General features: G+C 36.0%; 2 protein-coding genes, 1 long non-coding RNA gene and 1 other non-coding gene across 8 annotated transcripts; 1 reads left to right on the forward strand and 3 right to left on the reverse strand.

Annotated features, from left to right (window-relative positions):
* Positions 1-2,420: 2,420 nt before the first annotated feature.
* LOC136230764 (cytochrome P450 71AU50-like) lies at positions 2,421-4,270 on the reverse strand. 3 transcript variants are annotated; one of them, XM_066019934.1, is made up of 3 exons: positions 4,217-4,270; positions 3,205-4,099; positions 2,421-3,122 (listed from the first exon to the last, which is right to left on the reverse strand). In XM_066019934.1, the coding sequence occupies exons 2-3, from the start codon at positions 4,075-4,077 to the stop codon at positions 2,508-2,510; spliced, it is 1,488 nt and encodes a 495-aa protein (XP_065876006.1). In that variant the 5' UTR covers positions 4,078-4,099; positions 4,217-4,270; the 3' UTR covers positions 2,421-2,507. The 3 variants fall into 3 exon arrangements, with proteins under 3 accessions (XP_065876006.1, XP_065876008.1, XP_065876007.1); XM_066019936.1 differs by having other exon boundaries at positions 3,205-4,094; positions 4,217-4,266; XM_066019935.1 differs by lacking the exon at positions 4,217-4,270 and having other exon boundaries at positions 3,205-4,207.
* A 6,807-nt stretch (positions 4,271-11,077) lies between these two features.
* TRNAF-GAA (transfer RNA phenylalanine (anticodon GAA)) lies at positions 11,078-11,150 on the forward strand. Its single transcript has one exon. It is a non-coding gene; the product is annotated as a tRNA-Phe (tRNA).
* A 2,679-nt stretch (positions 11,151-13,829) lies between these two features.
* LOC136228980 (uncharacterized) lies at positions 13,830-16,599 on the reverse strand. Of its 2 annotated transcripts, XR_010688946.1 has the most exons (4): positions 16,319-16,599; positions 16,107-16,179; positions 15,228-15,363; positions 13,830-13,994 (listed from the first exon to the last, which is right to left on the reverse strand). It is a non-coding gene; the product is annotated as an uncharacterized lncRNA (long non-coding RNA). The 2 variants fall into 2 exon arrangements; XR_010688945.1 differs by having other exon boundaries at positions 16,107-16,599.
* A 10,364-nt stretch (positions 16,600-26,963) lies between these two features.
* Positions 26,964-29,868, reverse strand: LOC136231095 (cytochrome P450 71AU50-like). 2 transcript variants are annotated; one of them, XM_066020358.1, is made up of 3 exons: positions 29,585-29,868; positions 28,392-29,218; positions 26,964-27,685 (listed from the first exon to the last, which is right to left on the reverse strand). In XM_066020358.1, exons 2-3 carry the CDS (start codon positions 29,199-29,201, stop codon positions 27,071-27,073), a joined length of 1,425 nt encoding a protein of 474 aa, XP_065876430.1. In that variant the 5' UTR covers positions 29,202-29,218; positions 29,585-29,868; the 3' UTR covers positions 26,964-27,070. The 2 variants fall into 2 exon arrangements, with proteins under 2 accessions (XP_065876430.1, XP_065876429.1); XM_066020357.1 differs by having other exon boundaries at positions 28,392-29,311.
* Positions 29,869-72,089: the final 42,221 nt, after the last annotated feature.

Consider the following 72,089-nt stretch of genomic DNA (forward strand, 5'->3'; position numbering starts at 1 on the left):
TTTCAGAATTAGAATCTTCTGTTTCACTAATATAAAATTCATCTTCTTTATGCCATGTGTCATCATTGGCTCTTATTTGTTCTAGACTCATTATAAATTCTGTTGTTCCTATATACTTGACACCTTTTTGTTTTAATTTAGGGCATTTATTAGCATAATGTCCTTTTTCATTACAGTTCCAACATTTACATTCTGTAAGCTTAGTATTTTTTATCTCTTAAGGGTCTTTCTTGTCTTTTCCTAAACTTTCGTTTATATCTAAATCTGTTCCTATTTTCTGGATTATTTTTATATCGTCTAAATCTTTTTCGTCGAAATCGTCCATAATCATCATTTTTTGTATAAGACTTCTTATATGTAGGATTATTTCTATAATTACGATTATTTCTATAATTACGATTATGAGTATATCGTCTATATTTTCGTCTAACTTTATCATCACAACCAAAAACTAATCGTTTTTCAGTGAATCCACATATTTCTCGTAATCCTAGTTTCTTATCCTTTTTAACCTTTTGTTGAACTCTATATTCTTCACATTTTCTCATAAGATAAGATCGTAAAACTCTTATTCTTTCTCCTAATGTATTTTCTTTTGGTTCTAATTGTGTATATTCTTTTGACACTTCTATATTATACGGGTTTGGTAAATGGTCATAATATAGTTGTTGATATATCAATCCTTCTTGTGGTAAGAATCTAGCTTCATAAAAGAACTTAGTAAAACTGATAGTATATTCTGGTAATTTACTGATTTTACAACATTTCATGTTATTCAAATTCATTATTATTTCGGCTTTTCTTTCAGCAAATACTGTTTCTCTAGCTACTAACCATCTTTCTCCTAAAAATTCTCTTTTTAATACCATATCAAATAATAATAACATTGATTTCCAATCATGAGCACAAGCTTCTATTTGTGGTCTTAACTGATGAGTTATTGATTCCATCCAAAATCCTACTTTTCCTATCATTGTTTTAGATATTAGGTCATACATATAGTCTAAATTTTCAGTGTGAGATGAATTCATTAAGGCTATATACATTCCTAAATTCCAATCATTTATTCGTCTACTTATTTCTTGTTCATCATAGACATTATCTAAGTCTAAAAAGTATCCATTTGGATTTAATCCTTGAGACATAGATCCTATAAATTCTTTAAAGTCTCCTTGTTGTTCCTAAATTGGAATTAAAATTATTTGCTAATTCCCCGATATGGTTAATCGTCTCCATTAGATTGACACCAGAATTTAATTCAATCCTTGGATCTTCCGGCTTATTCCTCGCCACCATCACATTTAACAAAGGATCCGTAATCCCATTTATCTTGCCCTCCAAAATCGGATCGCCACCCTTCACCGAGTCGCCTCCTCCAATTACCAACCCCACGGCCGAAGCTCCGTCTTTGCTCGCAAGTCCAATGGCCGAATCGCCCCAAACATCCCCACCCGAACCAACCGACGAACTCTGGCCACCATCTCCCGCCGTAGGATTATTTTCGACAGCCGCAGAACCACCGATCACCTCCTTCCCTCCCGCCGCGCCGCCCGACGAGATTAGACTCGTACCTTCCGTCTCCTTTTTTCCGCCGTCCGTCGCCCTAACCTCACCATCTCCCTTCCCAACTCCATCCCTCGCCGTCGCCCCTGCCTCACCGTCGCCCTGAGCCGCCGCCGCAGCCCGCCTCTTCACCATGCTAACCCTAGATCGCCGCTCGAAATCGTCAAAGCCAGAGAGAAAAAACGGCTTTTTCTTATAACACTTTTTATTATTATTATTATGTTTATGTTTATGTTTATTTTTAAATATTTATAAATATGCCCCTATATTTTTAATATTTACATGTTTTCCCCATGTTTCTATTTCCTATGTTTTTTAAAAATTCCATTTCCCCGCTACCGTTTCCGTTTCCGATTCTGTTTCCGTGCATCGTAGGAATAAACTAAATGATGACGATTGGGTTGCAGCTGCTTTCAAGTCGATTTGGATTCATGAGAAATATAAGGTTTGTCATATTTTTTGTTTTAGTTGTACCTTTTATGGTTATTTTTTCTTTTTATAGTCTTTTTATTTTCTGTGTGGATATTATATTAGGGTTTAGTCTGTTTATTCCTTACTATTTTCTTGTATTTAAACATTAAATAAAACTATAAGAGTGTTAAGATAAATTGGTTTTAGTAGTGGTAGTGGTGATTGAAGATCTGTATATGAAAGAGTGGGTGACAAACCAATGTGAATGATCCACCTTTAGGCTATAGTGGATTTCTTGGTTGGCTACATATGCCAAAAATCCACGACCTTTTTACACGATTGGAAAAAACTAACATGATGATTGAGTACCTTAGATTTGTATATTTTATATGATGATTGAAAGAAATTCCAAGAGATGATTCAAAGAGTACAATATGCTTGCAACTATCCATTTATTAAGCTTTCTGGTTGTGGAATGACAAAAAGATTACATAACCCTTATCTAATAGTCTGAAACTTGAACTTTTGACAAATCAAATTTGAAGACGATAAGAAGGTATAGCTTGAAGATGGTTTTTCCTTATGGTTACTAGCCCCGCCTTCTCAGTCATGTCTAAGTCATTAGGCAACATGTCATTTGGCAACTTCCAATTGAAGCAATGCAACAACTGAGCCACCACTAGTGGAGTCACAGTCATTGCGAGTTGTACTCCAGCACATCCTCTGCGCCCAGAACCAAACGGTATAAGTTCAAAGTTACGTCCATGAACATCAATATTTGTACCTATAAACCTTTCTGGCCAAAATTTCTCTGCATCAGACCACACACTGGGATCTCTTCCTATGCCCCAAGCATTTATAAAAATTTGGGAATCTTTAGGGATGAGAAATCCCTCAACAATTGTGTCTTGTGTTGCTTTGTGTGGGACTAGTAATGGTGCTACTGGATGGAGTCTCAATGATTCCTTTATAACCATATCTAAATATTCTAAATTTGCTAAATCTGATTCTTCAACTGTTCTGTTCATGCCTACTTTATCTTGTAGCTCCATTTGTAATTTGTTCATCACTCTTGGGTGTCTCATGATTTCTGAAAGCATCCAATCAATTGATGTTGATGTAGTATCCATTGATCCTAGTAGCATGTCCTGTTAAGATTAGCCAGTCATGAGTAATTCAAAAATTCATTGAAACAATTAAATTTTATGAATAAAATTCTGAATTTCTTACCAACATAAGGGCTTTGACATTATCTCGACCTTTAAGATACTCAGATTCTTTAGTCCCCATTAGTTCCAACATAATATCAACCAAGTCTTTTGTTCGGTTTTCGTCTTTAAACTGAATATGTTCATCGATTACTTTCTCAAGGAATCTGTCAAACACTTTGCTAACATCCTCTATTTTCTTTCTCAAACCCTGAAGATCAAATGGTGCAATCAAAGGGAAGTAATCGCCCAAATTAGGAGCTGATAGTAGTCTCAGAAACTCTCTCATAACAGCCCTGAAACCTCTCTCATCAAATTCCTTTTCCTTATATTTTTTCCCAAAAACCATTCTACAACTCATATCAGCACTAAGAGAAGCAATCTTAGCCGTAAGATTAATCACAGTGCCTTGAGAAGAAGCCTCCTTAATGTAATCTACCAACAGGTTCAGCTCTTGTTTTCTCATAGACCTGAATGAATCTATCTTCTCTTTACTTAGCAATTGTGTGGTGCACATCTTGCGGACATTGTGCCAATACGAGCCATATGGCGAAAGGGTTATGTTCTTCTGGTCATAAGTCATGTACTTGGACGAAACATGAACAGGCCTGTTCGCGAAAACAATGTCGTGGGTCTTAAGAAATGACTCGGCGAACTGAGGCGACGAAACAACAATAGCCGACACTTGGCCTATGCGTATATGGATAATAGGGCCATATTTTTTTGATAGTTGATACAAAGCTTGGTGAGGGAATTGTATTAATAAATGAAGGCTGCCTAATATTGGGAATCCAAGTGGTCCAGGAGGTAGTTTACTCTTAGACATGCTCATCTTTCTCCATGCTTGGACTAGGAAAATCAACAAGGCAACTATGACTGTAAGTTCCCTAGCCATCAATATGATTCAACTTGCTGCGCTATTTCATGGAACATAAAAGAATACCGGTGGTGAGGATTGGACATATATATCTCATCAATGAATATAGTATATAAAGGAAAAATAATAAATGGTGAATGTAAAACAATTTGTGTACCTCAAAGAGAGTGGACAGCAGCAAGAGGTGTTCCTGAAGCTGGGGAAAAAGTTAATTTGAGGGGTGTGTTAATTGGGGGAGAAATCCTTTACTTTTATAGGTGAAATAGAATGAATACTGTTCAAACAACAAATTGCACATGATAGATTTTTTGAAACAACAAATTGTAAATCCAACTACTCATGACAATTTCTTTTTAAATACAAATCAAAGTATGACACGTTGTACATGATTAAACACCATTGAAAATGGTATATCTTCAACTAAATAATGAGAATTGAAATGCCTTGTGTCAAAGTGTTTAGTATGATAATTCATCTCACCATCATGTTCGGTTCGATGGCCTTTAGGTCTAAAAGCAGAGACCAATTAAATAATTAGGATAGTGTTTTGATTCATTACAATGCATAAGGTTTTCTATTATACTTCAGTGCAAAATGTAATTAGTCCAGATAACGTGATTGTTATGTGAACCACAATGTTGTTTGTTAATAGTTTTGTAACATAGGCAATCATGCCAGTAAGAGTCCAACTGCATAATTTAGCCAACAGATTAAGAAACTTGAACCGTTAATGATAACTGAGTCATCACTCAAATTTCTTGTTGAGCCAATGGCCTTCTAATACTAGAACTTGTTTTTCTGTCATTCAAAATTGCACGTTTAACTTTAAGACAGAGTCATACATACTTAGTAGTAATCAATTGGCTAAAAGAATTACATGTAATATCTCTAATATTAGGGAGCACACTTGAGCTTAACATTTTATTGATGATAACTGTGTATATAAATTTTAACTGAGCGTCCGAGTTTCCTGGTTAATCGTCTGAGACTTACTTGTAAAACAGACTAAGGAGTCAGAGAGGTGCCGCAGCCCAACGAATCCGCTCTGATACATAAGTCCGTAGGTGTTGGAAGGATTGAGGACTAAGGATTAATTATGAGATTGTAGTGTTAATGTACTCTTTGTTGTGATCATACTTGTCTATTTATAAGGTTTTGTGTCGAACCTTATCCTTTTAGGAATCTATCTTCCTAAGGATTCTTTCTTCTATTGGGAGTCTGGTTTTAGAAAAATCTTCATGGAGAAGGAGTCTTTGCCCTAGACGTATGTGGGTTCACTATACCATTTTCCATTTCAGAAGACACAAGATATATGATAGACATTTTTTTACTGTCATCTGACTAAGGATTCTTTCTTCTATTGGGAGTCTGACTTTGTAAATGTCTTCGTGGATAAGGAGTCTTTGCCCTAAACGCATGAGGGTTCACTACGCCATTTTCCCTTTCAAAAGACACAAGATATGTGATAGACATTTTTTTCCTCTCATTTGATTGTTCTTCGCGACACGTCTGTCATAAAAAAACACTAGATTTTAACCAGAAGGTACATAATCATACGATGACACTATGTATATGTATTGTTGTCTGAAAACAAAAAAAGCCGGAAATTTTATAAGTTTCGCACGGGAGCAAAAATTTCCCAAAAAATGAAACGCGCTGAAATTTGTACAGGATATAAAAGCCTAATTTATTCACATCACCTTCTGAAAAACCTAATTAGAGCAACACTCACCTTCTTCACGGAGCTATGGAAAAACCTAAGCTCATATCCAATTTCTCCATTCCCATCTATGGCATCTAAATTCGTCTCCGTCCTCGTGCATCAATAAGTCAAATCCATCTTGGTAAATATTTATTTAGGGTTTATTTATGCATTTGTTTAGGGTTTCTTCCTCTGAAAGTTATGTGTAATTCTCAGCCTCTTTTACTTTCAGCTGCAATCTCACTTTCATTTTATTTATCTGTAATTTTACAGAGATATTTCAAATCAAACTCTATCCGCACCTCATGTTGTCGATGATAAGAATGATGAAACCCTAGGTATCATGTTTACTTTAAGATTCAATCTCACTTTCATTTCATTTATGTAAATTTACTGACTTCCATTTATATGTTTTCTTTACATATAGAAGAAGAGAACGCACTTGAATAGGCATATGTCTATATGCACCTAGTTTGTTACTTGTTTTCACTTGAATATGCATGAAAATGATTCGAGTCTCCGTCCCTATGAATTTACAGGGATATTCTGGTCTTGACCATATTCTGCTGCATCTAAAGTCATGAATGAAATCTAGAATGCGAACTTCACTTAGAGGTTTGAGTGAATGGGGGTTATTTGTCTTACACAACTCACAATATTTAGTTTCTAATATTGTCTTTTATATCAAGATATTAATAATGCTTATCTACATAAGAAGATTAATGAAAAACTCCATGGTGCCTCCAATTGGTTACAATGCACCATAGGGAACTATTTACAAGCTTTTTAAATCACTCTTTGGCTTAAAACAAGAAGAGAGAATGGAAACAAAAATCTTTACACTAAAGTTGATTACATTAATTTTAATAAAAACATTTATGATTATTGCTTGTTCACCAAACAGTGAGGTACTGGTTTCTTTGGGTGGACTTAGTAAGGTCACAATCAATGATTTTTATTTTCTAGCATAAATACATTATGGACTTGATTATAGACACCAGTTTTACTAATGCTCATTCAGTTCTGAGTCCATTTCCTAGTGGTGTCAAGTTGAACTGAATATTTGTGAAAACAACATGCTCTTACTTATTGTTGTTGGTCTATTGACTGTGGGTAGCATAACATGCCAGATAATGCATATATGTCTAGTAGTGTTGGTCTCTAATTTCTAAAGGGGAGGGGTGAATAAGAACTATTGAGAAATTTTAAGCCTTTAATAATTTTTACTCAAGTCAATATAGCACAAAGGGTAATTTCAGTTTCAAAGGCAATTTCGGTCTACCGAGCTATTTAACAATTCAGTCTACTCGAGATTGCTTCAGGTTCTGATAATTCCCAACTCATATGATTTCTCTTTATCAGAGGTTCTGAAGAACGTAAAGCAAGTGATATGTAAAATATGCACAGTTTCAAAAATATTCAAAGAGTTGATATGTGAGACAACAGTATTTAAAAAATGCTTATCTCTCAACTACTTAAAAAAATGCGTACATGATGGTTATGGACTGTCTACATTCGGGTCTAGACTGGTCATTGGATGGCTAAAAATTAGCCATAAATGGATCAGGATGGCCAGTCCAGAATGCTTATTGAGCAGAACATACTGAGTTTTTTTAGATTAATTAACAGATTTAACTTAATGGAACTCCACTAAACACATATATATGCTATTAGTAATCATAAGATGCACAAACCATATTTCAAGAATCCATAATTCATCAATTTGAAATATTATTCACTGAATTAGCTCATGAAATGAAACCACTCAATGGGACATGTAATTCAATGAATTAGGATTAAGCAACAAGTATTAATAAGCCAATTAGAAAATGCCAAATCCAACAAAATTCATCAAAGAGTAAACACTATTCCATCCATTTTTGCTTCAGATAAGCACTAGCTAAGATGAATATAAAAAATTGCAAAGTCCACTGACAGATAATGACAAGAACACTAACTACTTGGAATTTTGAGAACTTTATTCTTTCTATATTTGGAAAAAACATGTACAATTTATTCACAAACATGTATAATTTATTCTATGAAAACATTTTAGAATTGATAAGAAATCAACTCCTAACCACTGAATTGAAATGCCAAATCCAACAAAATTCATCAAACAGTAAACATTATTCCATCTATTTTTGCATCAGATAAGCACTAGCTAAGATGAATATCAAAAATTGCAAAGTCCACTGACAGATAATGACAAGAACACGAACTGCTTGGAATTTTGAGACTTTGCAATTCTTTCTATATTTGGAAAAAACATGTACAATTTATTCACAAACATGTATAATTTATTCATATAGAGGATGCTGGAAAAAATTTTAGAATTGATAAGAAATCAACTCCTAACCACTGAATTCAAATTTTAACAGCAGTAATGTTTTGTGTTTTAAATTTGGTAACAGTTGAACGTTTTGAATTCAAAATAATTATGTGTAGATTTTTAAGATAAAAATATAGCAGGCCGAAGCAAAATTGGGCCCGCATTTCGGTAAGCCCAAGCAAAATCGTGCGGGTGTACCCATAATCCGGTGGCTAAGGATTTGCACCCCCGCTGCGTGTAAGAGAGTGTTTCATCTAGTTAATTTCTAAGAGCATGTAAAGGGCTCTTATTAATAAACTAGAGAAAAAGCTTCCCTCTTTTCTTATGTGGATTTGGAAAGGAGAAATCCTTTTATTCTCTTAAAATCTAATTTTAAGCAATCCGCTTTAAGTTCTAATTTTTCATTCATCACTTGTCGGTTTTGAGCGTTGGGCTCTTATGGTATCAAATATGTTTACATATTAACATTATTCAAGATACCAAATAAAATGTTTTATATACTCAATTTTTCAACATTATTTTCATCCATTGCAAATCCAGTGACATCCGTGGATTCCCTCTCGGTTGAATATCATCATCTGCTCCAGATTCGAGTATTGATGGTTGTCCCTACTTTTTCAAAATATGTGTAACATGTGTGCATTTTTTAGAAAATCGATTTCAAAGCAAAAGATATTGTTTCTCCATGCTTTGAAGAGATAAGATAAAATTGCAACATTTAAAACAAATTTAAGAGAAATAAATTCATACTCGAAACAACCTCAAAGAGAGTTAATTTAAGTTCAATGTACAAAACAATACATTTTTAGTCTCCACGCATTTATCAAGGAGTGCAATTAAAAACCTCATTACCGGAAATTATAACACAATAGATTTTTATGCAGTTAAGGCCTCACACTCTGTGTTGCACTAGTCCGGGTTGGTTCATAATGTTTATCATCAAACAATTACAAGTCTTTCCTCCCACCAGCAGATTCATCCAATCTATCAACTTCAACTTCATTATTAGAGTGGAAGCATAACATGACACTTAGGTACAGAGGAGTTAACAATACAATCATGATGTGTCGATCTCTGTTAGTGAAGCCTTTAATTGCGTTATTTGATAAATATTAGAATTGAAAAATCTAGAAAGATATTTTTGTAGCAGCCCGTGCCGGTTTTTGTTTTATGGAAGTGCAGATTTTGGATGGGGGAAGCCATTTTGGGTTACATCAGTTTGTTCTGCTATGAAGAATATCATTTGGAATACAACAGATGGTGATGGAATTCAAGCATTTATTACTTTGGATTTGGATGAAGATGCCATGGCTGTGTTTGAGCTTGATCAAGAGCTTCTTTAGTTTTCTTTCCACTAATCCAAGTGTTCATTGAAGTTGATTAGTGATGTAATTGTTACCGAATTCTGCTTTCTAACGGTCTCCGGTAATTTGAGATGACAACAAACAGTTAGAAAATGGGCCCGAGTATGACAAACCATATCTGATGCCTAAGTCAGAATCAGGGCCGGTCTTCACAATTTACGGATCCTACGCGAAATAACAAATAAAGACCTTTTAATAGAAAAAATTGCACCTAAAAAATTTAAAATATATTTCAATAAATGATAAATAAAAAAAAATTGCATTAATAATTAACCGTATGTATTATTAGGTTCGTTAAATATATTTTTCTATCAAAAAATCAAAAAGATGTATCCAAAAAAAATTCTATTTGCCCCTTGTGGTATTATTTTGTAACATTTGCCCCGTGTGGTCATACATATGTGACATTTAATACATTATATGTGGATGAAAATTTATCTGATTTGCCAATTCTTCTTACATGACACGTGGCATGTATACATGCCAATTGTTTTAATTATTATTTTTCATAAAGACTTTATATGTAGATAAATAAGAAAAAAATTAATTCCTTATTTTATCCACATATTAAGTCTATGTGGAAAAAAAATAAAACAATTAGCACGTGTACATGTCACGTGTTAAAAATTGTGTCATGCGACAAATTTAAATCAGATAAATTTTCATCCAAAATGGGTCAAATGTCACCTATGGGAATACTTGAGGGGGCAAATATTACTAAATAATACCACACGCGAAAATGACAAAATTTTGGATACCACATGGGCCAAATAAAGTTTTAATCCCTTAAATTAACCATCAACTTATATTCAAAAAATCAATTGGACATCTTTTAAATATAAAATTTCAATTATTTGAGCCCTATGAAACCTAAATAATATTAATATATGTATAAACTTTTTTGCTCTATATATAAATATAAATAGATCTAATAAAAATATTTAGGCCTCCTACAACTTTGGGCCTTAGGCCAGGACCGCTCCTAATTGAATGATACTTGAGAAAGTATGAAATAAGTTTGAAAACAATCAAATTGGAGAGAAAATATTCAGAATCACGTACTTGAGATCCTAAATTTAAGGTTATTTATAGGTAATTGAACACTTACATAATGGTTTGTGTACTTTACATGTTGCAGTCCTTCATTGGTTTCAGACTCTAACTTTCCTCTTGTTCCGCATTAAGTGGCTTGGAGCGTGCCTTTGGGATCCAGGACATTTATTGGTCCACATGTCCACTTAGGGAGCTCCCAAAGAAGCTTCATTCACGGCTAAGTCTTCTCACCTCCATTCTTCATGGGCTTGATCAACTTAAAAGTTTCGAATGCAACAAGAATGACTGATGCAGAAATTTTCACATGCACCGTAATGAGCAAGTAAATTTGCTCATTCACCGTTAGATATGTGCTTATTAAATCTAAGCCTCATGATTCTTTGAATCTCCACCTTAGGATTCTAATAAGCCTAGATCTAACGGTGAATGAGCAAATTCTACATGCTCATTAAGGTGCATGTGATCAGGACTGTGACTGATGATATATAAATTGTAATAATAGTTCAAAAATTGACCAAATTTTAAAGAATTTAATAATAGAATGAATTTCAAGAGTTTCAAACATATGCGGGGATAGCTCAGTTGGGAGAGCGTTAGACTGAAGATCTGAAGGTCACGTGTTCGATCCACATTCATTGCAAAATTTTATTTTTATTCCACATAACAAGTCTGTTAAATTATGGTATAATTGTAGGTTTGTGAAAAATTTAGGGTTAGTTTTATAGGTTTATTTGATATAAGGGCATATCTGTTTTTCCGTAATAATACAGGGGCAAATATGTGTATTAACACTATATATTTTTTTCGTATTTTTTACAAAATTAGGATATGCCTAGAGCATAAGATAGAGGATAAAGTACAAAACTAGTCATATATATTATTATTTGAGATAATTATATTTGCACTAAACTCGTGCAATATTAGTACCAATGTTAGCCCGTTAGAGTAATTTGAGGTTCTATTAACAGCAAAATCAACATGTAAGACATCTTTAAATTGTGCTTGATCCACGTCGACGCCATATAAGCTCTTCTATGTCCAAATGACATTATAAGTAAGACGAGATAAATTACAAAATTAGATTTATGGTTATGATCTAAGTTAGACGTATCAAATACGTCGAACCTCTGACGTAACAAAATTAGGTTTATGGTTATTATAGTCTAAGTTAGACATTTCAAAATTGATCATTTCATTATCTTTAAACGTATCAAATACGTCGAACCTCCATCCACATACACTAGTATTGAGTTGCATGTTCGCCACGGTAGATGAGAGACCCTTTGAGATATCCTTTTACGATAAGGACCTACCATTAGAAGGGAGGAAACACAACAGACTTTGTACATAAAGTTGGAGCTGTTTGACATGATCATACCGTGTGTAATGGTCGACGACAAATCATTGTTGAATGTACGCCCGCTTAAAATGCTAGCTCAATTGAGGTTAAACCCCAAAAATTTCAAATCTTCGACGACCATGATTAAGGCTTATGATAACTCTAAGAGGATGGTGTTGGGAACATTTGAAGATAAGGTGACCGTAGGCTAATCAAGTCTATGGTAGATTTCATTGTTTTGGATATCTCATGACTTTCTCTTTACTCTTTAGGCACCTTTATTGTCGCGTCTGTGCCCACAGATCGCGAACTTTCATTTGGCTATTCCTATCGGATGTCTCATGCTCTAGTGGTTTGTCCATGGTGTTGGACGATCCTTCATGAGACTGGTCCATTGGGTTTTTGAGTCGCCACTAATCAGCTTGACAGTCTTATTATTGGACACCGATTGAATTCAGGACAATCCCTTTCAGGTGTTCTAGATAAGGTATTAGTCTGCAATGATTCGAAATTCAGTTTCCGATTACGTGTAGGGAATAGAAGAAATCTCACCCTACTCCGCCTGATAAATCAATATTGTTATATTCCTGCATGCATGCTCTTACATGTTCATGTTCAATATTGCTTTACAGAATTGCTACGATGTTCATTCAAGCCTTTCCTTGATGCTCCTGAAGTTTTTGATATTTATAGGGTTGTAACATAACCCTATCTGATGAACTGATGAGGTTATGATACACAGTAGTGTTGGTCATCTCGGTCGGATTTTAATTATGTGTAAGTTTTATATAACCTTACAGGTCATATTTAACTTCGGGATGATACACGAAGTTCGTTTTAAAATATATTGATATTTCCTATTATACATCGAGTTTCATAACCATATACATTATTATGGCATAACCATGTACATAGACTTCACAACTAGAATTTTGGGAAGATATCTTTGTGATTTAAGGAAGCTCATTAGTTTTTATGGTTATGATTATAGCATAACCATAGAGGAAGATCTAAGTTGGATAGAAACTACGCAAACACAATTATAACTTCTTAAATCATCTGTGAGCATATTGATGTTTCTTTGGACAATTTCATGGTAACTTCCATGTATACGGTTATTGTATAACCTTATGTAGTTGGCTTGTTGACTGACAAACATCGAGAGTTATGATATTTTAGGAATGTGAACCACGAGAATAAAATTTGTGAAACATATACATAATTATGGCATAACCCTAGCGGGTTCACTGGTCGGATAAGATAATATCAAGTAAATTCTATTGTATTCTAGAGACACTACACCATAAAACCCCTACTGCAACCAAGTGAAATTGTTGGCTTAGACCCCTTTTAGAGTTGCAGTAGGCCAAAAATAAGCTAAACGCAACAAAAATCCATTTGTTGCGGCTGCTCCTGTAGCATTAATTGCTACTGCAACAATTTATAAACTATAGCAACAATTAGCAATTGTTGGATATTTTTTTAACTAGTTGGAACAAATTTTTAAAATAAGCAAGAAATTTACAAAATAATGCAACATATTTTTATTGTTGCAAGAAATCACAATTTTAATAGTTTCTACAACATAAATTTTATTTCAAATGCAACATTTATATTATTAATTTGCAACAATTTTTAATTACATATTTTTTGTTGCATTTATTTTGAATAATTTAGACCTTTAAAATGTAAATTTTGACTACTTTTGGTAAGTGTAATCTGAAATATGATAAATATATTTCCAAACAATGATCCAAATCATACATACGCAATCTCTTACAAAATAAAATAGAGTATCATAATATATGTCAAATACATAGTTTTCAAATTCTAAGAAACCACAATCTTTGGATGTCACTCGTCATCTTCCCCATCATCATCCTGTACAAGAATTGACGTATAACTCAAGTCAATTATAAATTCTCAATATGAAATTGTACTATAATAATGTACAAGTTATTTTATATATTTACCTCAGTGCTTGGCTCTTTCGATACATTATTTGAAGGATAGACAAAATCAGCTAACAAAGTTGTGATCGAGTTAACATCAGTATTTAAGCTTGAATTGTGTCGTGCCAATTGTTTCATCATCAAAGGCATCTTTGTGTCCATCTTTTTGTTCATTTCTCCCTCCATCTTTGTGCTAACAAAAAAAGACGATTTAAAAGATTATCACCTCAAGGTTTAAAAGTTTTCACCACCATTGCAATCAATTGCCCCTTCCCTTCTTATTTGCTACCCTAACAACAAACAATAATAATAAACATAAACACTAATTCTGAAAATGGTTTTGTTTGGTTAAGAGGGGGAAAATAATTATTTGGAAATAAAAAACTCAAATGCCTTGACAACAATCAATAGGTGGAGATGGAATCTTTGAGGATACCCAAATCTGTGTCTTTTTTCAACAATACATATCCAAAAGGGATAAGGTACCAAAATAGGTCTATGGTTTTTAAAGAAGTATCAATTTAGGCTCAACGTACAAAATAATACCAAAATAGGCTAACTTTTAAAAAATGATATCAATTTAGACCCCGATAACGGAACAAGACGCGTTATTGATATGACTCCGTTAAGTTCTGTCAATTGTAAGTGGAGGGAGAAATTAGAACTTAGCGGAGTAATAAGAATGACGTGTTCAATCCGTTATCGAAGTCTAAATTGGTACATTTTCTTAACATTAAACCTATATTGGTGCTATTTTGTACGTGGAGCCTAAATTGATACTTCTCCAAAAACCTTTAATAGCAATATGAGTCCAGTAATTATAAAGACCTTGAGCATATAGTGTCTCTTAGCCAGTAGCTTGTCTTTCGTCTCGAGACAAGCTACTTTCTTCTAGAGACCAACTTTTTTCATAATTGCCACTAGCCTATAGGCACCAAAATATGCATATAAACACAAGAAGAATATAAAATTTTACTTGATTCAACTAATTTAACTAAGTTTCAAAGAAACAGTGGAATCTAGAAATATCGAATTACCATATTAGCAACATATGGTATAAATTCTTATCTACTTTTTTTCCGTCTCTACTTAATTACTGGTGATTAACATTTTAATTAACTCTATAATGATTAAAGTGAAAAACGTGGCAAGCCTGTGCCAATGGCTCTTATAAGCACTAGAATGTGAACTCTTTTTCTTTTTAATAATCTTTATTCCTTTTTCAACAATACATATCAATTATGAAAAATGATGAAACATTTATATGTTTGAAATAGAAAATGAACGTAACTTTGGAAGCCATTAAATTTTCAATAAAAAAAGTACCAAACCATCCAATAAGAAAATTATGTTTACCCGCCCAATGGCCAATATACATGCATTTGGTCTATATTTCAACAAGCAAAAAAGCAAGGGTCAAACTTACCAAAAGAAAGATAACATTGCATATGCTTAATGATCTCAATCATGTGCACATTGAGAACTTCAACTTGCCCAAGGTTTGGTCTTAAGCAGGAGCTTTTTTAGATTTAATGTATACCGACCCTACAGTACAGAGATACCTGATATGGAAAAAAATGCAACCAAAGCATTGATGTTAGAACTTTTCCATCCATTAAGCAATGAATACAAAATTCTCATACATGGGTATGCTTTATTCACAGATTATACTATTCGGAAGTAAAATTTTTCACTCAAAAGATTAATGATAAGTAATTTCATCATCAGTCAGTTCTCAATTGCAAAACAACTTTTCTACTTTGTGACTAACTCATATCCATGCCAAATGGATTATACAAACATCCCAGATTTCTTGTCTATAGGCAGACTATACTTGTTAGAATTGAATAAATGTAGATTTGCTTTAAAATAGCTGTGCTAATATAGGATTTTCAGCTGCAAGAGCTTTTGACACTTAAATAGGAAAATGGACTTCCTACAAGATCATAAACAACAACCTCAGTTTCAAATCCACATGTAAAATTTCAATATAAGTGGTGCATCTTTCCCTCTAGGCTCTAACCACCTGACCAATCAAAATTCAATACAATTGCTAGAACACCCACAAACAAAAATGGCGTGCAAGCTCTAACACTAATAGAAACTTCGCAACAAGGTTTGAATAGATAGTCAAAACAACCTAATCCTCGAAACTCTATGAAACCACCAGTACTAGCCATAATTATGATTAACTACTTTTAATCAGTTATCATCACCGTAGAGAATAAAAATTAAAAACTTCCCGTGAGGCGATTGAAAAAGAAAGGGAAAAGCTAGAACAACAAAGGCGAGAGTAAGTACATACCATCTCGAGAAAAGTGACAGCAGCTTTGCGAGCATTGGGAGTGGAGTTCCAGTGGAGAGCTGCAACAATGGCTCTAGCCACATTGTTTGCATGTTAGTTTCCTCCATTATCAAAATTAAAGGAATAGTTGAAAGATTAAAAACAATGTATAGCTTAAATTTACGATTAACTACTCGAAAATAGGCGTGAGAAGTGGAATTCAAAATTACTACTTATAGAGCAGTCTCGATTCGATTCATTGAACTAGCTATTGAAGGAGAATGGGTCGATTCGCTGAAGGAGAATGTCTATGAACCCTAACTTTTTGATCTGAAGGAAGCTATTTGATGACAATATTGACCTAAAATCGATTTTGACCTAAAAGCGATTCCACCTTAATCGCACTCGGTTTTTCTTAAATAGGGAAATCAAATTGCTTGAGAGAAAGGGAAAGGTAAACCGTAAGGGAGAGAGAGGGCTCTGAGAAGGGGAGAAAGGGAAAATGGCTTGAGAAGAAAACCCAAAATGAGACTGCTGGAATTCTGAGTGTGAGAGAGAGTAGTGTTCCCAAAGTGAGTAGCGTACGAAGTCTGAATGGGGGGAAGTGAAAAATCTATGAGTGGAAATTGGGGGAAGTGAATTTTTTGGTAAAAATTGATATTGGGGGAAGCCAAAACTTTTGGTGTAAATTGTGGGAAATAGAAATATCAAATAATATTTTTAGTGGGAAGTATCAAAGTATTTTTTTTTTTTTTTTTTTTACGAATTCTTAATTAATTGAACTAAATTCTTACTATACCAATTGAACCAAATTTTTAAACATTAATTAATTGATATAATTTATTTATTTAAATGAAATTATTTATAAACTATAGATAAAACCTTTAACTAACAAGTGTTGAAATTAGATTAATTATTTATTTATAAACTATAGATAAAACCCTTAATTAACAACTGTTGAAATTAAATTTATCTAATTAATGAGTGATTATATTTTTCAGCGTTATTAGGCTTGCCCATTCGACCGGTTGAACTGGGAACTGGCCATGGGTGTGATTTACCCGGTATTTATTTTATTTAATTCTGTGTATTGCAGGGAAACGGAGCAGGGGAACCAGGAGGTTCTTACTCCTGACCAGAAGGCCTTGCGTGACCTGCAGGCAGCGCAGGCCGCGCAAGCTGCGCAGGCCGCGCAGGCCAATCAAGCCATTCAAGCCTCGCATCCTATGCAGGCAGGGCAGAATACTCAAACTGGGATGCCTAGCTCCAGGAATATCCCAGGTATAACTCAGTCTGTGAGTAACGATGTTAACCAAGCTTTCAAGATTGACTGGGGGAATTTCTCCTGGAGAGATAAATTGCTGGGAGTGGTCGAAGAGGAACCTATGTTGGAAGAAGTTTCTAATGAGGAGGATTTGGAAGAAATCCTTTCTGACTCTGATTCTGAAGATGGGGAGCAAGAGGACCCGCTGTGTCCCAAAATTCGTCTTTCTTCTGAAGATAAGCGCGTCCGAAGATCCAAGTGGAAGTTGGCCCTAATTGTCACTGTAATATGAAAACGAATTAGTTTCAACTATTTTGCTCAGAGGATCTAGGCTCAATGGACTAAGAAAGGAAAAATCACCATTACGGACTTGGAGAATGACTACTATGTCATTAAATTCACAAGTGCTGAAGACTTTAATACAGTTATTAATGGTGGCCCTTATATCATATCCAATCATGTTTTGGCCATTAGGCCTTGGGTTCCAAACTTTAGTCCTCATGATTGTTCTGTGAATAGGATCCTCACTTGGGTTAGATTCCTAGGATTGCCTATTGAATACTATAACGAAAGGTTTCTAAATAAAATTGGGGGCCTTCTGGGGAAAGTCCATCACATAGACAAGACTACCGTGGAAGCAGAGAGAGGCAAATTCGCCAAGGTTTGTATCGATATTGATCTTGCTAAACCTCTTCTGTCTAAATTCTGTATTCAGAATAAAGTCTTTTATATCGAAAATGAAGGGATTCACAATATTTGTTTTGAGTGTGGCATGTTTGGCCATACCTTCGATGGTTGCCCTAAAAAAAGAAACCAGGTGGAAGAGGAGGTCATTCCCGACAGAGGTAGAGTGGAAGAGGACCGAGGGGAAGGGAAAATTTTTGGCCCTTGGATGCTGGCTAAAAAGCCGGCTAGAAGGAAACCTCGAGCTAATACTGTTCATAAACAGTCTCCAGACATCAGTAAGGAGATGAATTCTCTTCAAATTGCGCCTATGACAAAACCCAAGCCCCTTGATATAAAAAATGGAGCTGGAGTTGAGTCAGCTTCCTGTTCTGGATCTAGATTCGGGGTCCTATCTAGTGAGGAGGGTCTGGACCCGGGGTCATCTAATGTTCAAAGAGAGGTTAGCAAGCCTGGCCTTGACCCTTCAAAACCAGCCTCCACCCTTGGTAGCTCGATTAATCCTCTATTCGACCCCAAAGCTACTATCAAAGAGAAAGCCCAGATCATTGGTCATTCTGGAAAAGGGAAGACCTATGAGGTTAGTAAATCTAAAAATCCTATTGATATCCCAGTAGGTAAGTCTATTGGAATTAACAAATTGAATATGAAGAAACCTAAAGCCAACCCTAAAAAGAACCACAGTTCCTTGAATTCTTGGGATAAAAGAGGGCAGGCTGGCACTTCTTCCAGGCTCTTAGGAGCCCCGAATAAATACCTGATCTAGGGTAGGGGCCTGTGATCTGTAGTCTTCTTTTCTGATGGACTTCTTTGTTTGGAATATTAGAGGTGCGGCTAGCAAGGCAACCCGCATCCATGTTAAAGATCTTATTAATCAATTTAATCCTTCTTGTTTTGTCTTACTTGAAACCAAGATTAGTGGCTGCAAAGCTGAGGAAGTGGTTAAAAAGTTTAATAATTGGAGTTGTGTCAGATCTGAGGCTACTGGTTGAGCAGGGGGATTTGGCTTTTCTGGAAGCCAGGTCTTGTAAGTATTGACATTATTAGTATGGATAAACAGTTTATTCATAGCAAGGTTTGTTATCCTGGTAACTCTCCCTTCTTTGTTACCTTTGTTTACGCTGATCCCATTTTGACTAACCGCAAAAGGTTGTGCGAGATCTTGCATTCTATTAGTTCGTCCATGGTGGATGCTTGGTTAGTGGCAGGGGACTTTAATGATATCGCCCTTATGAGTGATCAGAAAGGGGGGGGGGGGGTAATCATTATGTGAACCATTGCCTTAATCATAAGCATGATATGGATTTATGCGGTCTCTCTGATTTAGGAGCCGCTGGTCATAAATTCACTTGGAAAAGGAATAATGTGTTTGTTCGGCTGGATAAAGTTTATGCTAATGTCGCTGCTATCTATAGATTCCCCGAAGTTAAGGTTCAGAATCTTCCTTTTCGACATTCTGATCATTGTCCTATCCTCATCAATCTGGTTAAAGGACATCGAAAGAAAGGCAATAGACCTTTCAGGTACCTGATAGCTTGGGAATCCCATCCTGAGTTTAAAAATTTTGTCAAAAATAATTGGCAACCTCATTCTAATGCTCTCCTTGCCGCTGAGGGGTTCAAAAAGAATGTGGAGAGATGGAATAAAAACATCTTCGGCCACATTATCAGAAGAAAGAATAAGCTTCTTAACAGGATGGAGGGCATTCAAAGATGTTTAGAGACCCGTTTCGAGCATAATCTAAATTGTAAACTTCGATCTCTTCAGAATGAATTGGAAGCTGTGCTGAGACAGGAAGAGCTCCTTTGGTTCCAAAAGTCCAGGAAAACTTGGATTAAGGACAGGGATCGTAATACCAGGTTTTTTCATCTTTCAACGATTATTAGGAGGCAGAGGAATATGATCGACGCTATCAAAGATCCCAATGGTAATTAGGTCTATGAGGATGAAGATATTCGCCGTCTTGCCATCGATTTCTATAAAAACCTTTTTAATGAAGAAGAGGTGGATCTTAATAGTGCTCATTCTAGGATTTCCTTTCCTAGGTTGGGGGATGATGCTATTAAGGAAGCCTTCCATCCTATTAATGAAAAAGAAATTGGCCTTGCCTTCTCCAGTATTGGGGCTACTAAGGCTCCAGGAATTGATGGTATTCCTGCTAGTTTTTATCATAAACACTGGGATACTGTTAAGCAAGGCATTTATAATTTTATTCTAGGGGTTTTTAGTGGAGCTAACGACATCAGACTGATTAATAAAACCCTCCTGGTGCTGATCCCAAAAGTTAATAAACCTTCTTCCTTTCTTCAGATGAGGCCTATAAGCCTGTGTAATGTGCTTTATAAAGCTATCACTAAAATTATGGCTAATAGAATCAGTAAGATTCTTCCAGAGATTATTAGCTAAAATCAAGGTAGCTTTGTTCCTGGCAGACAAATGATGGACAATATAGTTATTGCCCAAGAGATGGTCCATTCCATGAAAATGAAGAAAGGGAAGAAAGGGATCGTTGCTCTTAAACTTGATCTAGAGAAATCTTATGATCGTTTAAACTGGAGTTTTCTTCTAGATAGCTTGGAAAAAATCGGTATCCCAGGGAATTGGAGGAAAGTGATCGAAGATTGCATCTCTTCTCCTATTTTCCAGGTTATGATTAATGGTGATATGTCTGATGAGTTCTCTCCCTCTAGGGGAATTCGTCAAGGAGATCCTATGAGCCCCTTCCTTTTCGTCATAGCTATGGAAAGATTGTCTCACCTGATCCAAGAGGCTCTAAGCAAAGAGACCCTCCATCCTGTTTCCATCAACAGATTCTGCCCTCCTATCTCCCATTTATTCTTCGCCGACGATGTAATAATTTTTCGTGGAAGGGAATGAGGAGCAAATTGGTGTGGTTATGGATATCTTTAATCGTTTCTGTACGGCTTCTGGACAGAAAATTAATATCCAAAAATCTCGAATGCTCTGCTCGAAAAACATGAACAGAGATATTTTTTCAAAAGCTTGAGTGATCTCTCGGGCATTCCCCTTACTCATTCTCTGGGGAAGTATCTAGGGATCCCTCTCCATAGTGACAGAGTTTCCAAAGCCTCTTTCAAAGATATCTTGGACAAAACCAACGGTTTATGTGCAAGTTGGAAAGCTAACTCTCTGTCCTTTGCTGGCCGTCTTACCTTAATCCAGTCTGTCAATTGCGCTGCTCCTAACCATGTCATGCAAGCCTGTAGGCTGCCTGATCCGGTCCTCAATGAGCTGGATAAAATTAACCGCCGTTTCCTCTGGGGGGAATCTGGTGAAAGTAAAAAGATCCACTTGGTTCCTTGGAATGAAGTCTGCCAGCCTAAAAACAAGGGGGGTCTTGGTATCAGACATGCTAAAGATAACAATAAAGTCCTTTTAATGAAGCTCTTTTGGAGAATGTGGCAGTGCCCTTCCTCTCTTTGGGTTCGTCTGCTCTGTGGGAAATATCGCAAAGACAAAATCTTTGGGGGCCCTAAAGAGAGAGTTGCCAGTTGTTCTTTCCTCTAGAAAGGACTTAATGCTGTGTTTTCAGAATTCTGCTCAGGAGTTGGTCTTGAAGTAGGAAATGGGAAAGATATTAGTTTATGGTATGATACATGGATAGGCGATAAGCCTCTAATTGATATTTGTATCTCCCCCCTAGCAATGTCCGTAATTGGAAAATTGCTAATGTGGTGGATTCTGAGGGAGACTGGATCTGGCATAAATTTGAGACCTTCTTTAACTTGGAAACTCTTCTTAGAATTAGAGGAGTTAAGATTAGTAATCAGGAGGAAGATAAAGATAAACATTGCTGGGCCCTGACAAACAACGGCATTTATTCTTGCAAATCTGCCTTTGAAGCTTTTTCCCCTATCAGAGAAGACCCTCTCTCGAATACTTGGAAGACCATTTGGGCTCTTAAAATCCCTTACCGTATGAGAAGCTTCCTATGGCTGGGTGTCAAGAACAGGTTGCTTACTAACTCGGACAGGCACAGACGTCACTTAGCGGAGTCTGGAGCTTGCAGCAGATGCAGCGGTCATGTTGAAACTTTGTGCCATGCTCTAAGGGATTGCCCTAAATGTAAAGAAGTGTGGCAAAAAAGTGTGGCAAAAAATCCTCCCTCACCACATTCTTCCTTCCTTTATGTCGCACTCCGAGCTTGACTGGTTCTCAGATGGTGCTAGGGGAATTCTTTTAGATAAAATGGAAAATGGCAACATCTTCTTTGCTCTCGTCTGTTTCCATATTTGGAAGTGGAGGAATGAGGAGATTTTTTCGGATAAAATTGTCTTTATTCATGATTTAGTTGATTTCTTCACGAAAAAATTCTCTATTACCATGGAAAGCTTCAAAGGGGATCCCCTTGCCAGGGTTTCCCAGAGAAGAGAGGTCCAGCTTGTTTGCTGGAGCAAACCTAGAGAAGGCAAGGCAAAACTTAATACAGATGGTTCCTGTCTTAGCAATGGTAAAATTACTGCCGGAGGGTCCTTCGGGATGCTAATGGCGTCTGGCTATCTGGTTTTACCCATAATTGTTGGGGTTTTGTGTCATATAGTCAATTGTTGCAAGATACAAACTTAATGTAAATGAATTGTTCTTTATGTCATTTGTTTTAATGAGATATATGTTTTATAACTATATAAAGGCAATCCCTTTTAAGCACTAAATAAAGTCTAATAAAAGGAAATCCGTAAGTTTGTTTAAAGTGATTATAAAGTGTTCATACAAGCATGAAGTGAGACAAAACTTTATAATAAACTAATAAACTTAAAACCACCCCAAGTCAAGTGATATGTTTAGGATTGATATATCACGGTTGAGACTTGTATGTAACAATGTCTTCTGTCCGACAGAAAGCTGATCTCACAAGCTTCATATATATAGATATCTGGACAGTTACATAGATCCGGTGAAACGTTGTTCATTAGGATTGGGGATCCGATTTGAGATAACAGGATGGGTAGATTCATCCTTGTCAACTGTTCATCTCATTGGTATTACTAGGTATAACTAATCCTCAGACTCAAAAGAATGTTAATTGGTCACCCTGAATTACTGAATGTGAGACTTTGATCCTGCGGTCCCACGATCCTTAACAGAGATGACTCTGGGGTGTGAACTGCAAAGGTTGGGTGTCACAGGAAGTAATGTCAGGGTAGTTATACATTGGATTGAGCATTTATCACTCCCGATTAATGGGAGATACATCCAAGGATCACTTGTGGAATACTTGACTTTAAACCCTTGCAAGGTGATAGCTTAAGAGTAGAAATACAGATTTCACTTAACCTATCTTTTTGAGTTGACTCGGCCAAGAACAAGTAAAACGAACGTCTCGCTATATGTGACTTGACATTACCCATAGTCATAAGATTCAGTTCAAGGATGTAGTTGATAAAGGATCGTATTATACCGTAACTAATACGGAAGGGTTAACGACAGAATCAACCTGTCTTCTTAACGGACTCTGGGGGAATGATTACAGACTTGCCAATAACATACTCAGTACATCATTCCGTTATGCAAAGGATTAAATATAATTCTTGAAGAAATTAATTTAATAGGTTGCATACGGCCAGAAGTAGTAAGGACCTAATGGATCACACATAAGACTTGGAACCAAAAGAGAGATGGATATGATTAATAGATGGAAGCCCAATTGAGCCCAGTAAGGCCCAAATATATGGAGGGGGCCGAAATTTGTATATAGAGGTAAGGAATTGATTTTATTCCATCAATCCTAATTTGATTAGGATTATGAATTAAATTAATTAAGAGATAATTAAATTAGGAGTTTTAATCAGATTAATATTCTCCTATTATTAACCAATTAGGTTATTTATTATTATCCTAAATATATTAGATATATAGTGAGATAATAATTAGGAATCGTTTTCTGAATTGGATTCCTATTAAGTAACCTATTCCTATCTAACTAGGGTTTAGATTCAAGCAACTATATATACCCCCTCCCATGTGAATTTCGACCAAGCCCCTAACCTCCCCCTATTGTGATTTTCAAAATTACTAAGTTAGAGAGAGAAAAAGAATTCCATTCCCCAGTTCGTGGAGAAGAATTCATACGGCATTCCATCGATTGATTAATCTTATTCATCCCTCTTTCTCCTTGATCTTGTGTTGGTTAATTGGAGGCAATCTATTTTGGTTGCATCTCATAAGGGTTGATTTTATCTTAACCTCACCGTGTTAAACTTTGTGGTTGGAATCTCGGAGAAGAATTGTGGGCGCTTCTTTAACAACGGTAGATTGTTCATCGAAAGGTATTCCTTCTTATCCCTCTTTATATAAAATAACGATTAACGGATCCTATGGTTAAAAGGAAATAGGCTAAAAATTTTATATTTCCGCTGCTATACCTTAGCCCTAATTTCCTTCAATAATTTGGGTATGGGCTCTTCCTTCTCAGCTGAGCTTTGGGGTATTCTTTCAGGAATCAGGCTTGCCATCAAACTGGGTATTAAGAGATTATCTGTGGAATCAGATAATATTGAGGCTATCAACAGAATCTCTATTAGTCAGGCGAGTTGCCTTAAAAGCCAGAACATCATTAAAGCCATTTTAAGGCTTCGCACTTCCTTTGAGTTCTTAAACTTCAGCCATATCTACAGAGAACAGAACCGGGTTGCGGATCATCTGGCTGTAGCTGGGCATGAGGGGATGTTAGATGTTTCTACCCTTTCCAATCCTCCCATCTATCTTTCTTCCCTTCTTTTAAAAGATAGGATTGGGTCTAGTCTTCCTAGGCTAATCCCGGGCTAGGTGTTTCTTTTGTTTTTTCTTTCCTGTATCTACCAAAAAAAAAGAAGGTATTTATTTTGTATGAGATAAGGTGCAAAAATACCCTTAATGTCTAAAATTATGCAATTTTACGCCTAATGTTGGCAGCCGATAGCAATTTAACCCCTAACATTGGCAAGTTACGTCAATTTCAGACATGATTATAAAATGCAGATATTTTATGTCAACGTTAGGGGTAGAATTGCATCATTTTGAACGTTATGGATAAAATTGCTCATAGTTGTAAAATTTAGGGGTATTTTTGCACCTTATCCTTTTTGTTTTTAAAGAAATTTATTTTGGTGAAAAAATTTAAACTAAATTGTGTGAAGTACAGAAAAAGTTAAAATAAATTCCGTATAAAAATTAAAAAATTTCTTTTAGAAGTTAATATATTCATAAAAGTTAATATTTAATATTGTATAATTGTTCTCCAAAATTAATATTCAATATTAAAATATTAATAAAATAATAAGTTATTTTCAGTGCAACATTATATATTTGTTAGTTTTTCTTTATATTTGTTGCATTGGATCACTCAAATCTATATGCAACAATTATTATTTTGTTGTTTTTCACGGTTTTACCTTATTTTTATAACAATTTAAACAAATTGTTGGATTAGCTTACTTAAATGCAATATGTGAAACAACAATTAATAATTTTATTGCATAATTGTTTCTCGTCCAGCTAAATTGAAACTAAATGCAACAAAAATGCAACATTATTGAACTAAAGCAAAACCAATTCATCTATATTTGTAAGGGATCATTCCATTCATCATTATAAAGAATTTTTGCTGGCTCTGATACCAATTTGTTGGATCAAATAAATAAACTTTCAAAGGTACAGAGGAAAAGTATAATTGCTGGAAGAAAATTCTCTTATCTTACTACTTGTATTGATAGGTATTTATAGATTACAGACATGTCGCTTGGTAAACAACATTAGCTCTCTATAAATGCAGATACAGAAATACAAAAATGACTCTTGGATAATCCACTGTACCAAATTAAAGACTCTTAATTATAAGTTTATTATTTCAACAACAACAGTTGTGTAAAATCAAATCCAATTGGCACATGAAAGTGAATATGTATATATATTTATATTCATAGTGATCAAAGAGTTCTCTGAATCTGAAACTAACTAGTGCTGCTAATTTTCCATTAAATTCCATTGTGACTTTGTATTCCTCGGAGAAATTACGGGTTGTATCGATCTAATGTCGGAGCTTCAAATGAAACCGATGGAGGAGACAGACAGGTGGTTCGCAGCGGAGGAGAAGGAAGGAAAGTTGGAAAGGGCAGGCCAGAAGTGGAAACGAGTGAGTGGGAAGAAGGGAGAGGAAGCAACCGTTCTTTAGGTTTTTATTTGAACAGATGTCTGCTTTTTATTGGTCAGGCATACCACATTGTACTATTGACGTGGTATGCCTGGCGTATTCTAAAATTTCTTCTACAATTGGGGGTTAAATATGTTAGTGGGATGGAGCAATTTGAAGGTATATTAGCTATTGAATCAACATGTAAGGCATATAAGCACTTCTATTCCAAATCGCAGTACAAGTAAGATAAGATAAACTACAAAAGTAGCGTTATGGTTATTAGGGTAAAATTTTGTGCATGTTGAAACCAGCTTTTCACAAATTTAAGAAATTTCAGACTTCATTAGCGACAGTCTAATAGATTTCCGATTCAGAGATGGATATTGGAAAAACGGAAGTATTTACTAGGCATGTCTGTGCTTTAAAATGGAATTTCATATGGTTGGAGTCTCGAATTGTCATGAAACTTTACTTTCAACCTTACTTTCATATCTCTTAGATGCAAGAGACTCTTCTTCTAAGTATACTCGGACTCACCAAATACTCTTTAAATATATATATAATATATATGTATGAAAGAGTGGGTGACAAACCCATGTCAATGACCCACCTTTACACCAGTGAATTTCTTGATTGGCTTCATATCAACGCTAACTGCCAAATATCACACAACCTTTACATAATTGAAAGAAACCAACACGTATAACCACATTTATCATAACATATTTCAACAGTCACACCTAAATCCTAACATTATAATGCATACGGCTTAGTGATTGTAATGGGAGATAAGAAAAGGTGTAAAAATAAGATTTTCCTGTTGTGTGAACTCTAATGATAAAGTTAGATTCCATTTAAATACAAAGTAAACAGAGAAAAATAATTAATCATGTAATTTTTGACAAATCAAACTTGTAGACGATAAGAAGGTATAGCTTGAAGATGCTTTTCCCTAACCGTCACCAGCCCCACCTTCTCCGTCATGTCCAAGTCATTAGGCAACATGTCATTCGGCAACTTCCAATCGAAGCAATGCAACAATTGAGCCACCACTAGCCGGCTCACAGTCATTGCGAGTTGAAGTCCTGCACATCCTCTGCGCCCCGAACCAAAAGGTATAAGCTCAAAATTACGTCCAAGAACATCAATATCTGTACCTATAAACCTCTCTGGCCAGAATTTCTCTGCATCAGACCAAACACTGGGATCTCTTCCTATGCCCCAAGCATTTATAAAAATTTGTGAATCTTTAGGGATGAGAAATCCATCAACAATTGTGTCTTCTGTTGCTTTGTGTGGGACTAGCAATGGTGCTACTGGATGGAGTCTCAATGATTCCTTTATAACCATATCTAAATATTCCAGATTTACTAAATCTGATTCTTCAACTGTTCTGCTCATGCCTACTTTATCTTGTAGCTCCATTTGTAGTTTGTTCATAACTCTTGGGTGTCTCATGATTTCTGAAAGCATCCAATCAATTGATGTTGATGTTGTATCCATTGAACCTATTAGCATGTCCTGTGATGAGCCACTCATGAGAATATTTCGCTGAAACTATCAATGTTAGGAAAAATTCTAAAAAATCTCTTTGGTTACACTTTAAAACCTCACAACTAACCCCCTATAATCACGCGGCTAATCACGTGCTTTTTGAGGAATTATTTGTTTCAAATAAGCAAGTTGAAGAGTTTGTTGTAAGGTTTTAAAGTCAAGGATGCCAGTTGCTGTTTTTACACAGTTGGGGGCTGAGAATGTATTAGACCTTTTTTCTGTGACCATGAGAGGACGGGGCCTTTCGCTAAAAACAAGTATTTTATTTTGATACTATAAAAATGGCTGTTGACGACCTCAAAATAGGAAATTTCAAGAACTAAAATTTTTTAGCACAACTTTTACTATGAAATCCAATTTTTGTTTTCAAAATCATTGTTTTCGGAACTCTCTCTAAAAGATTACTTTAAATTCTCTTGCCTTACCAAACAATTCATAAACGAACTCAAAACTAAAAAGTTAAAAAATTAAAAATTGATTAAAATATCATCAATTTTGAAGTCATCAATGATCATTTTAACAGCCACAACTTAAAAGATGCTCGTTTTTAGCAAATCGAAAGAACTCAGTTATCTTTTCGTCGCAAAAAAAAACATACAACAATCTTTTTGTAGCAAAATAAAAAATTCACAAATATGCAATTTGTTTCGGAATAAAATTCTGAATTTCTTACCAACATAATGGCTTTGACATTATCTCGACCTTGAAGATACTCGGCTTCTTTAGTCCCCGTTAATTCCAACATAATATCAACTAAATCTTTTGTTCTGTTTTCGTCGCTAAACTGAATATGTTCGTCGATTATTTTCTCCAGGAATCTATCAAACACTTTGCTAACAACTTCAATTTTACTTCTTAAACCCTGAATATCAAATGGTGAAATCAAAGGAAAGTAATCCCCCAAATTAGGAGCTGATAGTAATCTCAGAAACTCTTTCATAACAGCCATGAAACCCCTCTCATCAAATTCCTTTTCCTCATATTTCTTCCCAAAAACCATTCTACAACTCATATCCGCACTAAGAGAAGCAATCTTAGCCGTAAGATTAATCACAGTCCCTTTAGAAGAAGCCTCCTTAATGTAATCTATCAACAGATTAAGCTCTTGTTTTCTCATAGTCTTAAATGAATCTATCTTCTCTTTGCTTAGCAATTGTGTGGTGCACATCTTGCGGACATTGCGCCAATACGAGCCATATGGCGCAAGGGTTATGTTCTTCTGGTCATAAGTCATGTACTTCGATGAAACATGGACCGGCCTATTCGCGAAAACAACGTCATGGGTCTTAAGAAATGACTCGGCGAACTGAGGCGACGAAACAACAATAGCCGACACTTGGCCTATGCGTATATGCATAATAGGGCCATATTTTTTTGATAGTTGATACAGAGCTTGGTGAGGGAATTTCACTAACAAATGGAGGCTGCCGAATATTGGGAATCCAAGTGGTCCAGGAGGTAGTTTACTCTTAGACATGCTCATCTTTCTCCATGCTTGGACTAGAAAAAATAACAAGGCAACTATGGAAATTGCTGAAAGTGGCAAAGCCATAAATATAACATATATGATTCAACTGGTGTGACCTTGCTGGGCTATTTCATGGAACAAAAAAAATTAATGATCAATTTAATTAATTACATTCTGGCAACAAAATTTGGCTGGAGAAAAGACATGTTAATATATATATAAACAAGGAATTAATGACTACAAGAAAATGGTAATTAGCAACCAAATTTGGTTGCAAAGTGATTTTAGTGACCGATTTCGCAACCGGAATTTTGGTTGCTAATTACTGTTTTTGTTATAATCATAGAATCAAGAAAAAAAACCGCTGAAAAATTGGTGAATTTAAACCATGTGTTTACCTCAGAGAGTGGAGACCAGCAAGAGGTATTCGTGAAGCTAAAATAATGATTTTGGAAAAAGCAAATTTGAGGAGTGTGTCCATTGGGGGAGGAATCCTGTACTTTTATAGGAGATAATATGAATATAGAACACTTTGAAAAATGAAATATTTATCAAATAAATAGCAATAGAAGGTACTGAAATAATTAAGGGGAAACGATTAATTAATCATGGAGTATAAATAATATTTTGCAGCAATAATATTAATAAAGGGTTAGAAAGGAAAAATATTTCTGAATTTTTATTTTATTGAAACTTTTGCATTACAAAATGAAACTATAATTATTTATAGAGATTGGAGATATTTCAGTCCAATGTAATTATTAATTGGAGATAAGATATGTGTGGACATGTGATACTTTTATTTCTTTTTGCTTTATTTATTGTGTTTTGTCATTATTTTGCAAGTTGCAGACATTATATGCAACCAACAAATTTGTTTATCTTTTTGTTATTCCTAAAGGCATGGGTTTCTAGATTTGGTATGGTTCTATTATTATATATTTTATCTTTCTTTTTTATTAGTTAATTTAGTTCAAACATATAGACATACACGTCATTTGAACAAGTACTTTAATTTTACTATGTTATAAGGGTCAAATTTAATAATCACTTTGGAAAGTGCAGATTTAATTGTATCGTATATGGAATGTAAAAATTTGATCTTAATATTTGAAGTAAGGTTGATTTTACATATATTTTATCGAAAATTTGAAAAAATTATTTTGATTGTTATTTAATTGTTATATCATATTTTTAAAATAAATTTGTCGAGAAATTGAAGTATTTTCGTACATTTATTTTGTGATTTTTTATAACTATATTAATAACACAGTAAATATTTTAGACAAGTTGATACAAAAAAAAATTGTGATTAACTTATAATGAGTAGATTTAGTTTTTTTAGCATTTTAATATAATTTTATTAGTAATACACTAAATATCTTAGACATAATTAATATTTGGAATGTGTGAAGTGACAATCAAATATCAGTTAAACCAATTTTTTCTAATTTTCAACAACCTAAGGATAAAAAATATCTTGCTTGAAAACATTAGGATTAAATTGGCACTGTTTCATATGTTACAGCTAAATTTACACTTCTTTTTAAAAGTTAAAGCATCTCCAAAAATCTCGTAGTTGAGTTTTTAAGTTAAAATTTGGAAGAGAGAGTTAAAACCAACCGCAACGCTCTCTTTGTGAGTCTTTAAGAGTCTACTTATTATTTATTAGTTCCTCCTTATTTCATTTTTTATTAATAATTTATTCTTTTTTTTTGGTTGAAGAGGAAGGGTGAGTCACCCCAGGAAAAAACAGAACATGAAAGGAAAAAAGAAAGGAAAAAAGTCTCAAGTTAAGTTTACACCAGAACCAGTAGAGTTCAAACCGATCTGATCTTCCAGGAGAACGTCACGGAGGCATGCAGACTGCCTATCACACTCGTGATGACCTAAGGGGAGAGTTCCTGCGAATTTCGCCATCCAATCCGCGGCCTTATTACCTTCTCGGAAGGTATGGACCACTTTGACATCCGAACTTTGTCTCATAAGGGTTTTACATTTTTCAATTAACCAGTAGTACATGTGGTGTGATACCTCCTTGATATTAACCAGTTGAACAACAAGGAGGGAGTCTAGTTCAAATATAACCTCCATATATCCTTCGTTCCAAGCTAGGACCATTCCGTAATACAACCCCCAAAACTCTACCAGGTCCGTCGTGCAAATTCCGAGATTACAACCAAAGCCTCCTTTCCATTACCTTTGTTGCCCCGTCACAATTCACTTTGACCCAATCTCCATTTGGCGGGTTCCAAACTGTTTTCCTCCTTTGGTTGCTTCGGGTGCTCATCCTGCTATCCACTTTGCTTTGCGAATATTCTTGAGCCTGACTCGCAATAATCTCCTGTTTCCGTTGAGGATCAAGGTTGGTTGAATTAAAGACAACTTCATTTCTCCAACGCCAAATCTGCCAGCACACAAAGGCAAACACCGAATGCCATTCCAGCCCTTTCCAACGGGTAGTTAGCGTCAGGTTCCTGGACATCCACTCGTGAAGATCGCCTGAACTGAACTGTTGATACCACTGATCAGGGACAAATAATTTCCATACCTTCCTTGCTTCTGGGTAGTCCCGTAAAAGATGGAGTGTCGTCTCTTCCTCGGGACAACTCTGGCATTTTGCATCTTCAACTAGCTTCCTTCGCACACGGTTAGCGTTTGTTAGGATAGCCTTGCGCTGGACCAGCCATATGAAACATCGCACCCTCTCAGTCATCTCTAGATTATAGGTTACAGTCCAATCTTGGTTGTCTGCGTCATCAGCTCGGCTCGGGATCTCGGCGTGTATCAAATTATACAAGGATTGAACTGAGAAGTTGCCGGAATTAGATTTCCGCCAGAACCAACCATCTTCCTTAGTGCAATCCTCATAAAGAACGTAAGACGCCAACTGCATCATCACGTCTGCTGATAAGTAACCCTCTAGCTGAGCCAGTTCCAACCCCTAGTGCTTCGCCAGTAGTCGCTCACTTTATAAATAAGAGCATCATCCGGAATCGGGCCAGTTGCCACCTCCACAAGAGCTAAGTCTCCCGTCCAAATATCCGTCCAGAATTGTGTATCCCTCCCTGTCCATAGAAGTCGTCCAATACCGCGCGGGATGATCTTTGCACCTTCCACCAAACCCTTCCAAACTCGACTGCTGCCTCTTTTGCCCCTGAACATATCCATACCCTTTCTTTTACTTGCGTATTTATCTTTAACTGCTCGAGTCCATAATAAGTTCGGCTTTGTGAGCATTTTCCAATTCAGTTTAGCTAGAAGCGCTAAGTTGTATTTCCTCATTTGCCGAATGTCGAGTCCCCCATTCTCTCGCTTTTGACAGACGCGTTCCCAATTAACCAAGCTTATTTTTTTATTTCCCTCTTTGCTTCCCCATAGGAATCTTCTACTAATTGAATCTAAAAAATTGCAGGTCTTCTTTAGGAGGAGATTCGTTTGCATAGTGTACGTCGGCAAAGCAGTTAGGACCGATTTAACTAGGGTGATTCTACCCGCAAGTGAAAGCGATTTCTCTCTCTAGCCCGACAGCCTTTGTTTCACCCTTTCCACCATATGATTAAAACTCTGTGCAGTAACTCTCTCTTGTATGACAGGCACACCGAGGTACTTCCCAATAGAATTGGTTTTCGTGATCCCTAGCTCTTCAACCACAGCCAACTGATCCCGTTCTCGTTTGTTAGTAGAGAAGAACACACTTGACTTGTTCAGGCTGACCCACTGCCCCAAGCAATCACATAAGAAGTTCAAAACCGATTTATTTACCTGGGCATGTTCTCTTGATGCCTCCGCCATCAGGATTATATCGTCAGCGAAGAAACAATGTGTAAACGGGGGGCCATTCTCTGTTAGTGCTACAAGTTTCCATGCTTTGTCAGCCACCGTATCTAGAATTAAATGGCTAAGACGTTCAAGGCAGAGCACAAAGATGTAGGGCGAGATAGGATCACCTTGCCTAATTCTGCGTGAAGGTTTGAATCCTTCACATTTCTCGCCATTCCACAAAACATTCATGTAAGCGGAAGAAACACATTGCATTATGTTTTCCACCATCCCTGTTGGTAACTTCAACTTCCTTAACGTGTCTTCAACAAAGGCCCAGCTGAGACGGTCATAAGCTTTCTCGAGGTCTAGTTTGATCATCATAGCCCCCCTTCTACCCTTCTTATGTTTTAGAGAATGCACCGTTTCCTGGATGAGGATGATGTTGTCCGAGATTTGTCTGCCCAGTACAAAGCTACTCTGCATCGGACTCACCAGACTAGCAAACTGTGGTTTCAACCGGTTGGCAATACATTTGGTAACTAGCTTGTAGGTCACATTGCACAAGCTAATGGGTCTAAACTGGGAGAAATCCTCCTGGGCGTTCACCTTCGGAATAATCGTGATGGCGGTGTGATTTATTTCTTCCTCAAGAACCCCCTCATTCAGTGCTTTCAGAATATTCTTGCTTGTATCCAATCCGATGATACTCCAGAGTCTTTGATAAAACCCAGCTTGAATCCCGTCCGGGCCAGGTGCCTTCCAGGGTGCCATGGTGACGAGAGCAGCGTGGATCTCCTCCATGCCGCATGGCTTATTAAGGTCAGCCAGGTCATAATCAGAAATAGTCGGGAAGGCATTTCTGGAACTAAGGCGAGCTCTCCCGGGACTTTCCTCAGTATATAACTTGCTGAAGAAATCGACGACCATAATCTTTAGAGCTTGACTATCCCAAATCCAATTACCTTCAGTGTTACGAATGCCCTGAATTTTGTTACGCCTTCTTCGGATGATGGTAGTCGTGTGGAAGAAGGAAGTGTTCCTATCTCCACTGCGCAACCATTGAATTCTAGACTTCTGTGCCCAGTAGCATTCCTCTTGTTTCAGAATGTCATTTAGTTCATCAATAAGCTTCCGTTCCAGTCTGATCAGTCCCTGAGTAAAGCGTTCTGATAAGGCTCTTTGAGCCCCTAGGATTCTTGCATACACACGGTTTCTCCGCTTGAAAATATTTCCAAAAGAGTGGCTATTCCAGTTTCAGATCTGATCAGTGAGGTTTTGAATTTTCTCACTCAATTTGTCTTCGTGTTTCCACCAATTAGAGATCAGTTCTTTGAAGCCTGGCGCCTCTAGCCAGGCGTTAAGGAACCGAAATGAGTTCTATGTTCTGCTGTTTCTCTAACATAATTCAACAAGGATGGGAGCATGGTCAGACTTGTTTCTTTGAAGATGCCGGACGGTCGCCTTAGGGAAATTATGTCTCCAGTCGGCCAAGCAAAGTCCCCTGTCCAGGCGGCACGCAATGCGTGTTCTAGGCGTAATTCCTCGGAACTAGGTGAAGCAAGGTCCTATGAACCCCAGATCAACAAGCCCTAACTCTGCAATCCAGTTTACAAAAGGAGCGCTTCTATCAATAGCCATGGCTGAGCCTCCCTGCTTCTCTGATTTTGAACTAATATGGTTAAAATCCTCACAGATCAGCCACGGAAGATTAATGGTGTCTTTCATCTCTCTCAATTGCTCGAAGAAGAGCCTTTTATATCTCATCTGGGGGCGCACATAAACTACAGTAAGAAGGAAGGGTGAGCTTTGAAAATTACCTTGCTTCATGGTAACAAGACAGTGTATGAACTGGGGGTCTCGACATTTAATTTCAATATCAGGAATGCTTTCGTCCCAGAAAAGCCAGATTCCATCATTGAAGCCTTCAACATCCATTGTAGTATAGTTAAGGAGATGCACTTGTCTGCCGATATCCTGCGCACGGGTACTGGGGATTCTGGTTTCCAGCAGACAAAGAATAGATGGTCTATGGGTCTTCACAAGATGGCAGAGAGCTCGTTGAAAATCGGTGCCGCCAGCACCAAAACAATTCCAAGATAAGATCTTCATTAACAATGTATAACGGCTAACCAACATTACCTCAACCAACATCAGACTAGGAGCGTTTCTGAGCGCTTTCGCCTCCCGCTTCCCCTCCATTCTTTTTAGCATGGTCACACAAAAGTTGGCTCATTTTATCATCTCTTCGTTGGCCATTGTCAGGTCGAGGTCGATTCGTATCAATTGAATGTAAGACTAGCCGTGTTTCTGGTTCAGTTCTGATCCGCTTCCCCCTTCTGTTGATGTTGTTTTCTTCCACCATGCCTTGAACCGTTTCAACCTCTTCCTCCATAACAACCTCCTAATTTCCTGTGTCTAGGCTGGCGAAAGGGTTGGGGTCCGTGAATCCTGGCTGAGCAGAACTCGCGCTAACAGCTTTTGTAAATTTCCCTGGCTCTTTCCCAGTTACTACTTTTCTTGGTTTTTGCACTCTAGACCTGGTGGCCGTTTCTCTTTGACAACCAAAGCCCTCAAAACTGCTTGCTGTTGGGTATTGCTTTTGCTCTGGCATAGGAATTTGTTGGTTATCGATTCTGTCTGTCCCCATATTGTTCGCTCTGTTGTCCCGTCCCCTAGGCGTGAATCTACGTCTAGGAAGGATCATCCAAGGGCCATATTCCTCAAGAGAAGTGCATAACTTATCTGTTTACTGGTTCCCCCGTGTTACCTGATCTGTTTCCTTATTTCCGTCTACACTAGTGGTGTCCACATTCTCGATGGCCATGTCGTTGGTTACAGCTTGTTCCTTTGGTGGTATCGCACTCGGTCAGCCACATTCTACTTTCAAATGCCCATATCTGCCACAGTTTGTACAGGCAATATGCAAGCCTTGATATTCAAACCTCTGTATGTCCCCTTTAAGTTCAAACTGTGCGACAAGTGGCTATTGCAGGTACACTTCAACACAGACGCGGGCAAAGCGTCCCCTGGCTTTCTGAGCAATATTCTCGTCAGCTCTGATAGGTTTCCCGATTGCTTCCGCTAGTCCAAGTAGCACATCAACATCATAGTAAATAAGGGGAAGTTGAGGAAATCTTACCCAAACGAGTGACTTCTCTACGCATGCTTCAGCTGGGTTAAAATCTGCATCCCAGGTTCTGACTGTGAGGTAGTGTCCCTGAACTAGCCAGGGTCCGTCGTTTATCACATGATCGCGGTCCAAGTCATTGTCAAATTGAACAATATGGAATCCCTCCCCAAGGTCCATCATACTGACCCCTGCAATCGGGTTCCATAATTCCGTTGTTTTCTTCTGGAGAGCTACATACCCTACATTCCTGCCCAGCAATTTGATCACCAGATCCTTCTCCCAAGGTTTGCTTAATTTCTTCTTAAGTTCAGCATCGATGGTAACTCTTGGGCAGAGTGGATTATCACTAGGAATATCGATTGTTAGGAGGCCAGCTGTTCGAAGGTCCGTGCGGGTACGGGGAGGTGCGCGAGGGTTCTTTGCTTCTGCGATTTCCTTCCAGGAGCGGCGTGGAGTATCGGTAGTCCCAAACGGACAGTGGCCTTGTATATCTGGCGGAACAGGAGGGGGTGGCCGGAGGGGGGAGGAGAACGGCACCGCCATGGGAGCCCTAGAGAGAGAGAAGCGACGGGGTTTTTGTTTTTTTTTAAATTTACTTAATAATTTATTCTTTAGGAGTCATTCTCCTCTCATTATTGGAAACTATAACAATATTTAATAATTTTAATGATAAAATAATAAATAAGAAGTGAAGATAATGAATATTGGTAGAGATGATATGTATTAGTCACTCTTTAAATCACTAACGGTTAATTGTCTATATTATTTGTAACATCCGTAATTTTATAAAGAGTATTTCGTAATTTTATTATACTATATAAACAAATTATAAATAACATGTTAGTAATAAATTAGTTGAGCATGGCTATATTAAATAATATTTTATTTACTTTTTATATTATTATTATTATAATAATAGTATTAGTTTTAGTTTTAGGATTATTTTTGGGGGAAGGGTTAGCACTACTTTTCTTTTTTTTTTTTACGGCAGCTGCGTTTTTCCTGCCCTGCACATATTGGATTTCTTATTTTCTTCCATTCGTTTTTAATTCATAACTCCTTATTCCGACCACTTTTTCAAACGAAAATTATACTATTGAATTCCTTGTTTTGTGAGGAAGATTTTAAGACCACTATTAATATTTTTCCGAGTAAAAAGTATGCTAACCGGAGCGGGTATTTTTCACCGGCAAAGTGTTAGATCTTGTCCTTTTAGACCGTTTTAATAGTGAAAGGAGTGTAATTTTGGACTTTCCTGATCGTTGGCTATCTCGTGATAGTCTCGGTTCGCGATTCCGACATCTCCGGCGAACCTCCGACGGCCGACCACCACGTTCCGGTGAAACTCCGGGAAGCCAGTAACGGGTCAATTAAAACCCGAATAATTTGATTAGCTTTTTGGAATGAGAGGTAAACTTAATTGCTTATGTTTATATATATTTATGTGATTGTCTATTGATATATTGTCATAGAATAATAAAATAAATATTGAGTATATGGTTATCATTTGATTTGTGTTTATTTATACATATATTTATTTGAGGAGTGAAGTTTTAAATGTTCTCTGTATAGTTGAATTTATTAATATAAGGTTTTGTTTCTCTTAAAATCGGGTTGCTCATGTATTTACCTATCGAAATAATTAGTTATGAAATTATACCATGGTAGAAGGGAGAATGTATATGAGTTCAGAAAATTATGAATTATGAAATTGTGTTGGATTATGTTCGAGTTAGAACAAAACATAAATAGCTAGCTTAAGTGAATAGGTACAATGGTCTGGAGGTTTGTTGATATTGTGATCGCAGACACCTGTCTTGAAAGAGGAGACGATATGGTGTTATTAAATTTTGGATTGGACTCGGTACTGTGTCTTGGAAGATTAGACGATAGCAGTACCATTATAAAAATACTTATATTATGAAGATAGGGTGTTATTAAATTTTGGATTGGACTCGGTACTGTGTCTTGGAAGATTAGACGATAGTAGTATCGTTATAAAAATACTTATATTATGAAGATAGGGTGTTATTAAATTTTGGATTGGACTCGGTACTGTGTCTTGGAAGATTAGACGATAGCAGTACCGTTAAAAAAAATACTTATATTATGAAGTCTCAAGGTTGTGTGTCTTGCAAGAGTAGACGATAACGCATACCTATTTTGATGTTAAACACCATAAGACCATTAGACATATTTCACTTAAGTTTAGACTAGGGTCCTTAAAATAAATATAATAACTTTAGGGTATTATGTGTAATAAAGAGTCCGGTTTGGGATGTCATCTATTTAATGATTTCATGATATATAATATATACGAACTACATGTGTATATGTATATATATAAATATTCCTAATTATGCTTATTGAGTAGGCAGCTCACTCATTGTCATGTTGAAATTTTCAGGCTAGGTTCAGAAGTTCTCCTATTTACTAGATTTTCAGGTTTACCCTGCATTCAGACTGGCCAACACAACCGTCTCATTCCCATTAACAAATTTATAGACATGTATTAGGATTTATTATATTATTGGATTTGATTATTTGATTAATTTTAAGTGAACATTATTGACGGGTTAAATTGTTTGGTTGGTTATTTAATTCTTGGGTTATGAGATTTTGGTAGACGGTAATAAATGAGGAGCATTTATGTAGTTATGTTGGTGTTTGTGCTTAATTATGAGAATTGCTTGGTCTCTATGTGTTTTCAATGTGATCCGGGATGGGGGTTACATTTAATGGTATCAGAGCGTCAGTTTTACGATTCCTAGGGGGTTTCAGATATGTTGTGACAATCTTAGGATTCATAACATGACAATAACATTCATGCATGAAAATTTCGATTAGAGTCCACATCGAGGAATCATATCATTTAATGGGAATGATAGTGCTGGCCAAACATCTAGTAAACATCTAGTATAGAGTCAGTAAGATGTTACGCTATTAGAATAGCGTAGCGGAAGCCTATATGTCATAATCTTTCTTACTTTTTAAAGTAATATTTAAATAAATTTCGAGATCGAAATTTCTTTTAAGGAGGGTAGAACTGTAACATCCGTAATTTTATAAAGAGTATTTCGTAATTTTATTATACTATATAAACAAATTATAAATAACATGTTAGTAATAAATTAGTTGAGCATGGCTATATTAAATAATATTTTATTTACTTTTTATATTATTATTATTATTATAATAGTATTAGTTTTAGTTTTAGGATTATTTTTGGGGGAAGGGTTAGCACTACTTTTCTTTTTTTTTTTACGGCAGCTGCGTTTTTCCTGCCCTGCACATATTGGATTTCTTATTTTCTTCCATTCGTTTTTAATTCATAACTCCTTATTCCGACCACTTTTTCAAACGAAAATTATACTATTGAATTCCTTGTTTTGTGAGGAAGATTTTAAGACCACTATTAATATTTTTCCGAGTAAAAAGTATGCTAACCGGAGCGGGTATTTTTCACCGGCAAAGTGTTAGATCTTGTCCTTTTAGACGGTTTTAATAGTGAAAGGAGTGTAATTTTGGACTTCCCTGATCGTTGGCTATCTCGTGATAGTCTCGGTTCGCGATTCCGACATCTCCGGCGAACCTCCGACGGCCGACCACCACGTTCCGGTGAAACTCCGGGAAGCCAGTAACGGGTCAATTAAAACCCGAATAATTTGATTAGCTTTTTGGAATGAGAGGTAAACTTAATTGCTTATGTTTATATATATTTATGTGATTGTCTATTGATATATTGTCATAGAATAATAAAATAAATATTGAGTATATGGTTATCATTTGATTTGTGTTTATTTATACATATATTTATTTGAGGAGTGAAGTTTTAAATGTTCTCTGTATGGTTGAATTTATTAATATAAGGTTTTGTTTCTCTTAAAATCGGGTTGCTCATGTATTTACCTATCGAAATAATTAGTTATGAAATTATACCATGGTAGAAGGGAGAATGTATATGAGTTCAGAAAATTATGAATTATGAAATTGTGTTGGATTATGTTCGAGTTAGAACAAAACATAAATAGCTAGCTTAAGTGAATAGGTACAATGGTCTGGAGGTTTGTTGATATTGTGATCGCAGACACCTGTCTTGAAAGAGGAGACGATATGGTGTTATTAAATTTTGGATTGGACTCGGTACTGTGTCTTGGAAGATTAGACGATAGCAGTACCGTTATAAAAATACTTATATTATGAAGATAGGGTGTTATTAAATTTTGGATTAGACTCGGTACTATGTCTTGGAAGATTAGACGATAGTAGTATGGTTATAAAAATACTTATATTATGAAGATAGGGTGTTATTAAATTTTGGATTGGACTCGGTACTGTGTCTTGGAAGATTAGACGATAGCAGTACCGTTAAAAAAAATACTTATATTATGAAGTCTCAAGGTTGTGTGTCTTGCAAGAGTAGACGATAACGCATACCTATTTTGATGTTAAACACCATAAGACCATTAGACATATTTCACTTAAGTTTAGACTAGGGTCCTTAAAATAAATATAATAACTTTAGGGTATTATGTGTAATAAAGAGTCCGGTTTGGGATGTCATCTATTTAATGATTTCATGATATATAATATATACGAACTACATGTGTATATGTATATATATAAATATTCCTAATTATGCTTATTGAGTAGGCAGCTCACTCATTGCCATGTTGAAATTTTCAGGCTAGGTTCAGAAGTTCTCCTATTTACTAGATTTTCAGGTTTACCCTGCATTCAGACTGGCCAACACAACCGTCTCATTCCCATTAACAAATTTATAGACATGTATTAGGATTTATTATATGATTGGATTTGATTATTTGATTAATTTTAAGTGAACATTATTGACGGGTTAAATTGTTTGGTTGGTTATTTAATTCTTGGGTTATGAGATTTTGGTAGACGGTAATAAATGAGGAGCATTTATGTAGTTATGTTGGTGTTTGTGCTTAATTATGAGAATTGCTTGGTCTCTATGTGTTTTCAATGTGATCCGGGATGGGGGTTACATTTAATGGTATCAGAGCGTCAGTTTTACGATTCCTAGGGGGTTTCAGATATGTTGTGACAATCTTAGGATTCATAACATGACAATAACATTCATGCATGAAAATTTCGATTAGAGTCCACATCGAGGAATCATATCATTTAATGGGAATGATAGTGCTGGCCAAACATCTAGTAAACATCTAGTATAGAGTCAGTAAGATGTTACGCTATTAGAATAGCGTAGCGGAAGCCTATATGTCATAATCTTTCTTACTTTTTAAAGTAATATTTAAATAAATTTCGAGGTCGAAATTTCTTTTAAGGAGGGTAGAACTGTAACATCCGTAATTTTATAAAGAGTATTTCGTAATTTTATTATACTATATAAATAAATTATAAATAACATGTTAGTAATAAATTAGTTGAGCATGGCTATATTAAATAATATTTTATTTACTTTTTATATTATTATTATTATTATTATAATAGTATTAGTTTTAGTTTTAGGATTATTTTTGGGGGAAGGGTTAGCACTACTTTTCTTTTTTTTTGACGGCAGCTGCGTTTTTCCTTCCCTGCACATATTGGATTTCTTATTTTCTTCCATTCGTTTTTAATTCATAACTCCTTATTCCGACCACTTTTTCAAACGAAAATTATACTATTGAATTCCTTGTTTTGTGAGGAAGATTTTAAGACCACTATTAATATTTTTCCGAGTAAAAAGTATGCTAACCGGAGCGGGTATTTTTCACCGGCAAAGTGTTAGATCTTGTCCTTTTAGACGGTTTTAATAGTGAAAGGAGTGTAATTTTGGACTTCCCTGATCGTTGGCTATCTCGTGATAGTCTCGGTTCGCGATTCCGACATCTCCGGCGAACCTCCGACGGCCGACCACCACGTTCCGGTGAAACTCCGGGAAGCCAGTAACGGGTCAATTAAAACCCGAATAATTTGATTAGCTTTTTGGAATGAGAGGTAAACTTAATTGCTTATGTTTATATATATTTATCTATTTATGTGATTGTCTATTGATATATTGTCATAGAATAATAAAATAAATATTGAGTATATGGTTATCATTTGATTTGTGTTTATTTATACATATATTTACTTGAGGAGTGAAGTTTTACATGTTCTCTGTATAGTTGAATTTATTAATATAAGGTTTTGTTTCTCTTAAAATCGGGTTGCTCATGTATTTACCTATCGAAATAATTAGTTATGAAATTATACCATGGTAGAAGGGAGAATGTATATGAGTTCAGAAAATTATGAATTATGAAATTGTGGTGGATTATGTTCGAGTTAGAACAAAACATAAATAGCTAGCTTAAGTGAATAGGTACAATGGTCTGGAGGTTTGTTGATATTGTGATCGCAGACACCTGTCTTGAAAGAGGAGACGATATGGTGTTATTAAATTTTGGATTGGACTCGGTACTGTGTCTTGGAAGATTAGACGATAGCAGTACCGTTATAAAAATACTTATATTATGAAGATAGGGTGTTATTAAATTTTGGATTGGACTCGGTACTGTGTCTTGGAAGATTAGACGATAGCAGTACCATTAAAAAAAATACTTATATTATGAAGTCTCAAGGTTGTGTGTCTTGCAAGAGTAGACGATAACGCATACCTATTTTGATGTTAAACATCATAAGACCATTAGACATATTTCACTTAAGTTTAGACTAGGGTCCTTAAAATAAATATAATAACTTTAGGGTATTATGTGTAATAAAAAGTCCGGTTTGGGATGTCATCTATTTAATGATTTCATGATATATAATATATACGAACTACATGTGTATATGTATATATATAAATATTCCTAATTATGCTTATTGAGTAGGCAGCTCACTCATTGTCATGTTGAAATTTTCAGGCTAGGTTCAGAAGTTCTCCTATTTACTAGATTTTCAGGTTTACCCTGCATTCAGACTGGCCAACACGACCGTCTCATTCCCATTAGCAATTTTATAGACATGTATTAGGATTTATTATATTATTGGATTTGATTATTTGATTAATTTTAAGTGAACATTATTGACGGGTTAAATTGTTTGGTTGGTTATTTAATTCTTGGGTTATGAGATTTTGGTAGACGGTAATAAATGAGGAGCATTTATGTAGTTATGTTGGTGTTTGTGCTTAATTATGAGAATTGCTTGGTCTCTATGTGTTTTCAATGTGATCCGGGATGGAGGTTACATTATTTATGTAGAATGAACTAAAAATCTCTTGGAGACACACTCTTGTTGCTAAATTTAGTATTTATTATTATTATTATTATTATTATTATTATTATTATTATTATTATTATTATTATATCATATTACCTTATACTAATTACAAATTATAATTAAAAGTTAAAATCAGAATTTTGTTCAATAAATAAGGTTGCATTCTCTCAAGAAATTATTATGAAGAAGATCAAAATCATTTATGAGAGTTTATATGCTATTTATTGTTTTTTTAGTGTTTGATTATGAAAAAAAAATTGTTTTTTCAAAAAATCTACTTTATTTATATAAAATATAAATAATAATTTCTAATAAAATACTTAAAACTCTCATTTTTCATATAAAAATTAAACAAAAGGAAAAAAATTGGAATAAACAAATCCACCTCAATATCCAAAAGATATAAAACTAAATATAAAATGGAAGTATCACACTATGCCTAAATTTAACGGTGAATGAGTACATGCTTATTAAGGTGCATGTGATCAAGACTGATTGCACATGATAATGCTTATAAAAATATAAATTAAACTATCACATAGATATGAATTATTATTTTTTAATATATGAATTAAACTTTTATTTTTTTTGAGGAAAATATATAAATTAAACTTTCACATTACTGAAATGGTCATTTTTTGGAACCTGCAAATTATAAATCAAACTACTCACATTGGTCATGATAAAAAAAAATTTAATATAAAGTAACGTATCACACATTACACATGAATTTATTTATTTATTTTTGCATTTGCACATTAATTCTCCCATGTTTCCCACCCTCTATTCAAAAAATTGCAAATGAGTTTCAATGATACGGATAATAACGAATGTGTTAATTTTGATTTTAAATTAACAAATAGATTTTTAAGTTAAATTTGAGGGAGTCGAAACCCCGGATATTCACGAGCTAAATCCGTATGAATGGTAAAATCCTTATTGTTAAAAGGGATGAACCTTAAAAACACTCTCAAAGAGAAATTGATAAGTGATTGATAAAAGGTTGAGGCTTACAAAGGAAGAGATGAATTTATATCAACTCAAAACCTAAAGATGGAATTTACAATAAAGGGTAAATACATAGAAATAAATAGATAAAACTTAAAGGGATAAAATGAGGTAGATGTAAAGGGTGGCAACCTTATAAAAGGGTAGTGGCATGAATTGGAAATAAGTAGCGAAAAACTTGTAATTAGGTGAAAGTTGGTGGAAGGCAAGGCTTGCTGATTAAGTAAGTCCACATTCCCCGACTCATCATCATAATGGAATCTATCTTCATCATCTTCATAAGTAGCCCCGTGTTGATTTCACTTAATGTTCCGAAGGTCATCCTCATCATGAAAGACCCCATCTTCGTCATCTTCGTAGATGACCTTATGTTGGTTCATTATGGTAAATTCCACCATAGTCATATTCATCTGCATCATGATGAAATTCGCCATCATCACATAGTTCATGATGAAACTTCGGTTCTCTAATCATCGAGTTTCTCGTCAGTGGCTTCCATTATCGAAAGAAGTTTCAGGTTAGAAAACAACCGACTTTGCTACCAACTGATACACAATTCGCAAGAGGCATAGACTGAGGATATGGACATGTGGAGATCGAATGAAGGACGCGAAAAAGCCAACATTCAATGTCACAACTATTCCAAATATGGTCAGTACACAGTCAAATGTTGCGGTCCTCCTAAAGAGGTGGAGGAGAAAGCTAACAACATCCAAGATGAGGAAGTAGCTGACATAATATCACTTGCCTATGAATGAGAACAAAGTCGTGAGAACAACATATGATATCTTGACAATGCAACAAGTAACCATATGCATGGAGACAAAATGTTTGTGGACATGGATGGATGTGTTATCGGTAACATTATATTTGGAGATTTCTATAAGATTCCCATCACAGGTAAAGGAACAATTCTCATTCGGTTAAAAAAAATGACATTCACCATTTTATTGATAATGTTTATTATGTTCCTAACATAAAAAATAATATTTTGAGTTTGGGATAATTACTGGAGAAAAATTATGAATTTCACATGGTGGACTGAAAACTGCTCCTATTGGATGAGAAAAAGGTGTTGATCGCTAGAATGCCCATATCAAAGAACAAAATGTTTATGATCAACATCCAAATAGGCGTGGAAAAATCTTTAAAAACTTCTGTGAAGAGTTCACATTGACTTTGACATCCAAGGTACGGGCATCTCAACTTTAGAGGGCAGAAAATGTTGGGCCAAAAGGAGATGGTGAGTGGCTTGCCTCACATGGATCAACCGTATCAATTATGTGAAGGAGGTTTTGTTGGAAAACAATTCATAACTAGTTTTCCAAAGGAACCGATGTCAAGAGCATAGGCGCCACTTGAACTCGTTTTTATAGACGTGTGTCGACCAATTACTCAAAAGTCTTTGGGTGAAAATAAATATTTTCCATTTTCTATTGATGATTATAATAGAAAAACATGAGTCTATTTTTGCAAGAAAAAGTTTGAAGTTTTTGGAGTGTTCGAAAAATTCAAAGCGCTTGAAAAAAAAGTGGTCATTTCATTAAGGCGTTACGATAAACATGTTCAAGCAACTTTATGAAGAACATGGAATTCGTCATTTTCTTTCAGTCCCGAAATCGCCTCAATAAAATAGTGTTGTCGAAAGGAAGAATTGAACAATGCTCAACATGGTGAGAAGCATACTGACAGGGGCGGAGCTAGGGGGGTAGGGTAGGGTCTCCCGACCCTCCGGAACACCCTTGATGAATAGTGGTTCAGTCCCGAGCAACCCCTCCCCCCCAAATAATTAAAATTAGTACTTATAATCTAGAATGTGATTATATGACATAAAACCAAGTTTGCATAGTTGGTTGTAGTGATAATTAAAGGAATCTCTACACCCAATTGGTCCTATGTTCGAATCTCTCTCTCTTTACTTTTTTATCTCATTTTAATTTTTTCCCTTAAACCTCATTCTCTTTTATTATTTTTAATTGTATTTTTTTAGTTACAAAATTCATGATCGAGAAGACAATTTGATGAATAATTTATCCAATTGACCAAACTTGTCAACGTTAGAGATAAAATTGCTCTTGGCTGCCAACGTTAAGGGTAAATTGCACCATTTTAGACGTTAGGGGTAAAATTGATCTTAGGTGTAAACATTAGAGTATTTTTGCACCTTATTCTTACTTTATATTGAATCTCACTTGTTTTGTACTTTAATGTTTCCAATTATTATCAAATTTACCCTTATATTATCAAAAATTTAAAATTTTTGATTTGACTACTATGAATCAAAGCCTTAAATCGTTATTAAGAAAAAAAAATCTTCATGCAATGGAGCCCTTCCGGACTTTGAATTCTGGCTCCGCCAGTATGCAAAATTGCCAATGGAGTTAAGGGCCAAATTAATAGATGGCAAAAAGCATCCTGAGGCCCCTGATCTTTCATTGTTTGGTGCATTAAGCCCTCGATCTTTTATTTAGACACATTGAGCCCCTGATCTTTCACCATTTGGTGCATTAAGCCATCGATCTTTCATTTAGACACATTGAGCCATTGATCTTTCATATATAGGTGTATTATGTCCTTCTATAAATCAATTAATATATAGGTTTATTAAGGGCATGTTTGGTGTGACAACAAATGATGTTCTAAAAATAACAAATTCTAAAATAAAAAATATATTATACAAATTAATAAAAATAATTTAAATAAAAAATAAAAAATTTATTGAACACAATAAAACCTTCTTTTTCGATAATTATGTTCTAAAAATAAAAATAATGTTAAAATTGAAGCACATTTTGTGGAAATAAGAAGGGTAATTTTATCAAGGGTAAATAATTTATTAGTCCCCTAGTTTTTATCTAACGCACTGTTTAGTCCCCTTATTTTGAAAAACACATTTTAAGATCCCTATCTTTTACCCATATTAACCCTGTGATCCTTTTATCTATTTTTTTTTATTTTTAACATAACATATCTTAACTTTTAGGACAACCATAGTACAATACAAGTTGACCATGTTACTCTTTTATTTTATATATGTCTATTTATGCTAAAATATAACGGTTATAAGTCTAAAAAAATTAGACAAAATGACCAAATGGTTAATATTGGCAAAAGATAGAGACCTTAAAATGTGTTTTTCAAAATAGGAGGACTAAACAGTGTGTTAGGTAAAAACCAGGGGACTAATAAATTATTTACTCTTTTATTCACACCAAACATGCCCTTAATAAACCTATATATTAATTGATTTATGGAAGGACCTAATACACCTATATATGAAAGATTAAGGGCTCAATGTGTCTAAATGAAAGATCAAGGGCTTAATGCACCAAATAGTGAAAGATCAGGGGCTCAATGTGTCTAAATAAAAGATCGAGGGCTTAATGCACCAAATAATGAAAGATCAGGGGCCTCAGGATGCTTTTTGCCTTAATAGATTGTGCAATCCATCTGTTGAATCAATCAGGAAACATAAGTGTTTGGGGATCAAACACCACAAAAAGCATGCTTCACCATAGTATCTCTTATTTGCGTGTATTTGGAAGCGTCGCACATGTCCTTTTAATGGATAAAGAAAGGAAGAAACTAGATGATAAAAACAAGGAAAAAACTTTATTTGATAAATAATGCATTCTCTAAATCAATTATTGTGAACAATATTGAAATCATTTATGAAAAGTCATGAACCAAAAAAAAAAAAAAAAATCGGATATTAAACTAAATATCCAAAAATATCAAACTATTAGTTGAGTTCTTAAGTTAATATTTGAAGAGAGCGAGTTAAAAATCAACTCTTGCAGTCTTTTAGTGACTTCTCAAATCACTAAGAGTCTCTACATCCTCTCTATTATTGAAGAACCTCCACTTTCCACTCCTAGTATCTGTTTATTTCATTTTTTATTAATAATTTTTTATTAAATACTCCATCTCGTCTCACTATAGGTAAATGTAATAATACTTAATAATTTTAATGATTAAAATAATAAATGAGTGAATATGAGTAATATTATTAGATATGATATCTATTAGTCACTCCTCAAATTATTAAGAGTCTATTGTTTATATTATTTTTAGAGAGTAGATTAAGAGTATTTATAACAATAATAAGAATTGAAGTATCAGATTACTTGCCAATAATACAGTTTTTAAAAATATGAATTAAACATTTACCAAAAAAAATAAAAATATGAATTAAACTATCACCTTATTGCACATGATAACTTGTTTGAAACAACAGATTATAAATCAAACTACTCACAATTGGTCATGATTAAAAAAAAAATTAAAAAGAAATTAACGTATCAGAGATTGTTGCTTAAAAAAAAACGTATCACACATTACACATGAATTTATTTATTTATTAACTCCCCATGTTTCCCAGCTTGTAATGAAAAAATTGCACATTAATTATGGCTTAAGCTACGTTCGAAAAATAATTGATTGGAAAAATATTTAATAATATGTGACTTATAAATTTAAACGATTTAACCACGTTTCTCTAATTAATATTTCTTTAATTTTAATGATTTATATTTTTTTAAAGCTTGTTTCCAATTTGAAAAGTTATATTTCGTTTTTGGATAAGTTACAAATTAGTACTATGAGTTGCAAATCTAGCTCGAACTCCACCTAGAAGCGATGATTTTAGATTTAATACTTTTATTTTTTTAATCTCTCACACAGAATTTTATAAGAAGCATCCAATTATTTAACACATAAAAATACCTTTCATACATTTTTTTGACACATGAATATTTAAAATCCATTTAATTTATTTACCACGGTTTTCTTACAACCTAAACACTTTCTCTATCAAGATGAATGAGGTAAAAGGAAATACTTTTACTATTTGATTATCATTAAAAATAAAGAACTTTAGAACTAACATATTTATATTGTTCTTAAGTTTGCTCTACAAGAAATGAAATTACATTAAGGAAAATAAAGGACAAAGACACTTGGAGAGATCGTGCCTTAATTCTATGGTTTTATGATAAATGGTGGTGATTGAAGATGAGTTTAATTGGCTGAAGTGTGGTGCACCATGTGATATACTCTCAAGCTTCCAGAATCTACTAAAGATGTGTTTGGACAGAAATATCCTTGATTGCGTGAAATGATCGAAATACCCTTGGTAGTCCAAGAGTATCTTTCAGTCAAATAAGAAGTCTAAGTGGCTTGGGTTCATTTATTCATTTGTACTTTGAGACTTTTGCTCTGCCCTCATCTCTTGCTCTCTCTTCTTCGAGTTCTTCCTTTCTCTTTTCCCAAAAAAAATAGCTCTCAGAAAGTGTTGTTCATGGTGTTGATCTTCTCATTCTCCATCTCTACTTTCTATGTTCACTTCAACAATGCCAACTTTTCCCTCACATCGTCAATATCAGGGGCGTAGACAGGGGCCTGAGGAGGCACGGGCTCCTCGGCCGCCGGAACCACCATGATACCGGTAGTTTTGGCCCCTCTGTCTCAAAAAAAAAGTTTACCGGATTGAATTAGCCCCCAAGATGGCCCATTAAGTGTTGTTTGTTCAAAATTCAAAATTTTAATATTTTGGGCCTATTAAGTATTCCATAAGTCAAATAAGAGATCACATATCTTTTCCTCTGATCCCGTACCCCGTTCCTAGGGTTTTTTAGTTCTTACCCTTTCTTTGGGTTTACGACACCTCCGACCCCCATTCTTTCCTCTCCAATCGCCATAACAGCTAAATCGCTCTGCAAAATCCATCAATTTCCCTCTCGCTAGTCATCAAACCCTATTCCATTAACCCATCGTTTGAAAGAAACAATGGAAGATCTTACCCAAGGTTTCCTTAATCTAATGTTGGAAGAAGAAGAAACCGCCCCTGTGGTGGTTCTTGCTAGTGAACCGATACCGTCCTATGATCTCAGGTGGAGTTGTGTTGGCCGTTTTATCACCGATAAAGCAATCAACATGGAAGGAATGAAGGTTACACTATCGAAACTTTGGCGTCCGGCCGGCGGCGTCTCCATCATCAATCTTGAAAAGAACATGTTTCTTTTTCAATTCCACCACATATTTGATATTAATGCCGTTTTAAACGGAGGACCTTGGACCTTCGAAAACAAGCTTCTGATCATCAAAAGAGTGGTTAATCTGGAGGAACTTTACACAATCGGGTTAGACGAAGCCCCTTTTTGTGTACAACTCCACAACATACCTGAAGGTGCACGCTCGGAGAAGATTGTGATTACTTGTGGAAATTACATTGGTACTGCACTTAAGACAGACCCCAGAGATTTCAATGAAAATTATGTGGACTATCTCAGAGTTCAAGTTTTAATGGATGTCAAGAAACCCCTTAAGCGCCGAATGAAACTTGGAACGTCCCCAAATCATTGGGTCTGGGTTAACTTCAAGTTCGAAAGGCTTCCACACTTCTGTTTCTTTTGTGGATTGATTGCTCACTCAGACAGGGATTGTGCTGCTTATAGAGCCCTCAACGATCCGGAATCTCCGACACTTTATGGGTCGTTCCTTCGGGCTGTCCCAAGACGATTTAGTTTAAACACTTCTCCATGGCTAAAACCAACACCAATGCTAGCAATTTTGACTGAACGGATTGCAGATACACAGAGAGAGATTGCCCTTCGTAAACGAGCACAGGAAGGTATGGAGAAGACCCTTCGGGAGGAGGATGAATTACAAATAGTGTCTGCTACTAAACGCAAGAGACTTGCAGATTCAAACGACAAGAGTGTAGAGGAGAATGTGAATATTGAAATAGAGATATCGGCAGACCCTACAGCAGGGGTCAGCCGGAAGCTATGATCTGCCTAAGCTGGAACTGCCGAGGCGTGGGTAACCTGGAGACAGTCAGAGAGCTTAAAGAGCTCAACCATACCCACAAACCCGGTATTATTTTCCTAATGGAAACGATGGTGGGGAACCGTTCGATTGAAAATTTACAAGTTAGTTTGGGATTTGATAATCACTTTTCTGTATCAAGCATCCGGGGAGGAGGAGGCATTGCACTCCTATGGAAACATGAGATAACTGTTAGCCTGTTGAAATTTGGTACCAATTTTATTGATGTTAAAGTTTCAAAACCACACACCGAGGATTGGAGATTCACCGGCTTTTATGGTTATCCGGAAAGAGGCAGGAGGACTCAGTCATGACAATGTTTAAAAGACTTATATCGAATCTCTAATTTGGCCTGGGCTGTATTGGGACATTTCAACGATATGCTATACGCATTTGAAAAACGTGGAGGTCAGAGACGACCGCGATACCTATTACAAGGATTCAATGACACACTTGACGTCTGTAAGCTTACCGAGATTCCAATGCAGGGTTATCAATTTACTTGGTGAAGGATCCGTTTAGGACAACCAATCTTAGAGGAAAAACTTGACAGGGAGCTTGCAAATCAAGACTGGCATGACAGATTCAGTTCAGTATCTATCCTCAACATTGATACAACGCAATCTGATCACTCGGCTTTAATTCTGAAGTTGGGGGAGCACCATTTGACCCACCCGTTACAGTTTCGATATGAAAACGCATAGGGTTTTGCGGAGGAGTGCCAGCAGTTGATACGGAGCTCCTGGGACACATCTAGGGGGACGAACTTTACTGATAGGCTCGCGAATTGCAGAAATCAAATACAGGGATGGGGCAATCGTTTCCGTCTCAGGTTTAGGGGACGAGCTACGGAACCGCATTGAAGAGCTAATGGGGTCAGATGAAGTAACGGAACTTAACCAAGCGAGACATGATTTAGAGAAAGTTAGACATGAACAAGAAGTCTATTGGAAACAACGATCTAAAATCCAGTGGTTACGCGAAGGGGACAGAAATTCCCATTTTTTCCACTCGTCTGTTAAATCGCGCCGTAAGAAGAATGATTTCGACTCCCTGTTTAACGACTCCAGAATGCGATGTTCTTGGTCTTCAGGTTTATCAAAAGCAATTCAAAACCAATTTGCAAACCTATTCATGTCTCAAGGAAGCGATGGGCTTGAATGCCTTGAGGCGGTTCACTCTCGGCTTTCAGTCGATCAGAACAGACAGTTACTTCGACTATATTCTGTAGATGAAATAAAACAAGCCGTGTTCAGTATGCAGCCGAATAAATCTCCGTGGCCAGACGGGCTTAACTCGGGATTCTTTCAACAACATTGGCAAACTCTAGGTACTGATGTTTCTAACTATTGTATTACTTGTCTTAATTCAGGTAAGGTGCCATCAGCTCTAAACAGAACGAATCTGGTCCTTATCCCCAAGATCCGCTATTCGAATAACATCTCGGACCTTCGTCCTATAGCTCTATGTAATGTTCTGATGAAGATTATGACAAAGGCTATTGCAAATAGGTTGAAGAAGATGTTAAACTCTATCATTTCGCAGGCTCAGAGTGCTTTCATCCCAAAATGGGCCATCACAGACAACATAATGATTGCCTATGAGGTTGGGCACGCTCTCAAACTGGGTAAAGGAGGCCGTCAAGGTTATGCAGAGCTAAAAGTTGACATGTCAAAAGCATATGATAGGGTGGAATGGGGATTTTTGAGGGCTATCATGGTACATATGAACTTCCCGGTTTCTTTTATCGAATTGATCATGAGCTGCGTATCAACGGTAGAATATCAAATTGTGAACAAGAATGCAGAATTTCCAATTTTCACTCCTTCTAGAGGGCTTCGTCAAGGTGATCCACTTTCACCATATTTGTTCATTATCTGTACCGAAGGACTGACAACCATGTTAAAAGCGGCAGAGGAAAGGGGAGTCGTCCATGGGGTTCGAATTAGTCGGGGTGCCCTATCTATATCTCATCTTTTATTCACCGACGATAGCTACTTTATCTTCAAAGCATCGCAAGCCGAGTGTGAAGCAATAAAGGAGATTTTTGTGAGCTACGAAAAAGCCTCCGGACAAAAGATAAATTTCTCCAAGTCTAAAATTAGCTTCAGCGCTAAGGTTCCTGCTGATCGTCGTCTTCAACTTGCAGATTTTTTACATGTTCAGCAGGCGAACAGAAATGATACATACCTCGGGCTACCTTCAGTCGTAGGGAGAAACAGAACAGAAACCTTCAGCTATGTAATTGACAGACTACAGAAAAGAATTCGGGGATGGAACGGTAAGCACCTTTCGCAGGGAGGGAAAGAAATCCTTATCAAAGCCGTTGCTCAATCAATACCGTCCTATATTCTACAGGTGTTTCTCCTACCAAAATCTATTTGTTCCAAAATGGAAGTGCTGTTAAATTCCTATTGGTGGGGAAGAGGTATAAAGTGGAAGGCGTAGAATTATCTCTGTCAGAGACGTGAGTGGGGGGGATGAACTTCCGCAGGTTTCATGAATTTAACGTGGCGTTTTTGGGCAAACAAGCTTGGAAATTTATATCAAACCCAGACTCACTTGTAAGTAGACTCTACAAAGCGCGATACTTTCCGAGAACTGATTTTTGTGGAGCTGCACTAGGTTCAAATCCAAGTGCGATTTGGACGAGTGTATTCCAGTCTTAACGCTTGATCAACAGTGAAGACTTCATGAGGATTGGCAATGGCAGAGACACACGGGTTTGGAAAGATAAATGGATTCCGTCAGCCTCAGGGATCAATCTGATCCTCATTGCACGGTTGATCGGTTCATTTACAACGGAGGTTGGAGATTGGATATGCTCAATGAATTTTTCTCGCCGGAAGATAGGGATTGCATCCTAAAAATTCCACTCTCATTGTGTGATAAGAAAGACCAATGGTTTTGGAGGAGGGAGAAGAAAGGCACTTATAGCGTTAAATCAGCTTACTACGCTCTAATGGAGGTGTACCCAAAGCCATTGGAGGTGGTTTGTAAGGCCCCATGGAGTAATCTATGGCAAATGAACTGTCCCCCTAAGGTAAAAAATTTTCTATGGCAGGCTGCCTGGAACATTATTCCAACCAAGGTCTCCCTTTTTGCCCGACGAGTTGAGGTTGATCTCCTATGCCCTTTCTGTTCGAACTCAAATGAAGATTTATCACACATTCTCCTTCGCTGTCCCGTTGCTTCAATGGCTTGGAATAACTCGAACTTGAATCAGTTTAGGGCCCCGGAGAATATGGAATTTGCACAATGGTGGGCGGAACTGCTAAGTAATCAAACAGCAGAAATAACGGGTTAGTGTGCCACCCTTGTATGGTACTTATGGTATTGCAGGAATCAATGGCTCTGGAATGGGTCCTTCGTTGCTCCTGAACGTATGGGGGAGCGGGCTGCAACGGTTCTATTCGCCTGGAAGGAAGCACAGGGAATATCAGAAAGTGGAGCAACCAAGGATACTCGAGTTCAAAAGGAAGTGTGGGAACCTCATGCTGTTGGGCTGAAAATCAACTTCGATGCAGCAGTCCACCCCGATGGAAATCATATGGGGTTTGGGGAGGTAATCCGTAACACACAGGGACAATTTATTGCGATCAGATATGGCTCAATCCACGGTTCGTTCTCTCCGACGCTCGCTGAAGTAATTTCGTGTAAGGAAGCTCTCAGTTGGGTTAAGGAACGTGGTGATCCTACTGTCTTTGTGGAGGGCGATGCTCAAATCATTATCAATGCGTTAATTCAAGATCCGGAGGAGAACTACTAGTATATTGGTTCAGTTCTCGACGATTGCCGCTCAATCTCGAATTCTATTCCTCATTGCAAGTTTAGCTTTGTAAAGCGTTCGGCTAACCGTGTGGCGGACGAAGCAGCTAGACTAGACTTCTCTTCTGTAATTTTGACTATAACGGATATTATCCCTCCGTCAATTGTAAGCCTTTTGGCATTTGATTGATTCTTTATTAATACAACAATTCTTTCATTCAAAAAAAAAAAAAATTATTCCCTAAGTCTAAATTTCTAATTTTTTTTGTGACTGTTAGGTCTCTTTAAATCTAAATTTCTAATTTATTTTGGCTGTTAAACCTTCCTAAATCTAAATTTCTAATTTTTTTGGCCTATTAGACCATCCTTAAAACCAAATTATTAATTTTTTTTACCTGGTAGGCCCTCTCAAATCAAATTTTTTAATTTTTTTTACCTGTTCAACCATCCCTAAATCCAATTTTTTTACATGTTAAGAATCTTAAACGAAATCTAGCTTAATTTTGAGTAATTATACATTGATACTTAACAATTGGTTATTGACCACTCAATTTATAACACGCATATATACAAAAGAAAATTGAGCAAGTTTGATTTAACAAGATTTTTTTTTACGAACGCACGTATAAAATCAGCCTTCCAACCGAGTAATTATGTATTCCCCACTGGTCATTATTAATGTACTAACCATTCCCTCACCACTTGCAGATGCATCATAGTTTTGGAAGATGCATTTAATATATATCTAACAAAGTAATTTCATTAAAAAAGTAATTAATTTATTAGTCCATATATTTTGACAAAACAAACTGTTTAGTTCATGTGTTTTAAAAAACACACTGTAAGGTCCCTAACCTTTTTCTCGGTGAATTGTTTAGTCATTTCGTTTGTTTGCTAGATTTTTTACCGTTTATGAATTCGGAAATGACTAAATTACCCTTTACTATTTACCATTAAAGAAGGATATAGTCAAACAATAGGAAGATAAACAATAACTTAAAATTTGAATTCAAAATTTACCTTCAAATTTCAGAAGAGGAAATCCAATTTAGAAGAAGAAGCTATTTGTATGTAGAACAATAAAAAGAACACAGACCCAATGCTTAAGAATCTGAACGATTAAGAAGAAAATCAAGAAGAAGAACACTCAAAATTGATTTCAGATGCAGTAGAGTCTAAAGGAAAGGAAAATAAAGGAAAAGAAGAACACAGAGATGAGAAACAATGAAGATAATGGTCTTATATATTTGATTTTGTGGCAAATGGTAGTTAAGACATTACATTTTTAGACCGACGGAGATCACCGACCGTGGTGGGATGAGAATAACATAGAACTGCATGCACAAATAAACTCAATTTTCGTTAGTGAGGCTTGATACTATTAGAAAACAGTCAAACTGCGACGAAAATTTCCATTAGTATACGTCTGATTCCGTCGTTAAATCGTCCTACATGACAAAATTTGTGACGGAAGTAAATCGTGGTTATGTCGATCGACGAAGATGCCTCTTACGTTTTTTGCGACAGAACTTATTGACATATAGGTAACGGGATTTCATCACTAGGTGCGACGGAATTAAACGTTAGGACATCTTGACATATAATGTAGTGATGCATTTCCCTCACAACGTTAGGACGAAACACAAAAACGAATATAAACGTTAGAATCCTTATTCTGTGACAATTGAACATTCCTAACGTAAATATTTGTCATAAATAGCAAATGAAATTGGATAAAAAAATCCGTCAAAAATTGAAATTGGTGATGAATTCCATCTCAGTATAATAATTTTTGTTTTTTAATACTAAATAATACATTTAAATTTGAAGTGAAGAATCTAACATATGAAGCAAAGAGCATAAAGATTACCTTGGTGGCAAGCGAACTGAAACCCCAAACTCTTACGCCTCTCATAAAGTTTGAAGTGAATAATGTAGGTTTGAAGTTTGAAGTGAAGAATCAAAGTAAAAAGTGAAGATTGGAATGATTTTAGAGAGGAATTAAGAGTTCATTTGGGAAGGCATAACGGCGAGGAGAAAGAAAATGACAGCGGATTTGTGAGAAAATAAAACCTAATATATATATTGTTAGTTTAATATCAATTATTATATAAAATAAAAGAGTAAATTCCAAAAAAAACCCCTGTGGTTTGATGTTATTCCAAAAAAACCCTTGTGGTTTGTTAATAAAAAAAAAGGACTGTGGTTTGCGCCGTTACCCGAAAAACGAAGAATGGCTTAACGGTGTTAAAATGCTGACGTGGCACAGGGGTAAAGTTGGAAATTCGATTTTTTTAATTTTTTAATTTTTTTTCCTTTCTCCTCCTCCTTCTTCTTCTTCTTCCTCTCTCCTCCTTCTTCTTCATCTCTTCTCTAGATTCCAGAAATCTGTGCGCCGTACACGACTTGAACTCTCTGAACCTCACAAATCTATCCAATCCAAAACACTCCAGCTTTCTAATCTCCATTGCACTACTGAACTTTTGCAACACACCATCCGTGCTCTTCGACTGTCTAAGAAGCTTCGTGATCTGATCTTAGCATCAGAAACAGACCCTGAGAAGCTGGATCTAGCAAAGGCAGCGCAGCTTCATTGCGAGATCTTGAGCATGTGCGCTGAATATGACTTGATGGGAATTGATTGCATAGACGAAGAGCTCAATTGGGTTAAAGAAATTGGGGAAAGATTGAGAAGTGAGGCGATGAAAGTTCTGGAGAGGGGAATGGATGGGTTGAATCAAGCTGAAGTTGGTACCGGATTGCAAGTTTTCTATAATTTAGGATTGCTGCGTTTTTGGTGTGGAGGTTCGACGAGAATCGGAGGAGGAGGAGGAAGGGGTGCCAGGGGATTGCTGCGTTTTTGGTAATAAGGAATTAGTGTAAATGTATTTCTTATTTGATGGATTGCTGCGTTTTTGGTGTGGAGGTTCGACGAGAATCGGAGTCGGAGGAGGAAGGGGTGCCAGGGGATTTTCAAGAATTTTCAGTCGGAGGTTCGACGAGATATCTGTTCAGAATTTTCAATCTGGACAGATTTCTGGAAATCTGGAAATTTTCCTGATTTCTGGAAATTTCCAGATTTCCGAAGAAATCTGGAAATTTCCAGAAATCTGGAAATTTTCGAAACTTAAAAAAAAAGAAAAAAAAGAAGGAAGAAGAAGAGGGATGATGAAGAAGACGAAGAATGGAGGAGGGGAGAAGAAGAAGAAGAAAGAAGAAGAAGAAAGAAGAAGAAGAAGAAGAAGAAGGAGAAGAAGAAAATAAAAAAAATAAAAAAAATAAAATTTCGATTTTCCCGTTTTACCTCTGTGCCACGTCAGCACTTTAACGGTGTTAAGCCAATTTCCGTTTTTCGAGTAACGGCGCAAACCACAGTCCTTTTTTTGTAATAACAAATCATAGGGTTTTTTTGGAACAACATCAAACCACGGAGGTTTTTTTTGGAATTTACCCAAAATAAAATTATAAAATATTATTTGTGTTGTGAAGGAAATAAAAAAAAGTTTTTTAAAATGTCAAGGATCTTAGACGAAAATAATTTCGTCTAAGATTTTGTCTTAAAGGATGGCAGGATTTCTCTTGCCATTACATTTTAACGGAAAAATTCGTTCGGTTTCACATTCTGTCTCTACCATGTAACGGAAGTGATGGAATTCTGCAACAATTTACTGACGGAAACATTTCTCCTCATAGTTTCAAATTTTAACGGAATAATTTGTTCCGTTTCACATTTTGTCTCTACCATGTAACGGAAAACTTAGTGATGGAATTCTGCAACAATTTAGTGACGGAAACATTTCTGTCACAATATTTCCTCACGGTTTCAGGATTTTCTCGTAATGTGAAATTTGTCTCCTACATGTTAGGCTTAAGATTACAATTTTTTTTGTACGTATAGACTAAATTGTTTTATTTAGATACAGGCAAATTTGAACGAGTTATAGAAATGTTGTTGTGGTTAACTTTGCTCATAAAAGTAAAGTTTGGACTGGACAGTAAATACATCTTTGGAAATGCTAAGGGGCGCAATCTATGAATCTCAGCTGGGGTGAGGAATCTTTTCTCCAAACAACTCTATTCCTATATTTCCATAAAATCTAAAAAATAACTGCAATTTCAGCAAGAAAATCAAGCAACGGATGATTAACTATAGTCCTCAGAGCTTCTACAATGAACCCGACCAATAAAAAAAGACAAACATATCGCCTTCTTTGAAAATGATTGGCGTAAAGAAACAAAGTGTATAAACATCAAATTTCTATAAGTAAAATGCAATGGATTGAGACCATAATAGAATTTTTGATACAGTCCGAACAAAACTAAAAAACTCGTTATTCATGTAGTGGTCTCCAAAGAATAGGCCCCAACCCTGTTTCGATGACTAGAAGTCCACAAAAGCAGACTCTCGTCTTCCTTGTAAGAATCATAGTTGGGGAAGAGAATGGGTAATGAACTAGAGCAAGTCATAAGGTTGTTGTTAGGAACTTTTGAACATGACTATTGATGAACTTTTCATGTGCTTCGTCAAACTACAATATACTTTAAAATTTTAGGGTACTACTGGAATAATATTTCCAATCAATATATTCAAGACATATATATATATATATATATATACTTTTTCTTTCCACTAATCATGTCCATATAGTGGTATTCAAAACGATTTTTATTAATCGGGAGTATTACTCCCAGAGTACTGTAAAATTGTATAAAACAACATACATCTAACACGTTGAAAGTATATAATTTAATTGAAGTACTAAAACTATTTTAATTTTATTTCTTCACACCATTGTGTCACACATACGCAATTCACTTTTATTTGTGGGCTCACACCTAATTTTTAATTATAAGCACTTCCTAGCTTTCATTCTTCACTTCTACTCCCTACAATCACAAGTACTCTATTTTTACAATTGTAAAGTCGGTTACAACTAAAAAGAAAGACAAAGGAAGCTTAAAAAAAAAATCTAGATATTAAGATCAATTTTTCTAAAGATATTTTTAGAGTGTGGTCTTCAATAATTCAACTAGAAGCTTCAACCAAAAACAAATATGTTTGTTCAATATAACATGCATATGATGTCATGTTGTTTCCAAATGATTGCCTCTCAAACTTGTTCAAAAAGTTTGATTAACTTTCAAAATATTTCGATAATCCCCCAACTTGCATAAAATGTTCAGTTAATTTTCTGGACTTACGCAAAATGTAATGACTTGATCACTCGGTTGCAAAAAAGTAAGTTAAATGCGGAAAACGTATTGCACGAGTCTTAAAAAAAGTAAAACGACCAAAATCGGGATATACATTTATAATATTAGAGAAGATAAGTTGTATAGTTGAGTAAGTAATAAATTCATTTTTAATTTATTTTTGAATTATGTATAAACATTCTAATATGCGTGGAATACATCTTCTGCATTTAACTTACTTTTTTGCGACCGAGTGATTAATTGATTACATTTTACACAAGTTTAGAAGGCTAAATGAATATTTTATGCAAGTTCATGGGACTATCAGGACACTTTAAAAGTTCGGGAAGTCAATCAAACTTTTTAAACAAGTTTAAGGAGTAAATGATGTATTAAGCCTTTCCGAGAAGATTCATAAAATTTTGTTCCATAACTCTTTATTTTCTGCTGCTGGAGTTGTGTAAGTACCCATATGCCTGTTCTATTCAAATCTTTATTTTTGTATTTCTTAACTCAATGAGGGCACTGAGTAGAAAATTGTGAGCAAGGTCACTGAGTGAGAATTGTGCTTGAGAAAACGAATGCCTTACTGAATTGATTTTTGGATGTTAAAATCTCCACATTCAATATTGCAATATTTAGATTGCCTAATGATGTTATTTCCCAACCGCTTGATCAATTTAAAACAATTTACCTTAAGTGAGAATTGTGTCTTTCAATATCATGAAGCATTTTGTGAGGGGGACAAATTGTTCTGTTTAATTGAGCTAAAAAGAAAATTTTCTCACTTGGATTATAAAATTTTCGAAAATATGAATGTGGTTTGATTTTAATTTCTAATCAAACTTGTTAGTTTTCTGTAATTGAAATAATCACTCTCATATTTTGATGTTGCCTTGTTATTGTCTTAGGAATAAAAATTCAAGAAACATTCTAGTTGATTTGTCGTTTTATTTTATGCCTACTTCAATACTTGAGGACAAGCATTGCATTAGTGGGGGAGATTTTGATGTTAGGAAATTTCACCCATTTTTATCAAGGCTAATTGAAGTTGTGCTAAATTTCTGAGTTTGTGTTGAATCTTTATGTAACGATCCAGTCCAGAGTATGTGGTACCGAGGTAGAAGGACTAAGCAAAGAACGACTCTAAGTGATGATCATGAGGGCAGAAATAAACTGAATCACACATCAGAAATGGAGAGAGAGTGGATAGGGTTTATTAGTAAAGTGATGATCCAATACATACAGACGTGTTTTAAAGTGGTGAAGCCTAAAGTGTTGAGAGGTCTGCACGGTGTCTCCTTATATACTCGTGCCCGGTTAAATCTACCTTCTCCAAACTCGTTCCATGTACCTTTTATTATCAATAGCACAATCATAAGCTTGTGTGTTTTAGCATGTGTTATCTTTCCTTGAGCGAATCTTTGATATTTTTACTTTAATTGTTTTTGGGCTTAATACATTATTTGCCTCTCAACTTGTCTAAAAAGGTTGATTGGTCCCCTGAACTTTCAAAGTGCTCCGATAGCCTCCTCAGCTTGCATAAAATGTTCAGTTAGCCTCTTGAACTTGCGTAAAATGTAATCAATTGATCACTCGGTCGCGAAAAAATAAGTTAAATGCGGAAGATGTATTCCACGCATCTTAGAATGTTATTGCATAATTCAAAAATAGATTAAAAAGAAAGTTATTACTTGCTCAACTATACAACTTGTAGTCTCTAATATTAGAATCATATACCCGGATTTTTGTCGTTTTACTTTTTCTAAGTATCGTGTAATACATCTTTCGCATTTAACATACTTTTTCGCGACCGAGTGATCAATTGATTACATTTTACACAAGTTCAGGGGGCTAACTGAATATTTTATGCAAGTTTAGGGGACTATCGGGACACTTTGAAAGTTCAGGGAACCAATCAAGCTTTTTAGACAATTTCAGGGACCAAATGATATATTAAGTCTTGTTTTTTTAAGGGACAATTACAAAACTAGCACCTTTTAAGGTGTTAGTTTTCTTTTCTAACCCATTTTGAAAAACTCACCAAAACTAACACATTTCATTAACTAAATTCCAACCTTGCCCTTGTCTCTAACACTCCGCTCCCCCCTTTCTAACATTCGAACTTCCATCTCTCTAACCTAACACCCCGCTATCCCTCTCTCTAACTTTCCGGCGATTCATTGACCGATTCTGTTCATTTCATCCGGCGAATCTCTGTTACTTCGAGTGGACATGGCGAGAACACGAAGCTCAGACAACGAATCGAATTCAGAAGGAAGGACGAAAAAGAGGGTAAATAACTTGACTTTACATTTGTGATTCTCTCTTGTATTGTATTTACATTTGCGATTCTCTCTTGTAATGTATGTACATTTGTTGGGTTTGAGAAGAAATCTTTCATTTCGTTTCGTTTCGTTTCGTTTACTTCTTCTGGTGTTAGGGTTTATCTGGGTTCATCTGGTGTTAGGAAGTCATTCGGTTTGGTCGAAATGCGTCGATATGTATGTTCTATAGGCAACCTAATGGTAGATAATACATAGATATAGACAGCCTAATTGCCGATAGAACATAGATATCGACGACCTAATTGTCGATACAACATAGATACCGACGACCTAATTGTCGATAACTCTCTTATTTTAGCCTACGTTAGCTCATTCTAGCTCAACGTTATAATTAGCTTAATTGTATGTTAGCTGATGATATATCTATAATAAATTTCAGCATGATCGTGGACACAAGAGGAAGAGATGAGCATGGCTCTTCTTCGAAGAAGAAAGCCAAGGAGGACTCTAAATATAAATACCAAAAAGCATTTGGAACGGAAAGCGTCATCACAAATAGGTGTAACCTAGAAGCAATAAAACATACAAAGGACTTTTTAACACTGATAACTCGGGGAAAAATCCTTGATCGGAGCACTTCCCTGTGAGGCGCCGTTGGGATCGACCGGGGACACTCCGATGCCAAAGTCAGTAAGGAAGATCAAGAGAGCAAACTGAATTGACAAAGAGTAAGTGAATGTGTACCTTGATAGCCTGATGTATAGGCAATATATATAGTCATGAAGTTGTAACTTGCAGTAACTAGAAAGTCTCCATTAATGTCCCATTAATGGCGGTTACTAGTTACCTTTAAGCTGGCGGTTAATGGTTACCTTTAAGCTGGTGGTTAGCTAATTGATAGCTTATTAATGGCCTTTACTGCCGGGGCGGCCCAGCTGTTTCTAATGGCGAATCGAGAGTTCATGGAGATTCGCCTCATAAGTTCGCCCACGGGTCTCTTGTGGTAGGTCCTTAGCGAATATCCCTTTTGATCCTTGGGATAATATGACAATGTTATCAAAAGCCCCCCTAAAATGCCGAGAATGCCCTTTAGGGCGTTTGATCTCCCAGGCGTGCTTTTATCACCTTGAATCAGGAGATTTTGATGATGTGTCTAAGGAGGCGAGTGACAAAGCTGATACTGCTGTGATTGACAGCACGGTCCCTGCTATGGTAACCTCGACTAAAGAGAATGAAGCTCCTCTAGAAGGCGTATCTAAGAATGTGAACCTTTTATGAAGGTTTGAACCTTTGTGAAGGCTTGGACCTTGGTGAAGGTTTGTATGCTTGGTATTCCTTTTGAGGGAATCAAGCTACCGTAAGCGTTTGATCTGCTTCCTATCTTTGAGGTGGATCAATCTGCCATAGGTATAGAAAACTCCTCTTTTTGAGACAAGTTTTGAAGGATGTAAAGATCTCACGTCTGAGAAATGTTTTAATCCTGGCAGTGATCAGGGCTTGATCCGCCGTGTTTTATTTTTCTATCTTGGAGGAAAGTGGACCCGCCCTAGATGGGGGATCATATATGGAAATGATGCGCCTTTTGGGGCTTCCTTATGCGGGATCTTATGAACAAGATCTGCCCTATGTGGGATCATATATGATGCACTTTTAGGGGCTTTTGATTCCTTATGGATAGGTGGCCAACCGTATCCATTGTTATCCTCTAGGGGCTTCTTGAGAGTTATATTTCCTTTAAAAAGGGAATAACCCACCCTTTATGGGACCATTTGTTCCTACCATATTGAGGAGAATGACCCACCCTTAGGGATCAATAAGAATGATCAGCCATTTACTCATTTTCCAAAGTGTTTTTACTTTGCATTTGTGAAGGCGAGACTTCATTGTTTGCATTGACCTTGTTGGAAAATATCATGTATAATGCAATGTCTCTTTATGGAATTTTTAGTTCATCTTGGAATCAACTTAATAATTCCTTCACGTTGGTCCCTGACTCTAGAATGAGCTTAGTCAAAGGATAAAACCGAGTAAATATTATATGTCAAACAAATTCATAATAGAATTTTAATCGTGCTTGTTTTAATAATAATATCACGTATAACGGTCATAACCATAAAGATTGCTACTGCACATGAATATCATAATGAATTCTTAATAAATAACCATAATGAGAATGGTTTAAGAATAATGTCCTTTTGTATTTCAATGCGCATTAATATCCAAGATAGCATATTTATTTTAAACGTCATAAAAGTTATGGCATTCTATATTGGGTAAGATATCTTACATAGTTGTTATTTACTTACAATTAATATTATGCATCCATACATTAATGGCATTCAGAGATCATTAAAGCCTCATTTGAATGAGGTGTAATTAAAGAAATGTAAGTGATTATATAGTTATATATAAAATTACTCTTATATTATTTCATTTGTACGAATAAAATAAAAGAGAAATGGTAATTTTGGAAGAAAAATACATGTACCATGATTCTCCTCCAATTTGGAGTGTAAGGAAAATTACTCAAAATCCACTCTCACCTACCTTCACATACAATCCTCCAATTTTTAAGGAATTCTCATGTATATCTTAAGAATTTCGCATAAATTAATGTTCTGATCCGAAACCGACACTTGCACTATTTTGTAGTTAGCTCAGGACATGAAAGTTTTGTTTATCCAATTTGGTAATTCATCAACCCATAATGGCCTTAATAGTTAGGGACAATTATAGGATAATTACAAATAGACTCAATATTTTCAAGTCTCTTGTGTTGGTAACAGAAATTCTAACAATGTCAAATAAACAGTTTTTATATGAATAGACACATCCTTGTAAAAAAAGGAATGAAATAACTGTTTGACAAAACAATATTCAAAAATATGAATTTTTGATATTAAAAGTACTATATAGGAGAAAAGCCATATATAGATGGTGAATTGTACAAGGAAAAACCAAATATGATTTTTTTGTAATTTCTTCTAATAGTTATATGCATATTCATCCAAAAGACCGATCAGGTCTAAATCATTTGTAATTACATGAGCCCTTTTATGATATTTTAATATCGAATAACAAAATCACATTGAATGGATGAATTTATTTTTTGTAAATCCCAAGATTACGGGTCTTATACATGCATCTTGTACTAATTCAATGATAATGGCATGTTACACTTGTCATGCATAAAAATCTATGAGGGCATAGTAAGCATGCAAGATTTAATGAAAGATTTGTGTTTATGACTTCATCTTTCACAATTTATTAGATTTATCATAATAACATGTAATGATATTCATAGCACTTTATAAGAGTGAGGGATCTCAATTTTCTTTAATTAAAAATGGAATAAGAAAGGGGAGGAAACTTATCTTTTTCATTATAAAATTCCAGATTTAATGTAGAAAACTCTTTCCCACCAATAGATGGAGAACTGTATCTTTGGATAGATTTGTTGTACCGATTGAGCCAACGTTTGAGATTGTGATTTCTATTCCGTTGACTCCATTGTTTTGTTCTTTATGAAACTCTATACAATCAAGATTTTGTGATCTTCTGTCTGTTAGAGATCCACCTTCATCGCACCAATTGATAACTCGGGGAAAAATCCTTGATCGGAGCACTTCCCTGTGAGGCGCCGTTGGGATCGACCGGGGACACTCCGATGCCAAAGTTAGTAAGGAAGATCAAGAGAGCAAACTGAATTGACAAAGAGTAAGTGAATGTGTACCTTGATAGCCTGATGTATAGGCTATATATATAGTCATGAAGTTGTAACTTGCAGTAACTAGAAAGTCTCCATTAATGTCCCATTAATGGCGGTTACTGGTTACCTTTAACCTGGCGATTAATGGTTACCTTTAAGCTGGTGGTTAGCTAATTGATAGCTTATTAATGGCCTTTACTACCGGGGCGGCCCAGCTGTTTCTAATGGCGAATCGAGAGTTCATGGAGATTCGCCTCATAGGTTCGCCCACGGGTCTCTTGTGGTAGGTCCTTAGCGAATATCCCTTTTGATCCTTGGGATAATATCACAATGTTATCAAACACCAACCCAAGTAAATCTATTTAGGAAGAGTTGCTTCGGGCAGTATTTGGATATAACCAATACAGTATTTGCAGGAGTCCTCTGTCATACCCTTTTAATAAGGGAGATCATATGTGAAGACCTCAAACCCAGGGAGCTTTGCTTCAAAGTTAGAGGTGTTGAGTTGAGATTTGGGGATTGGGAGTTTGGACTCCTAAGTGGGTTACGGTTTGGAGACATGGAAGCATTTACCGAAAGGTTTAGTGCGCTAAATAAGCCGGATAGATTTAGGAAGAAGTTTTTTTCAGACAACTCTACACCAACCTTTAGGGACGTGGACACAATTATGAAGCAAACTGTTTGGAAGAATGAATCTGATCAGGATGCAGTTTCATTTGCCATGTTGTACTTTGTCATTGGCTGTGTGCTGGATAACACTGCCAACAAACAAGCTCTTCCTTGGGTTTTGGAACTTGCTGAATTTCCAACATTGTTTAACGAGTTCCCGTGGGGTGTTTTGGCCTGGGATGTGACCTATATGTCTCTTGTCAATGGGATGATTGGTGGAAAAGGCCGAATTGATCAGTTCCGTGCTTATAGGGATCGTTTAAGGACTAACCGTGTCTCATTCAACCTATATGGTTTTGCACACGTATGATGTGTGTATATTCTATATACTAGAAATGTTAGTAATAGGCATAAATAATGAATTGGAACTTTGTTGCCGGCCTGGTTGTTCGAAGTATGGGATGCCACCCACGGATGGTATGAGAAGAAAGGCACTCGCATCCCACGATGGATACGATGGAAAAAGACCGGTGTCCCTAAATTGACCAACGTTATAGCCATTTTTGAAGTAAGTTGACCAAACATTGTGCCTATATGTGTCACTATTATGCTAGACATCTTATTGACTTGTTTATTTGTACATGTGTATTTTTAGTCGGGTATAAAACCAAATGCCACGAAACTTACAGCTGAAGATAGGGAGAAAGAAAGCTCCTGGTATCAACATCTAGTAAACCATGTGGATGGTCTGCCGTGTAATTATGACCAACTGTTTACCGGTTTGGAAAAGGGGCAAGAGGAGGAAAAGGGGCAAGAGGAGGAAGAGGATGAAGACATGGAAGAGGAGGGACAGGAGGAATTGGGTACATATGAAGGAGGAGAGGTTGATGTAGAGGATGACACTCCGCCATATTTTAACTTTTAAGTGTGTTCCATCTACAGATATAACGGGGCGAATATGTGCGTTAAACCCCCGGATTGTAGCACCTATAGACATGAAGAAGAATTTAAAATGATCTTCATTGTCAGTTTCAATATGTGTCACCGTACCTGGATTAACAAATTTCAATGTCTCATAATAGTCAGGTAACAACATGTACGATTCTTCAGGTGAACCACTTGTGCTATCTACCGCCCAACATCTTGCTCTCCAAGCTTGCATATAGGATAGGTTGTTTGAAAATAGATTTTCAATCTCCCAAATAATGTGACTTGGACGGTACACTCGATTCTCCATATCTAACTTATCACTAAGTATGATACCTGTGATTCGTTTCCCCGCTTGCCTATGATGCGCAATAGTTGTCCACCCGTATCGCAAGTGTGACTGTCCATACTGTCAATTCTTCGGAGCATGAATATATTTGAACCTAGTATGACTCCACCTCTAGCCCGCCACTTGCATGTGTCAAAATGTTTGCATCGGACTGTTGAAACACCTTTCCATATAATTTTGATTTGACAAAATTGTTTAAGTATAATCCAAGATACATATTCTAAACACACTAAGTTTAAATGCTTTGATTTATTCTACTAATGTGTTTGTTCAATGTTGAGTTATAAATATTATAAGTCATAAGGATTGGAAGGCCCAAGCCCAATACGGAAGCCAATGCCCAAGTCAAACAACTCAGTACACTCGGCCCACGTATGTCAAGATGTTGCCGTTTTGAAACAAAACGCAACTCAGCAAACGGAAGGATCTAGAAGACCTTCGGGAACAACTTCAAGATGAAGCTGCTGAGTAGTCTCGACAAACGTACAAGACAGCAGCTGGCGAAGGAAAACTTCCAGACAAAGTGTTTCCTCTTTTGGCAAAGTTCAGACGACACAGTATGCTGTCCAGTTGACCTTACCATAAAAGGAGAGACCAGCTGCTGAGCTGACCGAGGATAGAAGATACACGATTGTGATTGGCCGAGAGCTCTGAGCAAGTCAGGATGATAGCGACATATAGCCGTTTCCCTCCAATGGTTATTTCGAAATTCGAAATGACCGATGCCCAGACGTCTCTATAAATAGTGCCATCACAAGCTTCATTCTACACAGAACTTGATCAAGCAGTTACGCTGACCAAATTTCCACACAAGTTCTGCAAGCAAGAAGCAAAGCAATTTCTTACACTACAATTCTCATATCTGTGTAAAAGTCTAGAGTGATTGTTAAATCGTCTAAAGTGTCTTAGCACATCTTTGTATTAGGACAAAACACTTATCATTTCTAGAGATAGAAAGGAGAGGCTGAGTACTCGATTTTAAGTACTCAACGAGAGATTAGGATTGAGTAGAAGTATAGAGGAAGGTACTCTTGTCATACTCAATTGCTGATATTGTAAAAGGTTTGAGGCTCTACCTTTAAAGAGCTCAGTAGAGGATTTGAAATCTCGGAACGTGTTCCGGGGACAGAACGTAGGCTTAGAAGAAGCCGAACCTGGATAAATCTGCTGAGTGAAGTATTTCTAAACCTTTAACTCCTTATTTATATTGCTTGCTTAAATAATCAAAAATTGACCAAGTAAAGAGGTCAAGTTGAGTTGTGCGCATTAAACGTAAGAGCTCAGGAATAGATTCTAAGTGCTATCTCCTGACTCAAGCTAAGAAACTGACCTAGTCACCAGTTGACTAAGCCAGTATCTTGCTGTTTACTCAGCGCCGCTGTTAAAACCTTTTTCCTCAGAAAAAGAAGTCTTCCTTAAGATTTAAAAAGTTTAAATAGTTCCTAACCCCCCCCCCTTGGAACTATACTTGCAACCATACAAGGGACCAACACGGACCTCAAACAAAGACTTAGTTGATCTGTGCACATTCCATTCGAACATATTATCAATTGCATATCTCCCAAGTGCATATTGCAGTTCTCGTTTGCTTTTGAACATATCGTGCGCCTTCAAACCACCATCCCCTGAAGATTCTGTAATTTTCATCAGAATGGCGGTTTCTCTAGTACTTGTGGAAAATACCGAAATGGATCTGTTCTCCTTCTTATTCTTGCTTCATCATCAATCTCATTCAAACTTGGTTGAACATTATCAATCGATGGTTCTGAAACGGATCTTTGGCGATCATCGTTATCATATACGTGATCATCATTGTCATATCCATTGTAATCGTTATCATATCCATGATCATCGTTATCACAGCCATTATCATATCCTTGATCATCCCCGTTCACTACATTCTCATACCCACAATTGTGATCCAATGTAATATCGTCTAGCCCAAGAGGAAATTGGGTATATGGATTCATGACATGTTTCCGGAGCACGAGTCTCAATTGCTATGTTGGGAACACAAGAACTTATTCTGGTTGCCTCTACTTCAGCAACATTTTGTGGCCATACTTTAGCAATAATTGGTCGTCTTACTTTGGCAACAATTGATCGTCTTACTTCCGCAACACTTGGTCACCGTACTTCAACAAAAATTGTCGTCTTACTTCCGCAACACTTGTTCGCGGTGTCATAGAAACATATAATGGCATCACATCGGGTTTATTCCATCGACAAAACTCAATGAATCCAACAATATCATTGTCATCCACTATGTGGGCTAATCTTCCAAAAAGTTTATTTGGACCGTATGTTGCGTGCATTGCCATTTGTATGTCAAAACAGGTTGCATCAACGTTCAACGAAGCATGAATTCTATCTCTCAAAGTTTGATAATCAGTTGGCGTTGAAAAATGGAGCACATTCGATTGACCACCAACGTATATCATGTGTCCATGGGCCCCACTTTTTTCCATTTTCCATCCCACGAAAGCATACACAGATAAGTATTCGGGGTAGACATATTTCTGCATTATCATAAAAACAGAAGTAAATTATATATTATTTGTAAATTAACGAAGAAAGCTACCGAAACATATCATGGTATACACATTTCAAACTATAAGATCTGTCGATATATGTCGATATAACATATATATCGACACCTATCGGCACATATCGACACATAAGACTAACTCCTCTGTCGATATCTGTCATATATCTACGATGTATTCTCATGATAGCTGTCGATATTGATCATATATCGACGGAAGCTCAAGAGACGTTTTTCTAGAATGATCTGTTAATGAGCATTAAATTCAGTTAATGATCACTTTGACTTTCACTCTTTTTCGAATATCACTCTATCAATTAAATATGAGTCTTGTCTGTTGAGATTTCCCATGAACATTACGGTTCTTTCTCCTATAAATATACGCTTTGTCTGTTCATAGTTTATTCATTCTAGTAAACTCTTAAACACTCTAGAGCCAAAAATGGAAGTGCCACCTCCACCACCTACTCTGCCTGAATTCGAAGCACTAATAGCTTCATTCAGCGATTCGTTTCGTGAAGGGGACGACGAAATAATCCGCTTCATGAGGGGCATGGCGAACACCATGTCTTTCGCTGCAGATGCCACTACTGACCATCTAGAGTCAGTTAAGGAAAAAAACATGCGGCTGAAGAGGATAATTAGGTGCCTCAAAAGGCAGTTGGAGAAGTCCAAGATGGACTACGCTGACGCCCTTTTGGGTCCTGAGTATCTGAATGTTTAGTTTATGTATTTTTTGTTTTTAATGTTTATGTACTTTTGTTATTATGTGTTTTGTGTTTGTGTCTCTTCTGTTTATGTGTTTTGTGTTTGTCTGTTATGTTTTATGCACTTTTTTATTGTGTTTTTGTTCATTTTTTGATGTTTTATGTACTTTTTTCTTTATTATAATATTAAAATATTGTTCTTATCTATGTTTTATGTGTTTTGTGTTTGAATCTTATGATTTAGAATAGAAAATCACATTTAACTGAGGTCGATATATGTCGATATTCATTAGCTATCTACGCAGATATGTATGTCGATATTCATAAGATATCGACGAATATCGACCCTTTCTGGAAAAAATCGCAGAGTGATGTTCCAAACCAAATGCATCTTCCTACAACAATGTCACTGTTTTTAGGGATTCGCACGACCAGGAATAACATGAAAAGGCAACAACAACAATATACATTGGGTTTTAGAAAAACAAAATGCTACATCTTAACCTTGAATGGATGAAGCTTTAAATATTGTAAATAAATTAAAAACTTACATGATTGTATAAAATCTTGAAGCACAAACTGTGGGTTGGATTGATTGTTGTTCGTAGTCTGTAAATTGATTTGTTCTTTAGAAAGAGAGAGAGAGAGAGAGTGATAAAAAGAGAAAGAGGGGAGAAGACAACGTTATAATAAGGTTAGAGAGGAGGGCAAAGTTGGAATTTAGTTAATGAAATGCGTTAGTTTTGGTGAGTTTTTTAAAATGGGTTAGAAAAGAAAACTAACACCTTAAAAGGTGCTAGTTTTGTAATTGTCCCTTTTTTTTAATTATTAGATTTAA

The sequence above is a fragment of the Euphorbia lathyris genome, chromosome 5 (assembly GCF_963576675.1).
Source record: "Euphorbia lathyris chromosome 5, ddEupLath1.1, whole genome shotgun sequence".
NCBI lineage: Eukaryota > Viridiplantae > Streptophyta > Magnoliopsida > Malpighiales > Euphorbiaceae > Euphorbia > Euphorbia lathyris.

What these genes read in the sequence shown, in the direction of transcription:
- LOC136231095 (XM_066020357.1), bottom strand. Translation starts at nt 29,270, where the DNA reads ATGGCTTTGCCACTTTCAGCAATTTCCATAGTTGCCTTGTTATTTTTT. An exon ending in ATGTCAAAGCCATTATGTTG is followed by an intron (nt 27,686 to 28,391) that starts GTAAGAAATTCA and finishes GGCTCATCACAG; the next exon opens with GACATGCTAATAGGTTCAAT.
- LOC136230764 (XM_066019934.1), bottom strand. Translation starts at nt 4,077, where the DNA reads ATGGCTAGGGAACTTACAGTCATAGTTGCCTTGTTGATTTTCCTAGTC. An exon ending in ATGTCAAAGCCCTTATGTTG is followed by an intron (nt 3,123 to 3,204) that starts GTAAGAAATTCA and finishes TAATCTTAACAG; the next exon opens with GACATGCTACTAGGATCAAT.